Consider the following 72,089-nt stretch of genomic DNA (forward strand, 5'->3'; position numbering starts at 1 on the left):
GACCTTGTAAGAATAAGCAAGCAATGATGTTCTCTAAGTTTGAAAAAATGTTGAATATCAATAAAGCAATGCATCTTCTTGTTTTGTTTATAAGGAAGCTTGGAAATATTGGGACACAAAAAAAAGGGTCTTCTTCCACCTCTATATATAAAAAAAATAAATAAAATATAACTCATGTTTCATAAAATAAATGAGTTTTTCTTTAAATTTGAAGATTTTTGAGAATGTGAACTACAATGCAAATATTTATCCCAATGTATCAACGAAATATTAAACTTTGATTCATAACATCTTAAAGGAGCATATAGGCACATTTGAGAGAAGCTAAGAATCACATCTTCCTTGGAGATTAAAGCATTGAGTGTTTACATGCAATTATGATGTTTGAGTGCTTGGAAGAAATGAAGTGAGAAAGAAAGAGGAGGACTCATAAAGGGACCCCAAAATATTAAAAAAAAAAGAGTTGCTTTTTCCTTTAAAGATATGTATCTTTTTGAAAAAGTGGTGGTTTTTTAATATTTTGGGACTATTAACCATCTTTTGAGAAATGCTACAAGAAAGAGGTCTTTATTGCAAATCAAACTTTTATAAGGAGACAAATCATTGTATTCCAAACCTACTTTTCATAAGAACAAGTCATGTCTTTGCAAGTGTATACATATCTCTTGGAAGATATCAACCATTGTGAGAAGTATAAATGTCTAGGTTTCATCTTCACTTTTCAAGTGTGGACCTTTGATATTGAAAATCCCTAAATAAATTATTATTGAGGCTTTCAATCCATGTATTTTCTTTTCTCCTTAAAAAATGGGTATATTGCTATAGAATCAACAAAAATATGCTCATTTATGAGTTTGATCGTGAAAAATCCATGAAACAATGATTTTAATAAGTTTGAATGATGAGGAATCTACAATTTTTTTATTTTTATGAATTAAGAAAAATCTTTAAAAAAAGAGAAAAACTATGTAGTCACCCTGTTTTAAGAAACACGATTCTTCTGGGCTATTGGAGATCTTGGCAGCTATTTTTTTGTGTTTCTTGCGATTTTCTTGCAATAGCTGCCGCAGATAGAAATCACTTTCATGAAATAATATTTATTTTAAACTACTTTCTTATTATTTTTTATTTTTTATCTTAAAAATAAGATTATGGCATGTCTCATTGCTTTGTCTACTCTCATTTTCATGTTTCTTAAGATAATCTTCAGAATTAGTGGGAACTTGTAAATTACTTGATTTGTAAATTTATACATCATTTTTAGCATGGCAAGGACAAAATCAATTTGAAGTATAACTTTGATTAGACAACTATCTAAGAAGATTAACCAACCCTATCTTAGAAGATTCACTGTGTGAAAGCTAGCCAAACTTCCTAGGCTAAGTAAAACAAAAAAGAAGTTTTCATAGTTGGGAAAAAAAACCTCCCTAAGATCCTATTGTAGTAGAGAATCGCGATATCATGTTGTAATAGAGAACCATGAAGTTGTATGGAGTACCTACCTCTTGTGGAATTTGCCTATAATGCCATCTACCAACAATGATCAAGTTGTACCCATTTTAAGCTCTTTATGGACAAGAGTGTCAGACTCCATTAAATTTTCCGGACCCCACTCTCAAAGTGGAACCCTCTTAACCTATGCTTAAAGAGATATACCAACAAGTTTAGGCCATTTGCTATGACATCAAAATTACCAAAGACCAATAGATGTCCTACTTAGATCCTCAAAGGACTATACATACCTTCAAGGAAGGAGACATAATTTTCTTAAGGGTGAGATAGGAGAAGACCTCACTAGCTTTGAGATTTCAAAGTTATGGGGATTGTGGACCATATGAGGTAGGTAATGTTATGGAAATTGTGGACCATATGAGATAATCAAAGTTATGAGGATTGTTTACTATATGAGGTAATTAAATTTATGGGAAAGTAAGCTTCTAAACTCAAAACAACCACCACACCTCAAGGTACATAATGTATCTCAAAATGCAACTTGAGAAGATCCTTTATACAAGGGAGAAATCCTTGAGGAGTTGAATCTTAAGAGAATACCTTATACAACGATTCTATGGTATGTTAATCCCATATCAAGTGCTTTAGACTATTGTTATTGAAAACATATCAAGAATATGCTTTTGATGCAATAAAATATTGAAAAATCATAAAAAGGTACAAAATCTAATATGCTTTTGGAAAAATAGAAGAGGGGTAAAAAAAATATAATTAGCTTTTGGGATGCATGATATACAAGGCTCAAGTCAAATGATCTTTTGCCTTTTTTAGCAAAGAAAGCTTGTAATATTTAAATAATGTGATTATCTTCTCACCCTCTTCTCTATATAAACATTCTCATTTAGGCAAGTTGAGATAAAGAGTGAATCATCCCAAGGCCTATAATTGTGCATGCTAGATGTTGAGAGAAGTCCATAAGTGTATTTGGATCAACTTCTCATGTTGATGATTTGTTACATCTCCTCTTCTCAAGCATCAAGAATGGTAGTGTTTGATTTGATCCTCCTTTCCTCCATCTCCCAAAAAATGCATACTAACTCTAAATATTGAGACAATTCACACCCAACTCTCTCTCCTCACTTACTATAAATATTGTTATTATCTTAGGATGTGATAAAGCATACAAAGTTAAAGCCAAAGTATTGGAAGTATATAAAATCAGATGCCAAAAAATATTTTTGAGGATGTGGATTTCATTTATTTTATTTTAGGCATTGCTTGTTCATCAAGTGCAGTTGTAATCTAATCCCATTTAGTACATGTAGATGAGAAAATATTGTAATTTTGAAACATTTAGTGAGAGGTGAGCTCGTTCCTGTGCAAATTGTAATATCACTCAGAGTTACACCTAGAAGATCTGCATTGGATAGTAATGTTGTAAGTAATCTCTAATCATTTTTCCCTAAATTATGTCCACAAAAGGTCAAGTGCATGAAAAAGGAAAAAGGATTGATCATAGCTTAAAGTGGAAAAGGATAGATGATACTCAACTTAAGTGGGAAACCTTATCCAAATCTTCATGAATAAAACGTGAAAATTCGAATAGAGAGCTTATTCTCATGTGTGCAACTTTTGAGAGCGGCCACCTTTTTGGCCTCTAGTCTATCCTCTTGTGCACCATTGCTTGAGAGCGAGGGGGAGAGAGAGTGGGAGATCTCATACATGACCACAATTGTGAATTCATGACTAATGGGTGATGACCACAATTGATGAGAGCACCTATTGATTCTACATGACTATCCCCTAGCACATCATCACATGACTCTACCCAGCTAAGTGTGAGTGCTAATCATCACTACGAAAATGCCTTTGGAGACTTTAGATTAATCCCAAACTCAATAAGATTAATTGCCCATATGACTACACCCTATGTGAGTGTTGATTATTACCATGACTAAGCCTTGGGTGATTTTAGATTAATCCCACTGATGAGCAACCATGATTGACCATCTTTGATAGAACCCAATGCAATCTAGAAATTGCCAAGATGACCAATATTTCCTACACATATTGATTAGATTGCTTGAATGCCATGAGATCACGAGTGATGACCCAGCTACATAATACCAAATGGGGCATTATGATCATGACTACAAAGTAGAGGCTACTTTGATTGCAATTATGAAACCCTGAACACCTTGAAAAGCCCTAGAATTAAAGCTATTGGCTATCTTTGATTGCAATGATGGACCCTAAAAACATCCTTAAAAGCCCTAACATATCATGGCAATTGTTATGCTAAGTCTGTAGTCTTAAGGAAATTATATCTAGAAGTGTAGGGTACTGCTTGGGAAGGGCACCTGAAAGTTAAATTGAAATTGAAGGATCACTAAAAGCATCACTACATACAATCATAGTCACGCATGGAATAAAGCATAAAGAAAGCTAAAGGACCGTTTGCGCATTGCTAAGGAGAGATTGATTGTAAGAATTGTGGAAGTGAAGGGCTAAAACAAGAAAAGGATAAGACAATAGGAAGTTCTAAGCCCTAAAAGATCAACCTTGATAACCTAAGGATAGTGTTCATTCTCATTTAAGCCTAGAGATAGAAACCATATTAAGTAGATAATCTTAAAAACTTCAAATACAGAAGGAATTCATGAGTCATTAACTAGGCAAGAGACAATAAAAGGGATAAGGAGTACTAGACTTCTCATATGAAATAGGAAGACCCTTAAGAACAATACGTTGATTAAAACCTCGATCAGGGACTTGGTTAGAAACTAAACTATCACATATTAAAAGCCAAGACATGATAAAATAAAACACCAAAATAAGACCTCAACATAACATTTTCATACATGCAAGAATAGAAGGGAACCCTAACTTAGAAATGCCAACCTTACAAAAAACCATAAGTGACCTATTAGGCTAACTAGATCCAAAAATATAGATGCATGCAATTATGGTGTGGTGTCGAGAGACTTGGTATGTATGACCAAAAGGCAATGGGCCTTAGGAAAGAAAAGCTTGAAGCACAGACATATTAGTTTCTAAAGAAGAAGATTAAGGAAAGAGAGAAGATAATACCTTGTAGTAACAGGGAACCAATTACTTCAAACTCCACTTGTAGCTTATGAATAATTATGATAACCTTGTGTCCAAACCACATATAGCATACATATTAGCATATACATCAAGTTTTGAGACAATTGCCTAGTATAAACAATGTCTTTGCAATTCAAAAATAGTCCCATATATGCATATGAATAGTTCAGAACTTATTTAGCCCATGCAGACATGAAAATCCCTAGATCAAGCCACCAAAATACCTCTCTTTCAGTTGTATATACTAGCCTTAAAACTCATAACAATAGTGAACCATAAATCATGCAAAATAGTCCACTATATCTCTTGATTTAGGGCAACAAAGTATACATAACAATAGTAGGAAATAGCATGGTAGTGTCCTTCCATGAATACCTTGTTCATTGCCTTCCTCAATCAATCATGAAGATGTTTAGTTCAATCCTAAGTATGCTATGAAATTAGCCCCAAAGCAAGCCCAAAAATCCCTCAATCCTCAACCATGAAGCATGCTAAACATGCATCACACACAAAAGAGAAGAGAGCAATAATAAGTAGCATGAAAATCATAGCGCAAATCGCATTAGCTACCTCCTACTCATCCACGACTATGTCGCTCCAAATCTTCCTCTAGTTCTCCTCATGTACAACTCCCGGACTTTGCTTTTTCTCTCAATTCATTCCTAGCCCTTGCTTGGTTCTTCGCATGTGTAACTCCCAAGTTCTCTTGCTTTTTTCTCTCCTGTATGCCTAGCCCTAGACTTTTAGCATACAAGTTTCCATAATATCCTTCTCTCTATGTCCTCTTCTCACATGCATATATGATGGGCAACATAGTCAACTTCCTATCTAGATATTCCAATCAAGATATATTCATATTTTAATGCCTTGCCTTCAAAGCCACATGACATCTATCCCCTCTAAATATGCACATTCTCCAGCATGTGCCTCAATGTAGTAACCACTCCCCACAATTCCCTTTTAACCTACAAATACTTTCTTTGATGTGGATTCAACACATTGGCTCCAAATCTCACAATATACATGTTTTCTTCCTCAATTGCCCATCCTATCCCTATAGGGCTTGTACTAACTATAATAATTATATGTCTTCCACTTTTATAATTATCCTTTATTAGTGTAGGTGATGTTTGCAACAAGTATTTTGGCTTTCTCATCACTTTTGTATGCATCATATCCTAGTGAAACCTTTGCGCTTTTCTCAACAACTAATATAGTACATCTACAACATGATCAAAGTGTGGATTCCATATGAGATATAATACATAGGTACCCAAGAATCTCTGTACATCTAAGCATATGTGCAAGCTTCATTCATTCTCCCAATTGCATCTACCTTAGCTGGACATGGCCTCTTCCATATGGTCTACACATGTGACCCACAATCAAGACTCCTCTTATACAGAAGACTCAAATTTTTCTTGAGAGAGTGATTCACCTCTTCCAATCTAGTTAAGATTTTCTCATAGTTGGCTATGTGAACTTTAACAAAATTTCTACATCCATTGATTCATTTTTGGTCTCTTCCTCACACCCTTTTATTGGTACGCCATCAAGAAAAGGCATAGTGATCTACAATATATAGTCCTATAAAACCTTATTCATGGCATTCATCATATATGTAACTGAATTCGTTGCTCCCTACAGAATGTACATACCCTAACCAATCCCATATGTATTTTCATTGTAGACCTTGCTTTCAATAGGCAATTAAAACTGATCATATTTAGAGTAAAGATCACCCGAGGAGTAGATAGCCATAGCTACAACACTTTTGTAGATTTATCTACAATTGGACTAGCCCCAACATTCTTGATAGTCACTTTGTTCATTGGATGCATATTCTATATGGATCTTAAAGTCCCATTCTTCTTAGGCACGATGATGAATCACATGTTTTAATATGGATTGGAAGATGGCTCTAATATACCCATTCTGATCTTCTCATTCAATAACTCAATTTGAACCACGTGTTTGAATATGGATAAAAAGATGACTCCAATATACCCATTCTGATATTCTCATTTAGTAGCTCAATTAGCTTTGGGAAATGAGCTTTTGGCACAAGAATAGGCAACAAATTCCAAGTTACATGAGACACTGAAAATAACCATCGGGGCAACAATACCAATATCAACACATCCAATTTCGTGTGTCTGAGAATACAAATGTTGTACCATGTTTTTTAGCATATTTATGAAGCATTGTTTCTCTATACGAGTAAGAAAATCCTTGCATCGAATCTTCAAGTCCTTTAAAGACATTGTTGTAAATTTATGCCTAATCCTCTTTGGGTCTCTAAGATTTTTTTGATAAGCAACTAACTCAATCTTTTCTTTGCTATGAGAAGGCAATGACAAAGTAACATGCTTAACCTTCTTAGCCACAAGATTGTATTTCATTTCAATCCATGCCTCTAATATTTCATCTATACATCCATGTGCTTGTTTTTCAAAATCTTATATCTCTCTATACATATAAAAACAACATACTAGATAATATCATGCCCTGTATGCAGCCCAGAATCAATCGTAGTAGCAATATTTGCCATAGTATCAATCTATGACAACTCATCAAAAATCCTAGAAATACATTCATTAGACTCAAGCAGCCCATTCTGCCTCAACTTCTCTTGAGCATTATGGACATATTTCCTTACATATCTGTATATATCTTCAAGTTTTTGAAAGCAAACCAAACCCTTTTCTAAAAATGCTATAAACCTTACGAAAAAAGTATCTATATCTACAAAAATAGGTTCGAGCATTTTCCTTTCAGCACCATCATAGTTCCGCTTTATAATGGCACTTGTTGAAAACCCATCTTTTTGTGAGACTATCTGAATTCATTAGAATTTAGGGGCAATGGATACTTCCAAAGATTATCACAATTCCTCTCATGGTTCACACATACTATAATAAATTGCACAGCCTGCTTCTGAACATCACGACTTGTTACTGCGCATAAGGAGATCCATTATCAAGTATCTTTGTTTCCATGCAGACTGCAGAGATATACGGTTGCCCAAAAATTATAGGGTATATAAAAACATCGTGTACAAAGAAGTGCTACTCATCCTATACATCCCTAATAGTCATTTTGACATTTGGACTTGCAACATACAAATCTCTTGGTGCATTATTATCAGCCTCCTACATCTTCCATCCATGATCTGCTTTACCCCTTAGGAATTATAGCTACATAGCATTGCATTTTCAGCATCCTCTTCTTCTTGCTTTTGTATTCCATTAGACTTTTGAATGCCCTATATGCCATGTGAAAATAATTCATCTTCTTCACTCTACAAGGTGGCATTGAGGACCGGTTCACCCACCATTTGACACTTCCTCATGATAATACATTGATATCATCATGGAATTCTCTCTTTGCAATTCCTAGAAATTCACCTAAGGTGAATTCAACTTTGCTATTTAAAATCATGTATTTTCATGTATGCTCTATACTATTGCAATGGCAAGGAAGCTATTTGATAGTTGATGCATAGGCTGTGCATAGTGGCAATAAATTATGGATCTATTAGAAAACAAGGGATTGGACATGGCCCTCTCCTAGAGTTTTCATATAGGTTTGGTGTACTTGGAAAAAACACTTCCCCATGGCTAAGGTGGCTACATGGAAGAGGAAGGTCAAAAGGACTTTGGAGCTACTCCACTAACAAGTTAAACACCTTATTGTGTAAAGTGGTGACTCATGAATTACCTCTTGGAAGTTGATTGTCCAAGATACTTCCCATCTCCCCCTACTATCCAAGAGACAACAATGCACTTGTTTTGGGATTTATCCATGTCAAACTTGTGTGGAGGAAAGTTAAAAGTGGCTTAGGTTTTCTGAGCTCTAGGACTCTTTTGGCATGAAGACTACTAGCACTCTTTGGTGACAAGGGTGGATTTGACTCCATGACCATGAAGTTGGTTAATCTTCTAAGATCTCTAAAACTCCAATTTATTTGGAAGTCCAAAATGTAGCATCGTTTAGGTCGGTGTTCTTAGTGCCCATGGGTAGTATTAGTGACTCATATGTAAGAGTCTCTAGGAAACTAAGTCCTCAATTGTGCGCTTACAACTTTTTGGTGAAATGTTACCCAAACTTGGTTCTTAGGACTCGCCTTGAGGCGTTGCCCATAGTTTCAATGTTTTGGACTGAGACCAGATGTTTTGCAGCTAGTTTGGAAAAGCGTGCAAGCATCGGGAGTCATTCCCCACAAGGGGAACTCTAAAGGAAACTCGATGCATGGCTCCACTTGCTTTGGAACCCTTTAGAAACAAGGTATTTAGTGGCCTTGTGGCTTGAATTCTTCCTGCAGATTCCGTGGTATCATAATCAGCAGCTCATCAAGCAATGGGGTCTGACTAAATGGGACCTGATTTCCTCAAAAGCATTCTTGGTATGTAAAAAACCTGGCTTCATAGCTGAACTAGGAAGCTCTTGAACTAGCCTTCTGGATTACTAGAAATAGTATGATTCATCATTCCAGTGCCAAGGCAGCTCAGCAAGATAACGTTCCCTGGACCTGGATCAGCAGTAACCACTCCTCCCTAAGCCAAAGTACATTACAACATGCCAGTAGTCTAGACCAAAAGTGTCGAGTCTCCAGGATTCTGCAAACAGTGCAAGAATCCAGGAATCTCAGATTATTCAAGAACCAGGACCAGCCTCTAGCTTGGACAATGATTGAAGCAAAATATTCTGGTTTTTGGATTCTCTCTGTAAACACGGGAGCATGCGCAGTTCTGAAGATGTAGTTTCAAATGTGTTTTAGTCCGAGTGTACGTGAATTTCCTCCTAGTTCTTCATGTAGCATCTCACATTGACCTGGGTTGTTGATACGTTAGCAATCTGAAAATGCACCCGAGAATGTTGGTGTGCCAGGATGATATGCCTTCGAACAACCATAAAGAAATCATATGAAATGCATTTCCCAGTCACGACAAGGGTCCATATATTAGATTCCAGTGCACCACTGGCTATTCCTAGGACACTATAAGTTGCTCTTGGGGTGTGCCCACCACCAAAATTCCCTGCTCCACGAGAGCTGTGAAATGAGTAGGTTTGACCCATGATCAATGGGTGCCCAAACCATTGGCTCTTCCTGATTGTCATGGTTCTGGGGATGAGCCATTTCAGAGTGTTAGAATACGTGCTTCAAATCTTGTTGCTGACACATCAACATAGGATGACTGCGATGGCTAAGACATACCTGCCAAGGTTCTTGAGGTTTCAGATGTCAATGTATTGGTCAGCATCAGCTGCATCTTGATTCTTAAGAGTTAGCTGGCTTGGACATATTGAACTAGATCAAGTTGAATCACATCTTAACAAGACCTGAAGGTCCATACGATGGCCTCACACAATGTCATTCTGCCCCCTGTTAGCCACTGCCAGAATGGCACCAGTTTTGCAGATGCAGCCGAAGGTGAGTGCACCATATGCATTTTGACCATATCCCCTCTAATGTCCTAGTATGCTGAAGGCAATTCCAAAGCTGTTGTTCAGCATGCTCAAAGCATCATGTATGAGTGACTGCTTGCTTGTTGAAACCAAAAGTCAAATTTTAGTAGTCATAAGTTTTATTTGTAGCAACATCTCATGCAACAATCACAATTTATGTAGTTCGAAGGTACAACTTGGCCTTTATTGATTAGAATAAACTCGTGTAATAGAAGCTCTGTCTCATCATTAGCTCTCCAAGTTGACATTTAGAGATAGCTTGGCCAGTTGGAAATTGCTTGGGACCACACATCCAAAATGCCCAAGGTCTGGCTCTGGTGCATTCGCATTTTAACTGCTCTCTGATATTTTTTAGCATAGAAATGGCTGGCAAAGTTCACCCTGTTACCCAGGTAGAGATGTTAGCATGCGTGTAGTATCATATGACAAACATTGGGCCATTTATCCAAAGCAGTTATATGCATCTGCATATTAATTGGGTTTTTGGTAAGAGAAAAAGAAGTAGAAAGACAGGTGCTTAAACATTTGAACTTATAATGTGGTCTAAATACAGACACTAACACGTGCATGGGACACACATTGTTGCAGATGCTATGACACCTAAGTAAACAGTACACATCATGCTGGTCTAGTAACTACTCTGAAGCACACTCATACACAGGTGGAAGGGTGGGCTGCCAACTAGACCGTGACCTAGATCGACATCTGGTAAATCTGCGAACAGTGCGGAGTACTAGAGCTTGCATCTCAACGTCAGAGAGGTTCTTCTGAGTTGCTCTAGTTATACGGGTTTTAGTATCATTACTGCTACTTTGGTCAAGAGGTTGCTGGGAACAGACTGTACTACTGTCATTTCTTCCAGATGCTAAATGATGGTGGTCCAGTGAATTTCCATTAACTGGCAGGATGGGAGTCTGCACTGAATATATAGTTGTTGTGCCTGCTGACAATGATGATTCTGCTGCAGATGGTAATGGCGATGATAAAGATGACGATGACAATGTCGATGATGGCTGACACAGAAAAGATGATAATGGAAATGTTGCTGATTTAGTTGCCTCATTACATGGCTTGGTTAGTGGCGATCTGATTATGAGGTCTGCTAAACTGGATGACTTGTTCTCGTCTCTCTGGATTGGCATGACAGCTAACTGTTCCCTTTCCCCCTGCTCTTTTCTCCTGGTTAAAGTCCCATTTCTTTCTGTTTGTTTATCATTCTGATAAGGTTGCATTTGTTGCTTAGGACAAAAATCCATGGCTTGGACTTGATTGTCTGCAATATGATCCTTAGCATTTGAGGTTCTCATGGACTCAGGTTCCAAAAAAATCATGTCAGCAAAATGGGTCACAGCTTTTAGAAACTCATTGTTTTTGCCTGTGGCATGCTTTTTGGAGCTTATAGGTTCCGCAGAAGTATGGTCCGTGGCTGACCTTTGATTGTCTTTGTATTTCAAACAGACCTCATCTTTGGAGCTGATATGTTCCATTGAAGTGTAGTCCACAACTAGCCGTTGACTGTCTTTGGATTTCAAACAGACATCATCTTTGGAGCTGATATGTTCCATTGAAGTGTAGTCCGCAACTAACCTTTGACTGCTTTTGCCTGTGGCATGCTTTTGGGAGCTTATAGGTTCCGTAGAAGTATGGTCTGTGGCTAACCTTTGACTGTCTTTGGATTTCAAACAGGCCTTACCTTTGGAGCTGATAAGTTCCATTGAGGTGTAGTCCACAACTAAGCTTTGACTGTCTTTGGATTTCAGAAAAACCTTGCTTATATCATGCTTCTCCCCTTCAAAGCTTTTATATTCCAACCACAGCTTACCAACAGGTGTCCCTATTGCTTCACTGGTAGTGGACAAAGGCAATGAACTGTACGTATCCTCTGCACTAAACTCCCTCCCATGATCGGTGGCCTGTGCCAAAGCCAAGCTCACAGTTTGCCCTGCCTTACTCAGACCAACTAGATGCCCTGTGGCACTCACAGATCCTGCTGTGGCCACCTGAGGCTTGGCAGGACCTCTATGAGTCTCAATATCTGAGGTGGCTCGTCTCCCCCTTAAATTTTCAAGCTTACCTTGCAACTGCTGAGTTGCCTGAACCTGCCCAAGGTCAGTCTTAGTAGTATCTTTTCTTGCATAGGCAACCCCAACATTGCACAGATGGTCAGAATGTGGAGTCTTGTCGGTGTCTTTTCTTTCATACGAGCAAGCCATGCCCTTGCTTTCAGCCACATCCCCACCATGCCTATGGTCACAGCGCTTCACTTTGGAGTCAAAATCTTTGATGTTCACGCCTTGTCTGACCAGCAGAGTATGTAAAGCAGGAGTAGGCACTCCCTGCTTGAGCATTCTACTAAGGAGGGTGTGAGAGGGCACCACAAAGTACGTCTCCCCTGGTTTCAAAACACACTCTGGTGCAATGATCGAGCTGACTGCACATTCAGACCTGAAGACTTCAGAGCTAGTGATCCAATGCCGAGGGTGGCGGAGCATGAGCTCGAGAGCACTTACTGGCCTATCATACTCTTCAAGATACCCACCTGCGTGCCTTACTCGGACTGCTGCACCAGAAGACCCACCATACTCGCTCGAAACAGAGGCACCCATGGTGTTGCCAGCCTTAGTCTTTTCCAATTCATGTTAGGCTGTGGATACAGCAGCCATATACTGGCATCGATGTCTTATGCTTTGAATATTAAGTTGCATAAGCCTTATCCCAATTCATGTTAGGCTGTGGATACGGCAGCCATAACACAGACTTGTTGTCTCATGCTGCACCTAAGGCTTGAGATATGCTGTCTAGGGAAGGAATTCTCTGTGTCTCTGAGACTGTCTTGCTCGAAGACTTAGCTTGAAAAGACGAGGATTCATCAGGATACAATCATTCCGATAAGCAGCCGGCCATAAACACAGAATCTTTATTATAGATATTTTGTGAGCACGTGAAGCCAAAGACAAATTCGAGTCGAAGGCTGCTATCTGCATCCTAGACGTCTTCGCTTCTTGTCGATGGCGAATTTCTCGTGCACGGAAGTCTAAAACGTCCAAAGTATTATTGGCAGCCCCTTAAGTATTCAAAGCCCCTTATCGTTTCACACTTGAGCTAATAAATTATAATTATAATTATAATGTGCAACTATAATCTTAAATATAGCATTTGCCAATGCCCAAGGGACCAGGGCATCTTCTTCTTTATTGGGAAAAAAAGAGAGGAAATTTTCTTGTAACCCTTGGAGCACTTTGTACCATGCTTCAAGTTGCAATGTTCCAAACCATATGGCCTAGCAATCAACACTTGGCCTTATAATCATGAGGATATTGGTTCAAGTCCTACTAGTGCTCATGAGTTTGTTTTGAGTCCACACTCTTGCCGACTTGAACCCTTGGTTGGTCCTCATCCTTAGTAGGGTCACCAAGGAGGAGGATTTCAATGAAGTTAAGTCACGTTATTTATTGAGCTTCCAACCTATCCCATCTATGCATATGAAAAATGCCAGCATTGTGTCACTTGCTCACTCTCTTGGCTAATATTAGGATTAGATGAGCCTCCTTGCAAGCGTTCCAATGTGTGTTTTATCTTCCAACCTATCCCATCTATGCATAGGAAAAATGCCAGCATTGTGTCACTTGCTCACTCTCTTGGCTAATATTAGGATTAGATGAGCCCCCTTGCAAGCATTCCAATGTGTGTTTTATCTTCGAACAAGTAAATCTTTTCCTTAGCGTAACATAGGAGCCTATGTTTCTTAGGTTGGTTACATACCAAATGATGGATGCCCAATCCCTACCCAAAGTGCGAGCACGCAATTTTTGAAACTGGGTGTGGACATGGGCACAAAGCCTTTACACACTGAAAGGACATGTTTTGCAAAAAAGTGAAAAATAACATGTTTATAAATTTTTTGATTGGTTGCAAATGCAAAAAGTGCATCCTTGCCCGTCACTTTACAAATTGAGTGGGAGAGACTCCGTACCCAAAAGTGGGCAGGGATTTCACCTGTTTAGTAGGTAAACAATACGTCATTTCCTCTTCGGTGTGTAAAGGACCGTGGACTCCCAGCCCCTAAAGAAGTACTTTGATTAGTTAATACTTGCAAGATGGGCATTCGTCATTTGGAGTATAACAAGCCTTAGCTTCCACATGTATATTGTACTCTTGATTGAAATGAAGCCCAACTCACGATCATGGGCTATCCCATAGTGCCACCATTTGCATCTCTCACTAATGAAAAGCTATTGAGATTGGTTGCAAGTTTATCAATCTCATACTCATAAAAAATTCAAATGCCGCATTAAGAGTGATAATTTAATTTGGCTCTAGAACTTTGTATGGTGTAGAAAGGTCTCATGTTTTAAATCTAGTCTCACTTTATTGCTATCTTAAGTTAATTTATATTCATTACGAATCTTCCTCATGTTGGGACCTCTACAAAAGACAAATGATGGAAATACAATCTAATTGTCTTATTAACAAGATTATCTTAAGTTTATTTATATTAATTACGAATCTTCCTCATGTTGGGACCTCTACAAAAGACAAATGATGGAAATACAATCTAATTGTCTTATTAACAAGATTGAGAAGCCCATCACACAAGAAAATATATCACGTCTAATATATCAACAAATTTGTTGATATATGGTTGCATTGCCAATTCGAAAATGTTACTCTGTCCCCCCATTCCCCACCACTGGTGGCCCAAACACCATAGAAAGACATGATAAATGTTATGGATGATATGGTGCATCATTGGCCTGGATATTCAAACTAGTGATAACACATGAAGATTTGACATGAAGGGATAAAGACAATAAGTATGGCATGAAGGGGCATTTAGAAACGAACGAAGAATAAGCACAATTACAAGATTCAATCACTAAGATTAACCCCATACATTGAATCATTTTGAAATCCTCCTAAATGTAGTTTTAGTGGCAAAAAGTCAAACTTTTCACCAACTCATTTTAATATATATTTGTTCAAACAACTAGCTTTAGTCATTCATATGATACAAATAGAGGGCACATAATCACATTTGATTATAATAATTGTAAGTGACTACGTAATACACTTAAGTATAAGTTGTACACTAGAGATGAAGTCCTCTATGTGTGCATTGTATACATGTTATGTTTGTGTGCGTGTGCGTGTGCGTGCATGCGTGCGTGCGTGTGTGTGTGTGCGTGTGCGTGTGCGTGTGCGTGTGCGTGTGCGTGTGCACGTGTGCATGTGCACAGTCGTGTAGCAAGCAACAAGGTGCTCCCTTACACTTCATCACTAGTTATCTGGTTTATTAATAACATGAGCTCTAGTCTATGCAACCATTTGATGGAAGTAGGCTATGCTTGTCCTCTCACAATGAGCACAACTCGGTGTAGTCAATTGAACCACAATAATCTTAACTCCCTTGAATCCCCATGAAGTAAGTTTGCTTCTTAGACCTTGATGTAGTGCCAAGCTCCAAGCTTGTGCCACCTCTCTCCTTGATCATGCCACAATGCTCCATGCATCAGAGAAGGAGAGGACAAGAGGGATGCTAAAATGTACGTCTGGTGCTAGAGGTACAAGTGCAAGAGACACATGTAACTAAATCCTATAAGCAAAGAGCAAGGTGCATGTCCATGTGAGAAAGCTATAAAACAATGTATTTGCTTCACTATCAAATCAAGTCTCCTTGATGTTTTCATAATCTCATTCTTATTTTTCTTTTTTACCCCATAATCTACTCTTCTAGTCTTAATCAACCATATTTTGTAACATGGTATCAAAGCCTCCTTTCTAGAGGCTATGTGGTTGTGGGAGTTTCCATAGCTACAATTCAAGGTTCAGGTGTCCAAGTAGCGGTGATGTTGCTTTCCAAGAAGCTCAAAGTGTGGAGATGGAAAGCTCTTGAAGAGTATCAAGCTCATTAAAGTTTGGAAAAGGCTTCACTCAAGGAAGGTATAAGCAAGTTCATTCTCATTTTATCATCATTTTGGTTGGTTTAGAGAGCTCCTATTGCCAAGAAGGAGGGGTTTGCAACCATTGAAACACTTGGCTTACAATTTCAATCAATTGTGGTATTGTTGGCTACTTGTATCTCAAGAAAGGGTTTTTCCTGCAAAGAAGCATAGGATTTACTCAAGCTTAGGCTTAGCTTGAGAAGGGGGCTGCCTATAGCTCTAGAGGTTTGCTTATCAAAGAAGCATAGGGGCTACTTCCATACAATAGTTAGAAGGAAGAGGAGAGTTGAAGACTTGCATATCAAAGTATTGATACAATCAATCAATGACAAAAACTATCATAGGTTGCAAATGATAAGCCTTTGTTTTCTTAAAGAAACTCAAAATCTTCCTTCTCAATTAGAGACAAAGACAAAGAGAAAAATCAGAAGAAGTTGGTTTAGCTAAGTTGGAGCTCACAAATCTGATCGATTGCTATTGAAGGTGTGCGTGTACCAGCTCGACATCAATGAAGACATCATCTCAACCTAGACGAATCCCACATGGCTACAATAGTATTTGTTTGTAAAACGATAAGCTTTTTAATTGCTTTTCTTTATTACCTTTACTATTAAGGTTTTTAAAAAATCCATCTCTCAAAACTTCTTTTCACACTTGGCCAAACTAGTATTCTTCATCCCATTCACATTACAATTTGCAAACTAGTTCTTTATAAGTCTTATTCACACTAGTTGAACTAAATCTAGTTTATTTTAAAGCTTGCTCTCACACTATTAGATTAAAAGGCCTAAAGGGATGGTTGTATGTGGATCTCCATTGCTCAAAAACCTGATTGTAATCTCATATACTCATTGTAATTGGAGCTAGACATTGCCATGTGAGTCACCAGTAAGACCTCTCCACTTTAAAAAAATGTCCAAAATAGAAGCAAAGGTGGAAAAATTCAACGGCAACGGTTTCCACACTTGGAAAATGAAAACCATGTATCATCTAATGAGGAAAGACCTTTGGGAGATTCTTGAAGGTCCTAATGATCCAATGTAGAAGGGGAAAAATAGCAAAGGTCTTAGGATAATAGCTTGGGGTCTGGTGCGCAGATCGGTCGCAGTATGCTCACGTAGTAAATCCCGGAAGGTCCCCAAGAACAATGAACTCTACCTTTTTGCACAAAAAACAATGTAAAAGTATGAATGACAAGAAGTAAGAGACCAATTGGATTCAATCTTCCCCCCATGCCTTGTGTGAGCACTTCACAAAGCATGTATTTTATGTATATTTCCATCTTCATGCTCAATAATAACCCAATTTACAAAAATATGACAAGCTTTTAGCTTTTGAGTTTGCTTTCTACAAAAATAGGAAATAAAGCTAATGGATGGTGCCCATAGAGTCTGGCACGCCCAACACAATGTCCCAAATAGAAATAACATATCCGTGCGCATAGGCGCATACAAAATAATAATCAATAATCAATGCCTCAATAGACATAACAAAATATAGGCATGGCACCTATCAAAATATAATCCATAGGTCGAATACTCGCTAGACTCCAATGCTTTCCTCCACTACTGCTGCTATCTCTACACATCAACTGAAGCATTCACAATCGTTAGTAAAATAATATAATTAAACCGACAAAAGTGAATACCTAGCAGTCTTCAGCTACATAAATAAATCAACTGGTTAGAAATAAATCCTAACCTTAATTTATTACGAATGCGCACTCTAAACTCATAAACGTTTATTAATTTAATATGCATTTTGCAGAATCACCCGCTATGGAATCACCCATGTACACACTAAATTGATGAAACGCCCGAAAAGGACAGGCGTCCCCATCAACTTCTCGCACAAAGAGTCCACTTTGTGTATGAGCCCCGGTCATCTAAGTTTACGGAATCCACCGTAAAACCTCACGGAATCCACCGTGGAATATGCCTCCTGGCATCATACCCTCGGGGTGGGATAGCAATTGACCTCAATTGCTATTAGCTCAATGTGGAGCTAACAGAGTGGGGAAAGCATTTAAGTCTCTAGCGTGCATCCATTGTGCTTCCTCTACAGGATGGTTCTTAAATTTTACTAGATATCTAGAATACATTCGGCCAGTTCTAGTGGTCATAAAGTCAGTGTCTATGATAGCTTCTGGTTCAAGTATTTCAGTCTCTTCCTCTAATAAAGGTGGGTTTTCATAAACAGGGTGGATAGGTAATTGGCCTCTAAATGGTCTCAATAAACTAATGTGAAATGTATTGTGAATTTTCCAATGAGATGGTAATTCTAACTTGAATGCATTATCATTAATTTTATGAATGATTCTAAATGGTCCATAGAATCTAGGAGCTAATTTAACAATTGGATGTCTATCTACACTTTGCAGTCTACGTTTTTCTATTCTCAGCCAAACATAATCATCAACTTTGAAATTCATGGCTTGTCTTTTCTTGTTGGCTTGTTTGGTATATGATTGCTGGGCTTTAGCAATCATATCCTTAACCTCATCAAAAATACTATTATGCATACTAGCAATATCATCAGCACTCTGAATTCTATTAGACAAAGATACAACAGGTGTAGGTAATCTATATCCATAAATGACTTCAAACGGTGCTTTCTTTGTAGATGTGTGCGGTGTATTGTTATATGCAAACTGTAATAAATGCAAATGAGTGTCCCATGTCTGAGGTTTAGAGATAGTATATGCACGTAAAAGATCTAGAATAGTGCTGTTTGTGGCTTCTGTTTGTCCATTAGTTTCTGGATGAAATGCAGATGAGAAATCAATCTTTGTGCCTAGATTAGCAAAGAGAGTAATCCAAAAATTGTTACAAAATCTAGAATCACGATCTGAAATGATAACTTTGGGCAATCCATGGTTAGTAAAAACAGTTTTAAAAAATAACTGTGCTGCTTGTGATGCTGTTAAAGTTTTCTTACATGGAATGAAATATGCTTGCTTACTAAATCTATCTACAACTGTCCAAATCATATCATGGTTAGATTTAGTATTTGGTAAACCAGTAATGAAATCCATAGAAATTTGTTCCCAAGGTTTAGATGGAATAGACAAAGGCATTAGTAATCCATACTGTTTACCATGATGTCTCTTAACTCTTTGACAAATCAAACATTCAGAAACGAAATTAGATACATCTGCATCCATATGCGGCCAATAAAAATCTTCAGTTAACATACGTAATGTAGATATGATACCTCTATGACCTTGATATGGGGGACAATGAATTTCATTCAAAACAAAAGATCGGAATGGAATACTAACACACAGTCTCTTTTCATAAAACATAAATCCATCATTATATGACAATGAATCAATAGGAATGAGATTATTTTGTACTAATTTATTCCAATCAGAATGAAAAGTAATATCCTGGTGATATGTATATTTCATAGTAATCAAAGAATCAAAAGATATGACATAAATATTATGAATTGCAGGTCTTCTACTCAATGCATCAGCAACTACATTTTCTTTTCCAGGTTGGTATTGAATGATAGGATGAAAACTTTGAATAAAGGAAGCCCATTTGATATGACGGTCAGAAATTTGGGGTTGGCTAAGTAAATGTCTAATGCTTTGTTGGTCGGTCTTTATCATGAATTCTGAACCCATTAAGTAGTGTTTCCACTGTCTTAATGCTTGTACAACTGCTAATAGTTCTTTGTCATATGTGGAATATTTCAGCTCAGAGGGTTTCAACTTACAACTAGAATATGCTATAGGATGATTGTCTTGCATTAGTACGGCTCCTATTCCTGATCCGCTAGCATCAATCACAACTAGAAAGAATGGTCTATTAAAATCAGGCAACTGTAAAACAGGGGCATTGATTAATGCATGTTTCAGTAAGTCAAAGGATTTTTGCTGATTTTCAGTCCATTGATAAACAATTCCTTTCTTGAGAAGTTTGGTTAATGGTAAAGCAAGTAATGAAAAATTACGTACAAACTTCCTATAGAAACTAGCAAGACCAAGGAATGAGCGTAACTCATGCACGTTTTAAGAAACATGCCAATGCAATATTGCATCAATTTTCTTAGGATCAACTTTAATTCCTTCAGATGATACAATATGACTTAAATACTCAATTTCTGTCTTAAAGAATTCACTCTTTTCAGGATTTGCAAACAGTTGATTTTCTTTCAATAATTGAAAAACTAATGACAAATGCTCATAATGCTCTTTCTCATTTTGACTAAACACCAAAATATCATCAAAGAAAACAATCACACAGTACTGATATTTCAAAAAGATACGGTTCATTATTCTACTGAAGGTGGCAGGTGCATTAGTCAATCCGAATGGCATGACTAAAAATTCGTAATGGCCAAACTGGGTTCTGAATGCAGTCTTAAATATGTCAGATTTATCTAGCCTCACCTGATGATATCCAGACTTAAGGTCAATTTTACTAAATATAGAAGATCCTTGCAGTTTGTCCATAAGGTCATCAACTCTAGGTATAGGATACCTATTCTTTACAGTGATCTTATTTAAAGCTCGGTAGTCAATACACATACGATAGGTATTATTCTTTTTCTTGACTAAGAGTACAGGTGCACCGAATGGAGAACTGCTAGGTCGAATTGAACCTCTATTTAGTAATTCTTCAACTTGACTCTGGATTTCTTTTTGCTCGATTTGATTGTGCCTATATGGTGCTTTGCAAGGTGGTTGTGTGCCAGGGATCAAATCAATCTTATGGTCTTCTGCACGTGAAGGAGGTAAACCTGGTGGTAGGTCTTCTGCAAAACAGTCCTTCAAATATGCAAGAAATTCCTTATGCCTAGGATGCATATGATTTCCCTTTGCGTGCAATTCATTCATCCAAATGAGATATGATTTAGTACTCTTGCGTAATGCACATTTTGCTTGAGTATGCGAAAGCAGTGGAAAGACATTAGATGCATGCATACCATATAATGTAATAGATTTTCCTTGAAAATTAATATTTATTGTGTGTGTGGAATAATCTATATCTGGGTTATGCTAGTGTCGCCAAGGCATTCCTAAAATAATGTCACTCGACTGTAATGGAACAACTAAGAAATTTCTCCTTTCAGTGTATGAACCAATTTGAATTTCTAAATCTTGAACTTCTTGTGTACCATTATACCTAGTGCCTAAAAATGCAGCTTTTATGCGATAATGCGTAGGTACAGTCTGTAATTTCAATTCATTTACCAATTTTGCTGAAATAAAATCATGAGTACTACCGTCATCATGCAAAATAGTCTTTTCCTTTCCATACACCAAACATTTCATAGTCAATAATGAATGTGGAGTAGGCATACCTGGTAAAGTGTCGGAAGTAGTAGTAGTGTCATCCTCATCTTCAGTGAAATCAGGCATATCCTCATGCTCGTCTTCGTCCATGGCTCCAAGATAGTTGATATGAGCTGGTGGCTTCTTTGAATGACAATTTGTTGCGAGATGCCCAGGCTGGTGACATTTATAGCATACTATTGGCTTGGCTTTGGTTACATTATTTGCAATGGCTGGAAGTCTAGGTACATTTGGATTTGCTTGTGGAATAGGCTTAGGATTTGGATTAACATTGGATGGTAATGCAGGCGGTTTAGCCCAATTCTTGCGGAAAGATGGTGAGACCTGGATTAAATCTTCTAAAATTGGAATTGAATTGTTTAGATCCATAATTACCATTGGCTTGGAATTGCTTTGGTCGTCTGTCTCTACCGCGTAGCTTATCTTCAGTGTCGTGAGATAGTGAGATAGCGTCTTCAAGGGTAAGATGCTTGAACATGTTCACTTCAGCGTAGTAATGTCCAAGAAGTCCAGACATATACTTCCGCTTATGTGTTGTCTCTGGTACGTCTTCAAGCATGCGTAGCTATAGGAGTGCATTCCAAAAACGCTCTGTATACTGTGGTATAGGCTCACGATCCTGTTGTTGAAGTAGATCCCATTGCTTGATAGCCTTCTCATGAAATTGTAGTGGAAGGAAATTCTGCATGAACTTCTTCTTGAAATCTTCCCAAGTAGCAGGACATTCTATGCTCTTGCGTACTACAGTCCACCAAAGTGATGCTCTGTCTACCAAATGATTAGTAACACACTTGATTTTATCTTTTTCTGGATAGGTTTCCTCATGGAAATAGTCATCCAATTGGCTAATGAATGATAAAACAGTCTTTCCTTCTCGTATGCCATTGAAAGTGCGAAATTTGAAACTTTGTTTACTTATCTTTGATTCCTTGCGAATGGTTTGAGCTTCAAGAGTGGCGTCGATGGTACGTTGAATCAAATCTTCAGCTTGAGGTTCTTCTTTGTCGGTAGACGCTCTTTGTAATTTTGTCAATTGCGCTTGCAATGCTTGCTTGGCCCTTCGTTCTTCTTCCAATTGCAGCATAATTAGATCCATCTTTTGTTCCATGGTAGGCTCAGGGAGGTCGTCTTCAGCCATAGGATCATCCATATGTGGTTCCGTCATCCCGTAAAACTCAAAAGACCTTTCTCACTCAAAATCAGGTTAGCGGGATGAGCGTAGCTCAAATTCGGGGTTACAAGGCTATGTGTTTTTGGGTATTTCTTTCTCAATTTTCAGAAAATCTACGATATTTCCTTCTTCGTATGCTGAAAATACTTCAGCGAACCTGTGTATGGATAGAATATCTTGCCACGAACAACTTTGCAGTTCAGAGTTTCTGCGTAGGAACAACCCTTCTAGGAGTTTTGAGCACTAGTCAGTTCTAACTCCAGTTGACTAGTCTGACTTGCAGAGTTGCAGACTTAGCCGACTTGCAGAGTTGCAGACTTAGCCGACTTAATGAACTTGCAGAACTTGATTACAGTCGACTTGCAGAACTTGACTTCGGAAGTGCAGGACCTGAAGTTTATGAACTTGATTGTCTTGTGTAACTTGATGAAAGCTTAATGGCTTAAGCTTAATAGCTTAAGCTATGGAGGGGGGGGCTAATTGAGGAAAACGACGCAGATCGTGGAGGACATGGGCAGCCGTTTGCTGACGTCACGAAAATTGCGGGCATCTTCTTGCATCTCGATGACAAGTTTTGTGAAGCTCCTTAAATTCCTTAAGCCTTTAAGCTTAAAGACTAAGCTTTTTGAAGAAAAGAGATATGAGCTTCTTACTGTATATCCACAACTTGTTTATGGAGATGAGGGAGTGGTCCTCCGCCTGTACAGCCTGGTCCTTTGTGATCTGAGAGTAGAAACAGGGGTTCTTGATCGCCAGAAGTCTGCCTCTATCGACGGTTCGCGACGAGATTGACTGTAGAGCCTGATCGTTCCTGGAGCTCTGCCTTCGCTCGAGATGGGTAGCGATTGGAAGCTCTTGATCTCAGCTCCGCTCTGATACCACTGGTGCGCAGATCGGTCGCAGTATGCTCACTTAGTAAATCCCGGAAGGTCCCCAAGAACAATGAACTCTACCTTTTTGCACAAAAAACAATGTAAAAGCATGAACGACAAGAAGCAAGAGACCAATTGGGTTCGATCTTCCCCCCATGCCTTGTGTGAGCGCTTCACAAAGCATGTATTTTATGTATATTTCCATCTTCATGCTCAATAATAGCCCAATTTACAAAAATATGACAAGCTTTTAGCTTTTGAGTTTGCTTTCTACAAAAATAGGAAATAAAGCTAATGGATGGTGCCCATAGAGTCAGGCACGCCCAACACAATGTCCCAAATAGAAATAACATATCCGTGCGCATAGGCGCATACAAAATAATAATCAATAATCAATGCCTCAATAGACATAACAAAATATAGGCGTGGCGCCTATCAAAATATAATCCATAGGTCGAATACTCGCTAGACTCCAATGCTTTCCTTCGCCACTGCTACTATCTCTACACATCAACTGAAGCATTCACAATCGTTAGTAAAATAATACAATTAAACGGACAAAAGTGAATACCTAGCAGTCTTCAGCTACATAAATAAATCAACTGGTTAGAAATAAATCCTAACCTTAATTTATTACGAGTGCGCACTCTAAACTCATAAACGTTTATTAATTTAATATGCATTTTGCGGAATCACCCGCTATGGAATCACCCATGTATACACTAAATTAATGAAACGCCCGAAAAGGACAGGCGTCCCCATCAACTTCTCGCACAAAGAATCCACTTTGTGTATGAGCCCCGGTCATCTAAGTTTACGGAATCCACCGTAAAACCTCACGGAATCCACTGTGGAATATGCCTCCTGGCATTAGGGTCTATCTGATGATGTCCTACACCACATTTCAAGAATTAGAAATGCAAAAGAGTCATGGGATTAACTCAATACTAAGATATTCGGCTCTCAAGGAGAAAACTCTAAAATTAATATATTAATGGAAATTTTCATGCTTGATCTAAACCAATATGATTACCTAATATATTTAATAAATAAATTTAAAAGCTTGAAAGCACAACTATCTTCAATAGGCAAATATATAAGAAGATGAAGCCATTTCCATGCTACTCAATAGTGTGGATAAACCTAACAAAGGTTATGAGTAGGTGGCAGCAATGCTAAGTAATGTACTTGATAGAAAACTCAATATAGTTGAAGCTGCCTTATATAAGTAGAAAGGTAAACTTAAGGAGAAAGCCCAAGACTCTACATTGAGTACTGTAATAACTACCCTTTATAACAAAGGCCCTTCTTCAAGAATTGTCTGTAGGAATTGTGGGAGAAATGGATAGAAAGAGCAAAATTGTTGAAACAAACAAAAACCAAGGTGCAAAAGCTCCAATAAGTTTGGACACATCTAGAAAGAATGTTGGGGCCAAAGGGCGAATTTTGTGAAGGAAACAAACTTTGAAGAATCCATTGAAACTATCTTCTAAATTGCCTACACTTTGTTTGACACTACATGAGCTAAAGCCCTTGCAAGAATTCAGGGGTGGCAACCTACATCCTTAGGTGCAATTATCTAGAGGGTAAGCTAGCACCAAGGGAGGTTGTTAAAATGTACAAATGATGCTAGAGGCATAAGTGTAAGAGACACATGTAACTAAATCCCATAAGCAAAGAGCAAGGTGTATGTCCAAGTGAGAAAGCTATAAAACAATGTACTTGCTCATTATCAAATCAAATATCCTTCATGTTGTCATGATCTCATTCTTATTTTTCTTTTTTGCTCCACAATCTACTCCTCTACTCTTAATCAACCATGTTTTGTAACAAAGGGAGAAGAAGGAGATGGAGAATAAGCTCACATGCACACTCAACCTCTCTCATGTACTCTCCACCCACATGAGATGAAGAGTACAAGATACTAAGAAGCTAGTAGTTTCATTAGCAAATGGCAAGGAGGGAAAGTACACTTTAGGGTTAGTGTATTGCATAGTCAATGGCCACTTTCTATTCTCTATCATAAGGATGGTTCCACATGGTATTGTACAATGGTGTTAGTTGGTATACATGGGCCCTATGTGGCTGATACATTGGAGGTTAGTATAAAATGTATAATAGTTATTCTTGATCGTAAGGGTGTTCCCTACCAAGTATTTGTAGATTGATGGTTGGTCAATCTATTTCTTAGTAGGTAATGTATGGCTCACTCTTCCATGATTTGCCCCATTGTTGCATCCCTTGATGGAGCCTGTATGAGCCATGCATTCCCATGTATTAGTTGGTAGGCAATGCATGGCTTGTCATTGGCTTACTTATTGTCTTCTTCCATGAAGACAATGAGTTGAAGTGCTAGAAAAGAGGACTTCTATGGTGATGAAAGGTGATGAACTTAGTGATGAGGATATGAATGAAGAGCTTAGGTTTGCCATTAGTTATGACACTTGTAAGTAAAACCTCATGTTCTATGGTTGCATTCCCATGTATTAGCTAGTAGGCAATGCATGGCTTGTCATTGGTTTACTTATTGTCTTCTTTCATGAAGAAAATGAGTTGAAGTGCTAGAAAAGAGGCCTTCTATGGTGATGAAAGGTGATGAACTTAGTGATGAGGATATGAATGAAGAGCTGAGATTTGCCATTGGTTATGACATTTGTAAGTAAAACCTCACGTTCTATGGTCTCTTAAGGGTAATGCTAGTCTTCTCATGCGCATGATGTCTATTGTTGGATTAGGAGATGGGTCTACTATTAGGTAAGTTTAACCTCCTAGGTAATATCCAACACTTGAGGAGAGCTTGTTTCCTTCACAAAATTTTCCCTTTGACCCCAACATTCTTTCTTAGTGTGCCCAAACTTCTTGTAGATTTTGCACCTTGGTTTTCCTTTGTTCCAACAATCTTACTCTTTCTGTCCATTTCTCCTGCATATCTTGCAAACAATTCTTGAAGAAGGGCCTTTGTTGTAAAGTGCAGTTACTACGGTACTCAATGTAGAGTCTTGGGCTTTCTCCTTAAGTTTACCTTCTTGCTCACATAAGGCAACTTCAACTGCATTGAATTTTCTATCAGGTACATTCCTTAGCATTGCTACCATCTGCTCATAGCCTTTGTTAGGTTTATCCACACTATTGAGTAGCACGGCAATGGCTTCATCTTCTTCAATATCCATCTTCTTCAATATCTTTGCCTGTTGAAGATAGTTGTACTTTTCGACTTTTACATTTATTTATCAATGATGTTAGGGAATCATATTGGTTTAGATCAAGCCTGAAAAATTCCATTAACATATTAATTTTAGAGTTTATTGCTTGAGAGATGAATATCTTACCTAGCTCATCCCATGCCTCTTTTGCTTTTTTAATTCTTTAAATGTGCTTTAGGAAGGACATATTCAAATAGAGCCCAAGCTATTATCTTGAAAGGTTTGTTATTTTTCCTATTCCACATTGGATCATTAGGACCTTGAAGAATCTCCGAAAGGTATTTCCTCATCAAATGATACATGTTTTCATTTTCCAAGTGTGGAAACCATTGCCATTGAAATTTTCCATCATTGCTTCTATTTCGAATATTTTTTAAAGCAGAGAGGTCTTACTAGTGACTCACATGGTAGTGTCTAACTGCAAGTACAATGGGTATACGATATTACAATTGGGTTTTCAAGCATGGAGATGCATATACAACTAGTCCTTTAGGCCTTTTAATCTAACAGTATGAGCAAGCCTTCAAATGAACTAGATTCAGTTCAACTAGTGTGAATAAGGCTTATAAAGAACTAGTTTGCAAATTGTAATGTGAATGGGATGAAGAATAACTAGTTTGACATTGGCTGAGTGTGAAAATAAGTTTTGAGAGAGGGGTTTTTAAAAAATGTTAATAACCAAGGTAATAGAGAAAAGCAATTAAAAATCTTATTGTTTTGCATACGAACTCTACTGAAACCATGTGGGATTTGTCCATGTCAAGACGATGTCTTCATTGACGTTGAGCTGATCCACACACCTTCAGTAGGAATCGATTAGATTTGTGAGCTCCAACTCAGTCAAAACCAACTTCTGACTTCTCTCTTCATCGTCTTTTCTCTAATAGAGAAGAAAGATCTCAAGTTCCTTTAAGAAAACAAAGGCCTATCATTTGTAGCCTATGATAGTTTTTGTCCTTGCTAGATTGTGTCAATCCTTTGAGATGCAAGTCTTCAACCCTCCTCTTCCTTCTAACTATTCTATGAAATCAGCCCCTATGCTTATTTGATAAGCAAACCTCTAGAGCTACATGCAATCCCCTTCTCAAGCTAAGCCTAAGCTTGAGCAAATCATATGCTTCTTTGCAAGCAAACCCCTTTCTTGTGATACAAGTAGCCAACAATAACACAATTGATTGAAATTTTAAGCCATGTGTTTCAATGGTTGCAAGCCCCTCCTTGGCAATGGGAGCTCTTTAAACCAACTAGAATGATGATTAAAAGAGAACGAACTTTCTTACACCTTCCTTGAGTGAGGCATTTTCCAAACTTCAATGTCCTTGATACTCTTAAGAGCTTTCCATCTCCATGTTTTGAGCCTCTTGGAAAGCAACATCACCACTACTTGGACACTCGAACTTTGAATTGTAGCTATGAAAACTCCCACAATGACACAGACTCTAGGAAGGAGGCTTTGATACCATGTTATAAAACATTTGATTAAGAGTAGATTATGGGGTAAATAAGAAAAATAAGAATGAGATCATGACAACATGGGAGCTCTTTAAACCAACTAGAATGATGATTAAGAGAATGAACTTTCTTACACCTTCCTTGAGTGAGGCCTTTTCCAAACTTCAATGTCCTTGATACTCTTAAGAGCTTTCCATCTCCAAGCTTTGAGCCTCTTGGAAAGCAACATCATCAATACTTGGACACCCGAACCTTGAATTGTAGCTAGGAAAACTCCCACAATGACAAAGACTCTAGGAAGGAGGCTTTGATATCATGCTATAAAACATGGTTGATAAAGAGTAGAAGAGTAGATTATGGGGTAAAGAAGAAAAATAAGAATGAGATCACGACAACATGAAGGAGACTTGATTTGATAGTGAAGCAAGTATATTGTTTTATAGCTTTCTCACTTGGACATACACCTTCCTCTTTGCTTATGGAATTCACTTACATGTGTCTTTTGCACTTGTGCCTCTAGCACCATATGTACATTTTAACATTGGCAACACACACATTCATATGTGTGTGGAGTACATGTGTCTACACATGTGTATGTATGTATAAATGAATGTGAGAGACACACACATATTTTTTCCTTTTTTCATCTTCTTGTTTTTTCTATGCTCTCTATCTCTCTCTCTATATATGTGTGCGTGCGCATGTGTGTGTGTGTGTGTGTGGATATGTGTGTCCTCTCACACACACACACACACACACACACACACACACACACACACACACACACACACACACACACACACACACACACACACACACACACACACACACACACACACACACATCATTATTATTTTCTCCTCTCTCCTTTTCTTCCTCCCATCTCTAGTCTTTCTTCATCTAGTATATGTGCATATTGTGTATGCATGTGTGTATATGTGTATGCACATGTGGATATGCATTGCATGTATATACTTGTGTATGGATATGTGTGTCTACATATGTGGGTGTGTGCATATTTGTAAGTGTATATTTTAAAGTGTGTATTCATTCTCTCTTCTCTACTATTATTCTCTCCATTTTCTCACTCAAATAAATATATGTGTGTGTGTGTGTGTGTGTGTGTGTGTGTGTGTGTGTGTGTGTGTGTGTGTGTGTGTGTGTGTCCATTTGTGTGGTCTCATAGGTACGTGCACTTTTCTCTTGTTCTCTCTCTCTCTCTCTCTCTCTCTCTCTCTCATAAAAGTATATGTATATGTATATGATGTATATGATTTGTGTGTCTATTTGTGTGGTCTCATAAATCGTGTCCTTTCTCTCCCTCTCATCATTTTTATTTTCTCTCCTTTCTCTGTCTTTCTCATGTCTCTTATGTATGCATGTGTACACACACACACACACGCACGCACGCACGTATGTCTATATACATAACACGTATGTATATATGCATATTTTTATGTGTGGATATGTGTGTATGTAAATGTGCGTGTGTGCATGGAAGTGCGTGTTTTATTAGTGTGTAACCATTCTCTCTTTCTCTCTCTCTCTCTCTCTCTCTCTCTCTCTCTCTTTTACACATATACACACTTATGTATAAATGTATGTATGTATGTATGTATACAAATGACACACATACACACACACATTTTTTCTTTTTGCCTCTTCTTGCTTTTCTTGTGCTTTGTGTGTGCACGTGCGTATATATATGAGCATGCGTATGTGTATATATGTATGTTTGTATATGTGTGTGGTCTCATAAATGTGTGCCCTCTCTCTCCCTCTCATCATTTTTATTTTCTCTCCTTTCTTTTTCTTCCTCCTATCTCTCATCTTTCTTGACCTCAGGTGTATGTATATGTACACATTTGTATATACGTGTATGCATGAGTATGTGTATAGATTACATGTATATGTGCATGTATATATTTGTGTATGGATGTGTCTACATATGTGCATGTGTGTATGTATGTAAGTGCATGCTTTATAAGTGTGTATTCATTCTCGCTCCTATGCTCTCTCTCCATTTTTTATCTCACGTGTGTGTGTGTGTGTGAGATTTTTTCAAGGACTTACCTTTCCCTTTTTTGTGATCATATCCTTATTCAATTTAAAAAGAGAGTATGTGTGTAAATTGAGAGAGAGAGAGAGAGAGAGAGAGAGAGAGAGAGAGAGAGAGAGAGAGAGAGAGAGAGAGAGAGAGAGAGAGAGAGAGAGAGAGAGAGAGAGAGAGAGAGAGAGAGTGTGTGTGTGTGTGTGTACGTTCAATTGAGAGAGAGAGAGAGAGAGAGAGAGAGAGAGAGAGAGAGAGAGAGTGTGTGTGTGTGTGTGTGTACGTTCAATTGAGAGAGAGAGAGAGAGAGAGAGAGAGAGAGAGAGAGAGAGAGAGAGAGAGAGAGAGAGAGAGAGAGAGAGAGTGTGTGTGTGTGTGTACGTTCAATTGAGAGAGAGAGAGAGAGAGAGAGAGAGAGAGAGAGAGAGAGAGAGAGAGAGAGAGAGAGAGAGAGAGAGAGAGAGAGAGAGAGAGAGAGAGAGAGAGAGAGAGAGAGAGAAAATATAACCCTCACTCACTCTTTAAGAAAAAGCCCTCTTTATTTCATGGATATCAAGCTTCTCCTTCTCCTTGTGCCACATAAGCTTGGGAGCCTTTTGGTTGGTTTGAGATCCCCAAGGCAAATGTCTAAATAATATATAGAATAGATACTCAACATTATGGCACGTTGATGACCTCACAAGAGAAGAAGAAGAAGAAGAAGAAGAAGAAGAAGAAGAAGAAGAAGAAGAAGAAAGAATATTGTTATTGCAGTAGCTAGAACGATCCTAAGATGCCTTAAAGCATACCCTACTAAGGGTAAATGAATCATGTGATATCTTTGTATGTTTGAAATATAGCAAGAAAAGATGATGGTCTATATGCTTGAAATGTGGGGATATACAAGGAACCCTAGCGACATAAAAACATCTAAGGGACCCTAGCAACATAATCTCAGGTTTTCTAAGCAATATCAGGTAACAACATTAAAATTGTCACTAAGTTTGTCACTAGAAAATGTCACCCCGAATAATGTTCAATTGTAATATCCCAAAAAATGTCACCCTTAACAATGTTTGTCACTAGAAATTGTCACCCCTAACAATGTTCAATTGTAAGTCTTTCCACCTCATGTTGTATTACTATCTTGTTTGTTGTAACAAACACCTTGTTGAAGTACTTGCCAAACTATGATGTGTAACCTATTGAGGTATTTACTTATAATAGGTATGGGTTGCATGTCATTCTTCTCCTCCTGTTCATAAAAACATAATGGAGGTTTAAGGCTATACATAATGGTTCTTGTTGTTTTCCATGTATTATTATCAAAATAATGAGATAAAAAAGAGAACACACACACACACACACACACACACACACACACACACACACACACACACACACACACACACACACACACACACACACACACACACACACACACACACACACACACACACACACACACACACACACACACACACACACACACACACACACACACACACACACACACACACACACACACACACACACACATGTGCACACATGCAAGCATGCACATGCACATGCACACCCCCCCCACACACACACACGTGCACAAAAGACAAAGAGGTGGAGAAACTTGAATTTAGAATCTTAATATTGTAAAATTGACATGGATGAATGAACTTTGGGTATTGACGAGATGAATATTGAAGAGAAAACCTTGCACAAAATGAGTGAGGGTTAAATATGACATGATAAAGGTAGATCGAAGTCAAAGCTCAAGGTGGAAGCTACAAGAAAGGTCAAAGATGTGAACTACAAAAAATAATAGCTCTCTAAAACTAGAGTTTTTAAAAACAACGAATGCTAAATTCTCATTATAGAATTAGGAAGCTAAAAGTAGCCAAAGACCAATATGCGAGCAAAAAAATATGGGAATATTTTTTGGAGTTGCTACAATATATAGAATTTTAGAGTTAATTTGCAAGCATTGTATAATATATGCTTAGTTTAGAGGATATTGTACAAAACAAGTAATGTAAAATTAGACTTCCAACTGCCTCTCATGAAAATTATGTGAATTTGCAAATAAAAGTTATTGTTCTACATACAATATATCAAATTCACTCATTTTATCTAAACTCATGGTGGGTAAATTTTAGAGCCCTCTAACAAAAATCACTACAATTGCAAATCCCATGGACACATGCCACAAAGGCATATGTGTCTAAGTAGATTAACCTTGTATGCTTTTTCTACTCGTTCAGAGATTTTGAAAGCATGGGGTTAGTATCATAAAATTGGGTGGTTTCATGGGAACATTTAAACATAGTAATATTCTTTTGAATTTTACATTTGAATGAATGGGGTATCAAAAGTTAATGATTCATGAGGGCTTGATAACATGCAAAGTGAGACTTAGGCTGAGTTCAGACAGAGGCGGCAACACTGCAAAACATGACCAACCTTATGCCTCCTTTGTGTGAACAGTGAAGCCGAAGGCACATTGTGCTACAAGAAGGTAAATAGGTTTTTTCTTAGTGCCAAGGCTCTTTCGAGGGGGAGGGGGAGGGGTTAGTAGAAAGAGGGTGGGTTCGGCGGAAAGAGGAGGGAAGTCTCAGCCATTTGTGGGATGCCACGTCAAAAGTATGCCCCTTTGAGATATCTTTGCCATTGTCACTCGTATGAACCCAGCCTTAGACATTTGGTTGACAAGTTGACAAGCACATGAGCTACCAATGTTAGAACCCCCTGTCAAAGTACGAGTTGCCACAATCACAAAAATTGATGATGAGGAAATGATTGAGTGGGCTCCACAAGCACTATGTGGAATTGAGGCAAGAGCTTGTGGATGCCACCATTCCAAAGGAGAAATCTATTTCTAATAGAGCATGGCAAGTCAAGGGCAATGAGCAACAAAATGGCAACAAATAATCTATGTTGATGATTATCAAGGCACATCAAAAAAGCCTAAAACTCAAAGAGCAAACTTAGTAATTTAGCAAAGAATACTAAGGAAGATCACCAAATTGTGCTACATCAAACCAACATGTAGAGTGGAGAGAGACTCCTCCCCTAGGTCTCATTTTTTTAAATATCAATTGTAGGGCCTTGGGTTGACATCTTAAAAACATGTCATATATCAAATGATGAGAACTCAAGCTACCTAAGAAACACCATGCTTTGAAAGTAATCATATGTACATTTTTTTAAAAGGTGAAGAAAAGCATCATAACCATCAACTAGTATCCCAACTTCTCTCTCCCATTTGGACATTTTTCTTGTATCTAGAGTTGGCGTGAGCTAGCAAAATAACACATCTAGTTCTTCGTATGTTATTTCTGTGGCCCCAATAGGAGCCTTAGATATAATCAACTCCATCACTATCTATTTTGCGACTATCCTTTGCAAAGTTTGAATATAATTTTGAACCTTTTCTTTAATATCCTTTATTACCATTCAAGAAACACATTCTCTAACAATGGATGATTCCTCTAATGATCCTCATGTTGCCTTCTTCAGATTAAAAAACACAAGAGCAATTTGCATGGATAAGTAAAAATACATATTGGAGGTGCATTGCAAAAGAAACATTGCCTAGTGGGACTCATTGCTTTGTCCTATCATCACGAATCCACGAAAAATAAGATTTGCACATTTTAAATGCCCTACATATTTTCTTAGTCTAATAACTCCAAGAAAAGAAAAAATTGATAGTCAATTTTATTTTCCAAACCCAACTTGATGAAGGTTGAGCACAAGGATCTTCAAACAAGAATTTCCATCATACCTTGTAGGTGATCATTCAACATGTATGATCTCTTCATCATGGTAAATGTTTGTTTCAAGGAACCTTTATGTAATAGTTGTCTAAGCAATGTGATAAGAAGTGAGTGGACTGCCTAAAATGTGGAAGGGGTAAAGTTGCACAAACATTGGTGGTTGTACCATGCACGATAAAGGTTCTTCTAATTGAGTATCTAAATATATATCAAGTGGTGGATCTCCTATTGTAGAGGCGAGCTCAAGCTCAACCGCCAAGACCCACAGGATGCTTATTGTTCGCTTATTGTTCAAGTGTTTCAAGCCGAGCACTAATGGCTACCTCTCACATAGCCGATACACTATCTCTCTCTACAAGTGTAGTGAGCTTACCTCCATGCCCGATCGAGTTGCCTCCTCTCCCAAGCACTTTGGTAGCTCCATAATCCAAGTGCAAGAGATCCTCAAGCTCCAAACTCCAAGCTCCATTGCCATGAGCAAGAGAAGAGAAGAGAAGAGAAGCGAAGCGATGCGAAGAGAAGAGAAGAGAAGCGAAGCGAAGCGAAGAGAAGAGAAGAGAAGAGAGGAGAGGAGAGGAGAGGAGAGGAGAAGATGGAGAGCTTCTCCACCATGGTCCCTCACCCTCGCACACTCACTTTCTCACACTCTCACACTCCCTCTCTTAAGCACAAGTTCAAGCAAGAAAGCAAGAAGAAGAAGAAGACAAAGAAGAAGAAGAGAGCTACTTTTGGCCACACACATGAATGAGATTCTCATTCACTTTTCAACTTTATATACAAAACCCTAAATCCCTTTTGGGTGGTCATCCCCTTATCCCCCTTTTTTACATGGTGCCTAGGCCCTTTTTCCCATTGTCCTCCTATCCTCTTAGCTTCATTCCTACCGTCCATCTACCTTTACAAATTGCACGGGTGAGAGCCCGGGGCTCTTAAAATAAATCATGGTGCACCTTACACTCTTTTACAAAAGTATTGACTTGCGTTTTTTCTTGTGCACCTCTCTCCTTGATTTAGGAATTTTTTGTACTTCTTGTGTTTCCAGATTTTTATTGACGTGCCTTTATCTTTCATTTCACTTTTTTCTTGGCCTTATCTTCTATGTTAGATGTTTCAGATTTTCCACCTTGTTCGTCTGAGGGTTAACATTACCTCTCTCCTAGACGAATGCTAGTCCCATGGCACTCGCTGTTGTAAGTAGCAGGCTTTGCACCGAAGACGTGGGTGGAAGGGACTGATGTGGTTTTCCTTGGAGGAGTTTTGGTGGTGGTGCGGATGAAGGTCATTGGGGGCACGTTGTTGGCTTGGTTGGCTAGTGATAGGGTTGTTCTTTGTTGAGAATTGCACTCATGGATGGCACACATGTTGGTTTTTGGGGATTCTGCACATGACAATTCTTTGGTGGGCTTGCATGATGATAAAGGACAAGATTTTAGCGTTGAGTGTTGATGAAGAGCTAACTGTACTTTCGTTGGAGTCTTCAATACCTACAATTGAAAACCTCTTACATGGTCTCTCCCTAGGGGTTAGTGGTGCTAGTCTTCTTATCATGCACAAGATATAGTTTAATTAGTTTGGGAGATAAGTCGAACTCTAAGCAAGCAGAGATGCTTGAAGCATTTGAGGCCGTTTTTGGAGTAAGAAGTGCCCGGAAAGTGCCAAACACCAAATTTTCATGAAAAATAAAAAGGTGCGAGTTGGAGTTTTCCTAGATACATTTCGACTTTAAGAATCCAACACAAGTCTCAGTTTGTCGATTAGAGGTCGTTTGACCCCCCAAATCGGCTCCTAAAATCTAGATGTCAATGTAAGTTGCTACCTTGTGCTACATTGGGTCCCCACTGGATCATATCATGGAGGTCATTGTCTTACTATGATGGATGCATGCTTTTTTTTGCCAAGGTCACAACTCCCATTACATTGGATACTATATGGCTTGTGATGAAGTGAAGATTGGCACCTCTATTTCATTAGGTGCCTATTAATTTGTGCTATTTCATGCCTTGGTTTTGTTCGGGGATAGGGTGAGAGCTGTTCTTGATTATAATTTTTGTGGCAGCTTGGTGCTCTTTTTGGTTATGCAAGTGCAGATTTGTTCATGGGATTCGACGGGTTGAGTCGCCCTATCTCGTGGTTGCCAATGAGAGTTGATTTTGGAAGCCAATTTTGAGCCATACTAAGAAATTTCTTCTTTCAGTGTATGAACCAATTTGAATCTCTAAATCTTGAACTTCTTGTGTACCATTATACCTAGTGCCTAAAAATGCAGCTTTTATGCGATAATGCATAGGTATAGTCTGTAATTTCAATTCCTTTACCAATTTTGCTGAAATAAAGTCATGAGTACTACCGTCATCATGCAAGATAGTCTTTTCCTTTCCATGCACCAAACATTTCATAGTCAATAATGAATGTGGAGTAGGCATACCTGGTAAAGTGTTGGAAGTAGTAGTAGTGTCATCCTCATCTTCAATGAAATCAGGCATATCCTCATGCTCGTCTTCGTCCATGGCTCCAAGATAGTTGATATGAGCTGGTGGCTTCTTTGAATGACAATTTGCTGCGAGATGTCTAGGCTGGTGACATTTATAGCATACTATTGGCTTGGCTTTGATTACATTATTTGAAATGGCTGGAAGTCTGGGTACATTTGGATTTGCTTGTGGAATAGGCTTAGGATTTGGATTGACATTGGATGGTAATGCAGGTGGTTTAGCCCAATTCTTGCGGAAAGATGGTGAAGAGAAACGACCTGGATTAAACCTTCTAAAATTGGAATTGAATTGTTTAGATCCATAATTACCATTGGCTTGGAATTGCTGTGGTCGCCTGTCTCTACTGCGTAACTTATCTTCAGTGTCGTGAGCTAGTGAGATGGTGTCTTCAAGGGTAGCAGGCTTGAACATGTTCACTTCAGCGTAGTAATGCCCAAGGAGTCCATACATATACTTCCGCTTATGTGTCGTCTCTGGTACGTCTTCAAGCATGCGTAGCTGTAGGAGTGCATTCCAAAAACGCTATGTATACTGTGAAATAGGCTCACGATCCCGTTGTTGAAGTAAATCCCATTGCTTGATAGCCTTCTCATGAAATTGCGGTGGAAGGAAATTCTGCATGAACTTCTTCTTGAAATCTTTCCAAGTAGTAGGACATTCTACGCTCTTGCGTACTACAGTCCACCAAAGTGATGCTCTGTCTACCAAATGATTAGTAACACACTTGATTTTATCTTTTTCTGGATAGGTTTCTTCATGAAAATAGTCATCAAACTAGCTAATGAATGATAAAACAGTCTTTCCTTCTCGTATGCCATTGAAAGTGCGAAATTTGAAACTTCGTTTACTTATCTTTGATTCCTTGCGAATAGTTTGTGCTTCAAGAGTGGCGTCGATGGTACGTCAAATCAAATCTTCAGCTTGAGGTTCTTCTTTGTCGGTAGACGCTCTTTGTAATATTGTCAATTGCGCTTGCAATGCTTGCCTAGCCCTTCGTTCTTCTTCCAATTGCAGCATAATTAGATCCATCTTTTGTTCCATGGTAGGCTCAGGGAGGTCGTCTTCAGCCATAGGATCATCCATATGTGGTTCCGTCATCCCGTAAAACTCAAAAGACCTTTCTCACTCAAAATCAGGTTAGCGGGATGAGCGTAGCTCAAATTCGGGGTTACAAGGCTATGTGTTTTTGGGTATTTCTTTCTCAATTTTCAGAAAATCTACGATATTTCCTTCTTCGTATGCTGAAAATACTTCAGCGGACCTGCGTATAGGTAGAATACTTTGCCACGAACAACTTTGCAGTTCAGAGTTTTTGCGCAGGAACAACCCTTCTAGGAGTTTTGAGCACTAGTCAGTTCTGACTCCAGTTGACTAGTCTGACTTGCAGAGTTGCAGACTTAGGTGACTTGTAGAGTTGCAAACTTAGCCGACTTAGTGAACTTGCAGGACTTGATCACGGTTGACTTGCAGAACTTGATTTCTGGAGTGCAGGACCCGAAGTTGCTGATTTGCAGAGTGGAGATTTGTCTTGTCTGACTTAAGTAATTAAGCTTAGCTTTAATGGATTAAGCTTTTATCTTAATCGTGTGATTTTCGTGGGGGGGGCCGTTTTCTGCACGGCGCGAAAAACGCGGACACCTCCTGAGATACCACGGCGAAAAATTTGAAGCTTGAAGCTTCTAAGCTTAGTCTTAAGCCTTTTTGAAGTAATTAACTATGATATGAAGAAAGCTTATCTCTCTGTTTTGATAACTTGATGATGAAGATGAATGCGTGGTCCTCCACCTGTACAGCCTGGTCCTTCGCGATCTGACAGTAGAAACAGGGGTTCTTGATCGCCAGAAGTCTGCCTGTATCGACGGTTCGCGACGAGATTGACTGTAGAGCCCGATCGTTCCAGGAGCTCCGCCTTCGCACGAGATGGGTAGCGATTGGAAGCTCTTGATCTTAGCTCTGCTCTGATACCACTGGTGCGCAGATCGGTCGCTGTATGCTCACGTAGTGAATCCCGGAAGGTCCCCAAGAACAATGAACTCTACCTTTTTGCACAAAAAACAATGTAAAAGCATGAACGACAAGAAGCAAGAGACCAATTGGGTTCAATCTCCCCCCATGCCTTGTGTGAGCGCTTCACAAAGCATGTATTATATGTATATTTCCATCTTCATGCTCAATAATAGCCCAATTTACAAAAATATATCAAGCTTTTAGCTTTTGAGTTTGCTTTCTACAAAAATAGGAAATAAAGCTAATGGACGGTGCCCATGGAATCTGGCACGCCCAACACAATGTCCAAATAGAAATAATATATCCGTGCACATAGGTGCATACAAAATAATAATCAATAATCAATGCCTCAATAGACATAAAATATAGGCGTGGCACCTATCAAAATATAATCCAAAGGTTGAATACTCGTTAAACTCCAATGCTTTCTTCTGCCACTGCTGCTATCTCTACACATCAACTGAAGCATTCACAATCGTTAGTAAAATAATACAATTAAACTGACAAAAGTGAATACCTAGCAGTCTTTAGCTACATAAATAAATCAACTGGTTAGAAATAAATCCTAACCTTAATTTATTACGAGTGTGCACTCTAAACTCATAAACGTTTATTAATTTAATATGCATTTTGCGGAATCACCCGCTATGGAATCACCCATGTACACACTAAATTAATGAAACGCCCGAAAAGGACAGGCATCCCCATCAACTTCTCGCACAAAGAATCCACTTTGTGTATGAGCCCCGGTCATCTAAGTTTATGGAATCCACCGTAAAACCTCACGGAATCCACCGTGGCACGGAATCCACCGTGGAATATGCCTCCTGGCCTCAGTGGAGCTACCAAAGTGCTCAGAAGAGGAGGAAACTCGATTGGGCATGGAGGTAAGCTCACTACACTCGTAGATAACGCATTGTCTATGTGAGAGGCAGCCATTAGTGCTTAGCTTGAAACACTTGAACAATAAGCAGTTCGTGGGTCTTGGTGGTTGAGCTTGAGCTCGGCTCTACATTTTGGTTCTATTTCAAGACCAATGGATTCGAGCCTTGAGTGCTTGTGCGCTCTCAATCGAGCATTAAAGTAAGGGTTTTTTCGAACCAGTGCTTGCGGTAGATAGATAGGAAGTGAGGGAGTTTGAAGAGGTATTTGATCTCCTTATCAAGTAAATTTTTGGTTTTTTGGATTTGGAATAGTAGGTTAGAGTAGTATAGATGTTTTCTTTGTGATTTGGATGCATTAGGGTAGGGGGGAAAAAAGAAGGAAAACAAGCATTGGGATTTCTACTGTTATAACAAGGCAAGAGGGTTTGATTTGTTGCCTATTTGTATTTTGAGTTTATTTGCTATTCTAGGTATATACAATCCTTCATTAGGGTCTATTCTTACATTCTGGAAGTTTGTGTGACTCCTCACAAACCAAAATCATTAGAATACCTAGAATCAAACCGTTCAACTCTTAGAGTCAGGACCACCTAGGACCGTCCGACTCCCAGAATTGGACCATCCAACTCCTGGAGTTGGATGACCAATCGGACAAGGATCGGTTGGACCAGGCCTAGTTAGTCGGGCCGTCCGATCAGAGCATCTGATCGGATCGGTGCCAATCAAACCACCTTGTGTCTAGTTGGACAACCCCCAATTGGACCACCTTGGTCCGATCGAACTGCCATCTAATCAGACATACCCAATCGGACTTGGACCAACAACCTAGAACATATTCTGATCCCTGAAACTGACCTAGAGACCATATAGAGCTGAAAACACATCATAGATCTATCATTAGGTTGAAATATAGAGCAAGTAATTCAAAACTTGGCTACCAATGGGTCCTTCAAATTGCACATGGTATTTAGCGTAACCTCCCCCAAGTAGAGTGGAAAGAAAAGCCACGTCGTGATAGGTCCTCCAAATTAGATCCTAGTGTAGTAATGGCTCTGCACAAGCATAGATTCTCACTTGCAAAACAACAACCAAAAGTCCATACCTGAACAAACACAAACAGAGACCATAGAACCTCAATGGGCCGATCTAGCCAACAAGGGCAAAAAGGCCACACCACAAAAACATGTATATGTTGCATTCGAACTACATCTAGTCAAACAGAATGCTACAACATCTAGCTATAACTATGAGGATGACTAGACATGACAGTCCTGATGATAGATGCACCTTGAATGGCACTGCACAAAAGACCCAAGACATCAGTAGAGAATTCACATCTGGTTGTACACTTGGGGACTCAAAGGTATGTATTAGAAGGCTTGAATTTATAAGCCAAGACTCAGAAGATGAAGATATAGTACCACCTACTTATCTTAGGGTTAAACTCACTGCAAAAATAGATCATAGTTTCGATGCTCTCATCAACGAAGGAGTAGATTTTAATATCTTGACCTATGAAGCATGGACTCGAATAGGCCAACCAAAGCTCACACCAACTAATGCAACTCTTAATCCTTACGGGGAACACCCCACCATAAGCACTTATAGGGAAGTGTGCAAAATCCTTATAACTATTGAAATGGAAAGCTTGCCTATCCTATTCTATATTCCTCCAAATAGTGCTAATTGTGGAAAGCAAACCCTCCTAGGAAGACCGTTCAAAAGGGCGACGAAGTGTGAGGTCGATTATGTAGCACAGAGGATACACTTGACACTATCGAGTGTGAGGATAATCGTAACCTTTAGTAAGGGTGACCTCATCCAACCTCCAGAAAAAGATAAGGAACATTCTGGCATACCAAGCAAGCTTAGTAAACGAGAGCGAGGAATTGTTGAAAGAGTTGATACAAGCGCATGTTGAACAGAGAGAACCAGTGAGCGAGGCCATGCTTGAAACAAGAAGGTCAGGAGACAATGCCAAAGGCTTTGGACTTACAAATATCGTAAAAGACCACAAAAGAAGCCCAAGCCTTATGGACAAAGGTATCGATGGAGAGCCAGCGCAATGCCGCAATGGATATCCAAAGCATTGCTACCTACTCAAGGGTATTACGTAGGTAATCGATGGATTTGGGTGCCAAAAACCTTGCTAAACCACCTCTGTCTGAAGACTAGTTCGTATCAAAGGTGAAGAAGCGTAGGAGGAAATCTAAACAAAAATCCAAGTCTCAAGCCAACAACGTTGGAGTGACTGAGCCCCTCACAATTTTAATTCAAGAAACCAAACATGACTATTCGAAAGGTAGATCCTTAGCCTAGCATGCTTAACAAGTGGATATCAGATGTAATTGTCAAGTGTGCATAAAGACCGCTGGTGCCCAAGGAGCCTTTGACTTCCCAAGAGGATAATGAGCATCACAAGATCAATGCTGCTCATGATAAGGTTGATTTCTCAACAAGGAAAATGGTAGAATCGTCTAATAGCCCCACAAGCAAATCTTCTAGCCACCAGTGTCAAGTCCACCTAGGACTTGCAAATCCCCTCCACCCTCTTTCCCTAAATGGACACAGGAAGCACAACAATAGTTATGTTAAGTGTAGCTGCTCAATCCCAATCTCTATCTCCATCTGAGCTTCCAAATGTCCAAGATGTGGGACATGACACCACCCTTAGCTCTCAGCCTAAGGAAATGCCTATGCAATCCACCATGACTAGCTCAACTGATGCTCGATTGGCACAAGTGAATGTGCAAAGGGAAACAAAAGACATAACCACTTCTGATATGCTTACAAACTTGACACCACAGTCTACCAATAGTGGCCACTCCATTGAACTAGCCGCTACTACTTACAATCATGAATCACAATAGCCATAGCCTTTGGCTGTGAGATGACACCCCCTGCAAAACGCGTCCTTAGCAATTCACCTATGGAAGAGGTGTCACAACCAACATCCTTGACATCTCCAGCACTTTCGGAGCACCTAAAGCCTAGACTTGAGGAGAAATCTCTTGAAGATTTGGCCAAGGAGATGATGCATTTGACTAATGAACCAAAGATGAAGTGCCTAATGAAGCTTGATCACAAGCTGACAACCATCATATGTGTGTATGTCCATGTGGACATTGAAAGGCCAACACCAGATCACAGAAATCTCATAGTAGCCGAACCCTTGACTTGGGACGAGTAGCAACATGTTTACTCCTGGTATGTAGCTATCGCGTTGATGAAGTCATAAAGGACATGCCAAAGGCCACAGCTAGAGAATTGCACTTGATACCCTCACTTTATACTACTCAATGTGAGACAAACAAGGAAAAGCTCGAAGTAATCAAACGAAAAGGGAAAGGACAATGTAATTTTGTGCAGAAATGGTACTCCAACCAAAGTTTGGCAGTCGAAATTGGCCACCGACTAATGACACCTGTCTCGCTAAGCAAAGGAAAGCCCTTTGGACATCAATAAATGATTCCATGTACGTTGCCCCAACCTCATTATGAGTGCTGGAAATTGGTTCTAGAAGAAGATCTACATGTGGCTAGCAGGCTAGGAGTAGGGAGCATGGTTCTTGATGTTAGCGCATATATCTCTACCTCACTCAAGACCGTGCAATCCTAGATCTCTATGCTTCCCATCAATACAACCCTGATTTCTTCAGCTGGTTTCATCTAAGTCTACATGACAGGAACCCTAAATCATCTCTTGGTTCTACACTAGAATCACTCGAACCTCCAGAGCAAGAGAAAAACAGCTCTAAACACAACACCCACTCTGATAAGAAGTAATGGAGGCATGTTCCAATGGGTAAGGACAAGAGTCTATAGCAAATGCATGACCACGAGCAACTGTCAATGCAATCGGATGAGGAGCTAAACGAAGGGGAATTAGTTGAAGAGATAGACTCTTCAAAAAGAGAGGTAGTTGTACCCTCACAACCTAGCGAGGGTGTTCAACAGGCCATAGCTATGTCCCATGAGGACACAATAGAAAAAGAGAATGTTGAAGCCCAACCAAGCACATGGATGGCTAACCTAGTTCAGGGTCTTAAGTCTTTAATGGATACACCTCGATTGCCCAAGAAAAATAGGAGAAAACAACAAAAACAATGACAGTTGCAAGTGGTTGTAGATGCTAAGAAGATTGAGACCAAGAGTACTAAAGAGTTGAGGAATAAAGCATTGAGTCCACCCACGAATGAACCCATCGCCATTTCTCCTAATTGCGGTGAAATCTCAGACACATCCGTGTGTTCTGATAAATCAAAGCAACCATTACCATCAACGGTTGCTTGCAACACTCAATCCATCGACAACAATAGAACTTACATTGACTAATCAAGAGTGGATACAACACTGTCACAATAGGTTGACAAAACTATACTAGTCACATTTGAGGAGAACAATGACACAATATTAGCAAAGCCTCAGGAGAAATATGAAAACCCTAAAAACAAGAGAAATCCTAGCAATGACCAATCTTGCTCATCTAGGCCTGAGCCCCTAGCTATATGCTAAAGCCTAGGAAAACTCCCAGAACCTTGCATGAGATAGCAACCGAGTAAGCCCTCATTGAACATAGAAGTGTCACAGAGTGCTTGATCAAGTTGGATGCTAAACTCAAATTATTTGCACGTGCCTACATCCTTACAGGCATGGGCACATTGCCTAGGGAAAAACTTGAGGAATATTTGTCATATCTGCTATCTTGGGAAGAGCAAGAATATCTTAACGAGCACTATGGCAAGCTCCTACATAAATGCATGCAACTCATCTTTGACAAGGAAGCCGATGAACTACGCTTAACTGTAACATTCAACAAAGTGCTTTGCCAACCAAATCTCTTAGAGATAAAGCAACTAAAGCAGTAATCAGAGGGTTGAAGCCAATTTGAAAAACATTGGTTTGAAAATTGTGCTACAATGGCCGAACTTGGCGCCCAAATAGTCTCAAAGGAGTGATTTGCCCAATGGCAGTCTCAAAGAGACCCGCCCACCTATGTGGTGCTAACTTCCTTTCGAGTATTGACTACCATTCAGGATATGGACTTAGTTGGAACTAGACAAGAGAACTCTTTGATTGATAAAATTCTCACTTAGGAGGAGCTACATGTTGCTAATAGACTCAAACAAGGTACCGTGCTACTCGATGTTGCAAAATATCTGTTGTTATTGAGTAGGTTGCCACGATTACTAGATACATATGCCACACTCCAGTACAATCCTGAGTTTTACAATTGGTTTTTATCCTCATGAAGTGACATGGATTCATAAATGAGTACATAAATAAACAATGTGTTTTGTGAATGTGTATAAATAACACCAAAAGAAGCAAAGCCAGCACACACACAAGCAATGATAATCAAGCAGAGGTGATATGCATCAAAGTCAATACTATGGGATTTAGATAAGTGATGCCTTTTTGAGCTGCATCTATTCATTATGGTTGAAGCACATTACTTGTATGTACTCTTACGAGTTGCCAAGTGAATATAGGATGACACAGGTCTCTGTACGAAAGCATTCAATGTCCAAGTCACCCCAAGACCACCAACCCTAGAAGAATCATTATGGAGAAAGTGACAAAAATACCCAAAAATAAAGAGCCATGACAGAACCACCACTAGAAGAGAAAATCACCCCTGTAGAAATTACACATTGCATTTGAGCATGGCCCAAACCATAGTCATTACGCTACTCTCCCTTTCTTGGCCAAACTCTACATCCCGATAGGACCACGCTCTCAACAATAACAAACATTTCTTCATCAACTAGGATTCAATTCGCCAGATGCTCTGTCCCTTGTCAATGCACAACTCACTCCAATTGCTATCTCAATTGTTCCGATGTCTCACATGTTACAAAGAGGAACTCGAGATGGTAGGCCAACTTCCATTCTTAGAGGAAGAGAACAACATGTACCAATTGGCCACCAAAACACAAGTCTACAACCAACCAAAGTACCACCCATTGTCAGCAATTTGAGATAATTGGTGAATAAGGAAGGCGCGATGAGGAGATAAATAGTCGACCGGTGCAATCTCCACAAATATATGGAGAATGTTGGCAAAAAAATCGACCTCCCATGATAGATGCATATAATTCCTAAGAACTTTCGATGAAAGAAGGAACATTAACACGATGGTCATCAAGTACCCCACCATTAGCTTGTAGGTTAAAATGGCCCACATTCTCTTCACGAGCCACAGATCTAATGCTCTCAAGAAAAAAATAGGTGTACCATTGCTAGAGAGTCTTGCAATCAATGCCTTAGACAAGGAAAATTAAAATGCCTATGTTTGAAAGAATACATGCATCAGTAAAGGTACTAGCCACAACACCAAGGGTGGTAGAAAACAAGTCTCCGGCTACTATAGCGGAGTCCGAGAGGAAACAACTTGCCTCCAAGGCTTCGACTATAGGCTTGGGAGGAGTGTTAACTGCCATCATTTGGGAAACTCTTGGAAAGGCGGAAAGAGAAGTGGTAGAGAAGACCCTGGAGCCATCACCAATTCGAGAGGAGCATTGCTCTCCCACCCCATGAATCCCAACCATCTCACTTTCAGCCCATAGGAGAACAGGGGGAATACGAAGTCCACAAGGAATTGCAGGACAACATGGCGAGAGTTACTAACAAAAAGGAGAATGACCAACCATCTCAACAGCAAGAGAGTGAGAGGACAATCTGTGAGTAGCAAGGCAAAAAAATTGTCAAGGGGAGAGGAAAAGATCACACTCTCAAAATCCCCATAAGAAGCACTTGATCCACCTCCAAGGAAAACAGGGTGGAGCAAAAATCAAAGAGATTAGAAGAAGAGCGTAAGAAAACGCCAGAAAAAGAGGAAGAACAACTAAGGAAGAGGAGGAAGAATGACTAAGGCAAAAGGAAAGGAACAATGAGCTTTTCCATGAATATCAGAGTGCCACAAACACTGCATCTAGGGGTCCTCAAGTTAGGCATGTCTGGTGGCCTTAGTCAGCCCTCCGTGCGCCTAATCCCCTAGCCCTTCCTGTCCCCCCACTTCACACTTAGGGCATATCAAGGGCATGATATACCTAAGGAGTTTGTGCTCACCTATGGTTAGATCTGTCTTCCTAAGTAACACCCACATTACCTCCCTTGTACACAAACTGGGTCCTCAAGTGTGGGATAATCTCCCAGTTTCATTAGCATGGACACCATGCAACACTGCATAGTGAGGTAGACACACCCCAAGATAGTGCACTTCCTTTTTCTTTTTTCAAGTATACTCAACAATGGCAATTAGCCATCGACATTTAAGGTCTCCACTACCCGATCAAATCTAATCTCGGCATCAATGAACTCAATTATCCTACATCTTGTTGACAAAAGCACAAATAATGTCTCAAGAAGCCTTCAAGTGTACTTCTCCTCAACATCGACAAAATTTTCCACCCCATTAAACACTCGCTTCATCCACACATTGCTACGAGAAACTAGACCAGCAATCTTCTAACTATGTACTATCTAAATTATTTTAGGAATGCCTTGGCGACACCAGCATAATCCAAATATAGATTATTCCACACACACAATGAATATTAATTTTCAAGGAAAATCTATTACATATGGTATGCATGCATCTAATGTTTTTCCATTGCTTTCGCATACTCAAGCAAAACGTGCATTACGCAAGAGTACTAAATCATATCTCATTTGGGTGAATGAATTGCAAGCAAAGGAAAATCATATGCACCCTAGGCATAAGGAATTTCTTGCATATTTTAAGGACTGTTTTGCAGAAGACCTACCACCAGGTTTACCACCTTCACGTCCAGAAGACCATAAGATTGATTTAATTCCTGGCACACAACCACCTTGCAAAGCACCATATAGGCACAATCAGATAGAGCAAAAAGAAATTCAGAGTCAAGTTGAAGAATTACTAAATAGAGGTTTAATACGACCTAGCAGTTCTCCATTCGGTGCACCTGTACTCTTAGTCAAGAAAAAGAATAATACCTATCGTATGTGTATTGACTACCGAGCTTTAAATAAGATCACTGTAAAGAATAGGTATCCTATACCTAGAGTTGATGACCTTATGAACAAACTGCAAGGATCTTCTATATTTAGTAAAATTGACCTTAAGTCTAGATATCATCAGGTAAGGCTAGATAAATCTGACATATTTAAGACTGCATTCAGAACCCAGTTTGGTCATTACAAATTTTTAGTCATGCCATTCGGATTGACTAATGCACCAGCCACCTTCAGTAGAATGATGAACCGTATCTTTTTGAAATATCAGTACTGTGTGATTGTTTTCTTTGATGATATTTTGGTGTTTAGTCAAAATGAGAAAGAGCATTATGAGCATTTGTCATTAGTTTTTCAATTACTGAAAAAAAATCAATTGTTTGCAAATCCTGAAAAGAGTGAATTCTTTAAGACAGAAATTGAGTATTTAGGTCATATTGTATCATCTGAAGGAATTAAAGTTGATCCTAAGAAAATTGATGCAATATTGCATTGGCATGTTCCTAAAAACATGCATGAGTTACGCTCATTCCTTGGTCTTGCTAGTTTCTATAGGAAGTTTGTACGTAATTTTTCATTACTTGCTTTACCATTAACCAAACTTCTCAAGAAAGGAATTGTTTATCAATGGACTGAAAACCAGCAGAAATCCTTTGACTTACTGAAACATGCCTTAACCAATGCCCCTGTTCTACAGTTGCCTGACTTTAATAGACCATTCTTTCTAGTTGTGACCGATACTAGCGGATTAGGAATAGGAGCCGTACTAATGCAAGACAATCATCCTATAGCATATTCTAGTTGTAAGCTGAAACCCTCTGAGCTGAAATATTCCACTTATGACAAAGAACTATTAGCAGTTGTACAAGCATTAAGACAGTGGAAACACTACTTAATGGGTTCAGAATTCATGATAAAGACCGACCAGCAAAGCATTAGACATTTACTTGGCCAACCTCAAATTTCTGACCGTCATATCAAATGGGCTTCCTTTATTCAAAGTTTTCATCCTATCATTCAATACCAACCTGGAAAAGAAAATGTAGTTGCTGATGCATTGAGTAGAAGACCTGCAATTCATAATATTTCTGTCATATCTTTTGATTCTTTGATTGCTATGAAAGATACATATCACCAGGATATTACTTTTCATTCTGATTGGAATAAATTAGTTCAAAATAATTTCATTCCTGATGATTCATTGTCATATAATGATGGATTTATGTTTTATGAAAAGAGACTGTGTGTTACTATTCCATTCCGATCTTTTGTTTTGAATGAAATTCATTGTCCCCCATATCAAGGTCATAGAGGTATCATATCTACATTACGTATGTTAACTGAAGATTTTTATTGGCCGCATATGGATGCAAATGTATCTAATTTCGTTTCTGAATGTTTGATTTGTCAAAGAGTAAAAAGACATCATGGTAAACAGTATGGATTACTAATGCCTTTGTCTATTCCATCTAAACCTTGGGAACATATTTCTACGGATTTCATTACTGGTTTACCAAATACTAAATCTAACCATGATATGATTTGGACTGTTGTAGATAGATTTAGTAAGCAAGCATATTTCATTCCATGTAAGAAAACTTTAACAGCATCACAATCAACACAGTTATTTTTGAAAACTGTTTTTACTAACCATGGATTGCCAAAAGTTATCATTTCAGATCGTGATTCTAGATTTTGTAACAATTTTTGGATTACACTGTTTGCTAATCTAGGCACAAAGATTGATTTCTCATCTGCATTTCATCCAGAAACAAATGGACAAACAGAAGCCACAAACAACACTATTCTAGATCTTTTACGTGCATATACTATCTCTAAACCTCAGAATGGGACACTCATTTGCATTTATTACAGTTTGCATATAACAATACACCGCACACATCTACAAAGAAAGCACCGTTTGAAGTCATTTATGGATATAGATTATCTACACCTGTTGCATCTTTGTCTAATAGAATTCAGAGTGCTGATGATATTGCTACTATGCATAATAGTATTTTTGATGAGGTTAAGGATATGATTGCTAAAGCCCAACAATCATATACCAAACAAGCCAACAAGAAAAGACAAGCCATGAATTTCAAAGTTGATGATTATGTTTGGCTGAGAATAGAAAAACGTAGACTGCAAAGTGTAGATAGACATCCAGTTGTCAAACTAGCTGCTAGATTTTATGGACCATTTAGAATTATTCATAAGATTAATGATAATGCATTCAAGTTAGAATTACCATCTCATTGGAAAATTCACAATACATTTCACATTAGTTTATTGAGACCATTTAGAGGCCAATTACCTATCCACCCTGTTTATGAAAACCCACCTTTACTAGAAGAAGAGACTGAAATACTTGAACCAGAAGCCATCATAGACACTGACTACATGACCACTAGAACTGGCCGAAGGTATTCTAGATATCTAGTAAAATTTAAGAACCATCCTGTAGAGGAAGCACAATGGATGCACGCTAGAGACTTAAATGCTTTTCCCACTCTGTTAGCTCCACACTGAGCTAATAGCAATTGAGGTCAATTGCTATCCCACCCCGGGGGTATGATGCCAGGAGGCATATTCCACGGTGGATTCCGTGCCATGGTGGATTCCGTGAGGTTTTACGGTGGATTCCGTAAACTTAGATGATCGGGGCTCATACACAAAGTGGATTCTTTGTGCGAGAAGTTCATGGGGACGCCTGTCCTTTTCGGGTGTTTCATTAATTTAGTGTGTACATGGGTGATTCCATAGCGGGTGATTCTGCAAAATGCATATTAAATTAATAAACGTTTATGAGTTTAGAGTGCGCACTCGTAATAAATTAAGGTTAGGATTTATTTCTAACCAGTTGATTTATTTATGTAGCTGAAGACTGCTAGGTATTCACTTTTGTCGGTTTAATTGTATTATTTTACTAATGATTATGAATGCTTCAGTTGATGTGTAGAGATAGCAGCAGTGGCGGAAGAAAGCATTGGAGTTTAGCGAGTATTCGACCTTTGGATTATATTTTGATAGGCGCCACGCCTATATTTTGTTATGTCTATTGAGGCATTGATTATTGATTATTATTTTGTATGCGCCTATGCGCACGGATATGTTATTTCTATTTGGACATTGTGTTGGGTGTGCCAGATTCCATGGGCACCATCCATTAGCTTTATTTCCTATTTTTGTAGAAAGCAAACTCAAAAGCTAAAAGCTTGATATATTTTTGTAAATTGGGCTATTATTGAGCATGAAGATGGAAATATACATAAAATACATGCTTTGTGAAGCGCTCACACAAGGCATGGCGGGAGATTGAACCCAATTGGTCTCTTGCTTCTTGTCGTTCATGCTTTTACATTGTTTTTTGTGCAAAAAGGTAGAGTTCATTGTTCTTGGGGACCTTTCGGAATTCACTACGTGAGCATACAGCGACCGATCTGCGCACCATCCACGATCTAAGTGCAAGCTTCAAGCGAGCTCGATCCTCAAGGTCCATGCTCTAAGCTCCATTGTCGTGAGCAAGAGAAGAGAAGAGAAGAAGATAGAGAGCTTCTCCACCACGGTTCCTCACCCTCACACACTCACTCCCTCACACTCTCACACTCCCTCTCTCAAGCACAAGCTCAAGCAAGCAAGAACAAGAACAAGAACAAGAAGAGGAGAGCTACTTTTAGCCACACACAAGAATGAGCTTCTCATTCACTTTTCAACTTTATATACAAAACCCTAAATCCCTTTTGGGTGGTCATCCCCTTATCCCCTTTTTTACATGGACGATCATGGCCTAAAGGCCCTTTTTCCCATTGTCCTCCTATCTTCTTAGCTTTCTTCCTACTGCCCATCTACTTTTACAAATTTCATGGGGCGCTCTTAAAATAAATCATGGTGCAACTTGCACTCTTTTACAAAAGTATTGACTTGCGTTTTTTCTTGTGTGCCTCTCTCCTTGATTTAAAACTTTTTTACACTTCTTGTGTTTCTAGATTTTTATTGGCACACCTTCATCTTCCATTTCACATTTGCCTTAGCCTTATCTTTTGCTTTAGATTTTTCGAACTTTCCACCTTGTTTGTCTAAGGATTAATACCTATCCATGATACTTCTTGCCTAGTCTACATTCGTATGCAACCAAAAAATCCAGGCTTGATTCATTTCTCATAGAAGAAGCCAAAACTCATTGTCTTCTAAAGGGAGTGAGCCCTAAAGTTGGAATCACATAGCAGAAGCAAGACTTATGGTGGAAGGAGTAGGAGTAAGAGCAAGAGAGTGAGAGAGACACAAGATGTTATGCCCTTTAGGTACCTCATGATACCTTTGATGGCATCCCAATGCCATCAGCCAGGTGTAGCCATACAATGTGCCACAACTCCCACTACAAATGATATGTCAGGGTGAATGGCTATTATGGCATACATCATACTTCCCATTGCCGGTGCATAAGGAATCTTGGCCATCTCGGCCTTCTACTCATGAGACTATGGACAATCAACCTGAGTAACATTTACATAAGAAAGTAAAGGACAGCCAATAGCCTTAACATCCTATAGATGAAACTGCTCAAGGACCTTCTAGATGTACTCCTTTTGTGGTAAGTAAAGGAGCCCCTTAAAGCAATTGCATGTAATGCGCATCCCAAGAATATGTGAGGCATGTCCCACGTCCTTCATCTCAAAGCTCTTCTTGAGCTAACCTTTCAAGGCATCCAACTCATCATGAGTACTCCTAGCAATCAACATATCATCCACATAGAGGATCAAAAGCATATGGCTACCATCACAAGCCTTCTTTATGTATAAATATAGATCCATATCACTAAGAGAATATCCTTGTGAATGCATAAAAGTGTCAAACTTGTGATACCATTCCTTAGGTATTTGCTTAAGGTCATAAAGGCTCTCTTTCTCAATCCATACACTAGGTGGCCCTTGCCAAGTTCTGCAAAGCCCTTAGACTACTCCATGTAAATCTCATCATGCAAGTTCCCATGAAGAAAAGCCATCTTGATATCCATTTGATAAAGATCCAAGTCAAGTCGAGCAACCAAAGCTAGTACCAACTGTAGGGTAGTCATCTTCACAATAGGAGAAAAGACTTCATCAAAGCCCACACTATACTCCAACTTGAAACCCTTAGTAATCAATCTGGCCTTGTATGCTAGCTTAGGGCATCCAAAGATACTTTTCAACTTGTACACCCACTTGCATGGCAAAGCACACTTTTCACTAGGCGGTAGAGGAATCAGATCCCACGTATGACTTTTCTGCAGTGGCTTATAATCTAACTGCACGGCCCTCTCTCAAGAGTGACTATCACCTCTATGCATAGCCTCATCATAAGTAAGACGCTCACAAGCATCATCTGTCTCACCATAACATAATCCATAGAGAGCTCAACCCTCGAGGGATGTTGTCTATCTCTAGTAGACCACCTCAATATAGACTGGGGGACTTGGACATCCTATGGAGCATCAAGGATGTGGGCCACTAGAGCATCAGGCCATTGTTGAAGGCTGTCTAGTTGGCTATACAGCAATAGAAGGCTTCTCCTGAAATATCACCCTACATATCTCAACAATATGCTCAGGTTGCTTATGTATTTTCTCCTCATGGAAAACAACATTGTGGCTATGGATAACCTTCCAAGCCTGTGGATCCCATAGGCGATAGCCCATCTCACCTACATCTCCATAACCAAGAAAGATGCGATTTCTAGACTTAGGATCCAACTAATTACACTTGTCCTTTGGTACATGGCAGAAAGCCTCACAACCAAAGACACAAAAATGAGCATATGAGAGAGGTTTTCCAGACTATACCTCCTCTATAACTTGATAGTCAAGAGTAGTATATGGGGACTGATTAATCAAGTATACAAGAAAAGTTACTACCTCATCCCAAAAATGCTATGGGAAGCCTGCATGGCTAAGCATATTGTTGGGGGTAAAGGCGCATGTGTCTAGTTGCATGTGTATTAGTTATACTGACATTACTGGCACATTTGCATATCTCAACACTGCAGGTGGCAGGCGCCCATCACTGTCACTTCATTCTTTATTCTTTCAGTGAGATTCGCATAAAGGGAAGGCCGGTCACACATTATGACTATTGGAGTTTCCACATCTTGTGTCTCTCTCTCTTGCTCTTGCTTTCGCTCCGTGCTTCCACTTCAGGGCTCATAGCTTCAACTCATAGTTTAAATGGTAGCCATGGATTCTTCACCCTGAGGTATGCATTGAGCTCTACTACCTTCTTTCCGACTGTCACTTGAGGCTTGTTCCAAGGCTTCTTGAGACCTACTAGAGCTTTCCTAGAGCCACATTCAACTTAAGAATGGCAACAAGAGTGGCAGTACTTTAGCATGATTTGTGCTAGTTTGTTGCCCTCCATCCTTGATTATCAATTTGCTATTCATCTTCAACTCCTGAGCTCCTAAGCACTCTTAGGCATTCACTTGGCATTGTATTCAACACTCTAGGACTGAGTTAGGCCTCATTCAAAGCTCGTGTGATCAGCCATTGGCCCATAATTTATGACAATTTGCTATTATACAGTTTAGGATAGCACTTCACTTATTGTGTGGAGGTCATTTATGCTTCCCAGGATGTCTATTTGATGTTGGATCATTTGGGATGTTATGCCAATGTATTGGAATGCTATGGTACTAGTTTGAGCACTCTTTTGCTCAGTTTTATAGAGATTTTTTTTATTTTTATAATAAACAGAGCTGAATGCAATTTTATTAGAGAAAATTTATACCTATTACTTGTTGATGCTTCCCAAGCACTTTGGATGCTACATTGGGGCATACCATTGAGCTTCCATGCTTACTTATGCTTCCAGATTGCTTTTGAGCTAAGATTAGAGCTTTGAATCTTGACATTATCTATCATTTACTATTGTGTATGGCTATTTGATGCTCCAATAAGGGCTTTGCAAGTCAAATGCTCCTGGATATATGCTACTTGGATCTTGGATGTATGGATGCCTTCCACATGATATTTTGAGCTTTGCTTGCTCATTTGGCATTTGATTTTTATTCCAATGGGAGCCACTACTTGACACTTGTATATTACATTAAGTATTTGGTTACGCAGTTGAGCTTAAGAGTCTTCCAGTGGTGAGACCATGGGACTTGGTGGCATTATCTCAATTGGTTATGCATTAAGCTTTCGTTACATTGCTCAATTCGTTGTGCCTTTGGTTGGTCTCTTATATTACATATGAGACCCACTCTATGCATAATGGTTATGCCTATGAGATGTATCTCACTCTGACACACTGATTCTATAGTTCTCGGTGCCAATCGCATATTCACTCACTCCTAGTTGGAGCTACTCCATGACAATTGTAGATTGTCTTATATCAGTGATTGCCCATCTTTGATATTGATTTCTTACTGTTATACTTTATTTTCAGTATGTTATAATTGCAATATACTACACTGTTTATGTGAGTAGTCACCTCCATTTGATAGTTCTTTGCATTAAGTTTGTGGACCGCTCATTACATGGCTAATACCCCTTTTTTTTCCACCTTGATTTAGCTGTGATTTTAGGGTTGTTTGTGTAGTAATTACAACAACTTGCTTTGACAGTTTGTGCACTTGTTTTCCTTCATTATGGCTAGTGGCTTGAGTGATAGTGCTATCTTTAATATTAACAAGATGGAAGGCACCAACTACAGCTACCAAAAGGCCCAAATCTAGCAAGTTTTAGTGTAGAAAATGTAGGTTAGGCCTTTGAAACATATGGGTATCAAGCCCGAAATTGATGCAAAGGATTGGGCCGAATTAGATGAGCTATGTAAGTCCACCATTATATTGTCCCTCTCTAAGCAAGTGTCATATAATGTTTTCTCTGTTGGGTAGTCTACATGGGACTTGTGGAAAAAGATTTGTAATGCCTATGACCAATAGAGCCCCGCTTCTCAGATGCATTAGCTGAAGCAACTAATGGACCTTCACATGAAGGAGGACACTTCTTTTGTCAACTCACTTAAATGAGTTTCATTCCGTTATCAATCATTTGTCTTCACAAGGGATTGAATTCAAGGGTACTCTACTCCCCTTGTTCATCTTAATTACACTATTTGAATCATGGGATACATTTCGTAATGCTATGTGTGCCAACATGACTGATGGGGTACAATTGCAAGATATAGAGGGTGCACTCTTGATTGAAGAGGTTAACAAAAAGAATATCGAAGCTTCCTATATCTCTCATACTTTGGCAGTTAGATACAATAATGGTAGGAGCGGTAATGCTCGCTATGGGAGAGACTCTCAACAGTCTCGCTCTTAGTCACATGGACAGTCTCGCAGTAAGTCTCGTAATTGTCAGTCTTCATTGACTTGTTATTACTGTGGGAAGAAAGAAAGACATATTCGATTGCAGTGCCATAAAATGCATGAAGACAAGTGTAAAATAAACGGTAAGTATAAAGTACATGACAAAAATGATAATCGCAGCATTGTTCCTAGCAAGTCAGGCATTAAGATTGAAGAGATTAATGTTGTGTAGATTGATTTTGATGATGATTTCATAGTTGCAGCTTCTTCTCTTAATACTTTACAACCAATTGATGCTTTTTCAGGGTATGCTCATTGTTGGCTCATAGATTCAAGAGCTTCATTTCATGTGACCCCCCCTCTCAGAGAGTGGTTTTACTCCTATCATAGTATGACTAGATCTGTGTGTTTGGATAATGATGTGGCATTGGAGGTAGTTGGTATTGGTGATGTCCAACTATAGTTTGGTTTAGGTTCATATTGCTCTTGCAACATATCCGCCTTTATTACGTGACGAGTAATGTTTTAGTAGTCACCCAGAGTTTACCTTCTAGCCGTCATCATCCGTACTCTAATCAGAATGATCAAATTTCGTCCAGTGAAAGGTGAGAAGGATCGAAGCTTGCACTTGAGAGCTATGGTGGGAGAGCAAGAGCAAGAAAGAGAGAGACAAGAAATGGGAACTCCAACAGTCACAATGTGTGACTGAGCCTTCCTTTATTCAAACTGTCATTAAAAAAATAAAGAATAAAGTGACAATGATGGGTGCCCGCCACCTGCAGTGTGCAATGGCGGTGACTGTTAGTGTAGTAATACACGGACGGCTAGGCGGAGGCACCTTTACCCCCAACAACCTCCCACTTAAAGGCGAATATGCCCTAGTGAGGAGTGAAAAGAGAAAAAAAAAGATAGTACAACATGTACACATGTACAACAGGATGAGGAAAGACATCATCTCATCCCATGCCCACCATCAACCTCCTGAGGAAGACAAAGCGCTTGGTAGAGAGGCTTTTCGTGAGCAGATCTATAGGATTTTGGTCAGTCGAGATCTTGACAAGGTCAAGAGACTTGTCCTCAATGACCCCACGTATGAAGTGATACCTCACATCAATGTGTTTTGTCTTCACATGGAAGACCGGATTCTTGGCTAACTGAATAACACTCATAGAATTCGAATGCAGTGTAGGGATAACATCAATACCAAGGTCAGCAACCAAATGACCCAACCAAATGGCCTCCTTGCAAGCCTCAGAGTTGCAACATACTTGGCCTCTGTAGTAGAAAGGGCTATGCATTTCTGCACCTTGGACATCCAAGAAACAACACCTCATGCATAGGTGAATACATAGCCAGAAGTGGACTTCCTACTATCTGCATGTCCTCCATAATTAGAATCAATGTACCCCACGACTCTTGTATCCTGGCTGCCATAGCATAAGCACATATGTGCATTGCCCTTCAGGTACCTCATGATACCCTTCATAGCATCCCAATGCTTCTTGCCAGGTGTAGCCATATAGCGTGCCACAACACCAACTGCAAAGGCAATATCTGGATGAGTGGCAATCATGGCATACATAAGACTGCCCACTACGGATGCATAGGGAAACTTGGTCATCTCGGCCCTCTGCTCATCTGTCTGCGGACAATCAGCCTGTGATACCTTCACATAAGAAGGCAATGGACAACCAATAGGCTTTACGTCCTGCATGCGGAAGCGCTCAAGGACTTTATGAATGTACTCCGTCTGTGACAAGTAGAGGAGTCCTTGATGCCTATCGCATCTAATGCGCATACCAAGTATGTGAGAGGCATGTCCCAGATCTTTCATCTCAAAGCTCTTTTTGACCTGAGCCTTAAGAGCATCTAGCTCATCATGAGCTTTTCCTGCTATCAACATATCATCCACATAGAGTACCAAAATCAATAAAGAATCATCACGGGCTTTCTTCGCGTAAAGACACGGATCCATAGCACTCCTGCTGTAGCCATGTGACTGTATAAAGGCATCAAACTTATGATACCACTCCCTACATGCCTGTTTCAAGCCATAAAGACTTTTCTTCAATTTGCACACTAGGTGCTCCCTGCTAGGTTCTGCAAAGCCCTTAGGCTACTCCATATAAATCTCATCATGCAAGTCCCCATGTAAGAAATCCGTCTTGACATCCATTTGGCATTAATCCAAGTAAAGCTGAGCAAACAAAGCCAAGACTAAGCGCAGGGTGGTCATCTTAACCATAGGAGAAAAGATCTCATCAAAGTCCACACTGTGCTCCTGCTTAAAACCCTTTGCTACCAGTCTAGCCCTGTATGCTGGCTTGGGGTATCTAGGGGTACTTTTCAGCTTGTACACCCACTTGCATGGCAAAGCCTTCTTGCCCTCAGGCAAGGAAACTAAATCCCAAGTCTCATTCCTATGCAAGGAGTCTATCTCAGATTGCATAGCCCTCTCCCAGGAGTGACTGTCACCCCTGCGCATAGCCTCATCATAGGTGAAAGGCTCTCCTACATCTGTAACTAAGACATAATGCATCGAGGGTTGAAATCTATCAAGTGGACGTCTGTCTCTAGTAGACCGCTACTGCCTGCCCAGCTGTCTATCCAACACCCTGACCATGGGCATCTGCTGCAGCTGTAGGCTGTCCAATTGGCTGTGCAGGAGCTCTTGACTCCTCCTAAAATATGACCCTGCGGATCTCAACAACTCTCTTAGGCTGCCGATGCATCTTGTCTTCATGGAAGACTACATCATGACTGCGGATGACTTTCCACGCCTGTGGATCCCAGAGACGGTAACCCATCTCGCATGTATCCCCATGACCAAGGAAAATGCATTTAATACTCTTAGGATCCAACTTACTTATCTTGTCCCTAGCACATGGCAAAATGCCTCACATCCAAAGGCACGGAGATGTGCATAGGAGGGAGGTTTTCCAGTCCATATCTCCTCTGCAACCTGGAAATCCAAACCATTAGAAGGTGATCTGTTTATGACATGTACAGATGTACTAATTGCCTCAACCCAAAAGCTTTGTGGTAGGCCTACATGGCTAAACATACTGCGTACACGCTCCTGGATGGTTCTATTCATCCGCTCATCCAAACCATTCTTGGGGGGGTGTAGGGGGCGGTCAACTGACGCTTAATACCCCTCTCATCACATAACTGCTCATAAGCACGTGAGACATTACTCACCCCCATTATGTGTTCTTAGGCATTTTAGTCTATACCTAGACTGGTTCTCAACCAATGCAAGCCATCTCTGAAACACAGCCAAGACATTGGATTTCAGCTTATTGGGATAAGCCCAAATAGCAAAATACTTTGCACCACCCATAGACTGACAAGGCATGCACCCACAGACATTCGAATGTACCAATGCCAAGGGCTCACTCATGCGTGGCCTACCAGACTTCTTATGCGTAGACCTAGTCTGCCAGCCATAAAGACAATGCTCACATGAATTAAAACATGCATAATCAAGGGGCGGTAAGTACTGCAAACCAGAAAGCATTTTCATTCCCTTCAAAGACATATGGCCCAAACAGGCATGCCAAAGAGATACATGTGGGATAGAACCCATAGATAAAACATGATCAAGGGAAGAAGCGGATACAATCAAGGGATAGAGGCTACCAGCCTTGGCACCTCTCGTAATCACAAGTCTGCCACGAGCGATCTTCCATGCAGAGTCTCCAAAAGATACATGATAACCTGCATCATCAAGCTGTCCGCTGATAGGAGACTGTGTATCAAAGCAGGTACATGACATACATCCTGCATAACAAAACTGCTGCCATAAGGAAATTGCAGCCTAACATCACCAATGCCCACAATATCAAGAGAGCTGTCATCACCCAAGCGTACAGAACCCGAAACAGTACGATACGAATGAAACCACTATAAGCAAGGTGTCACATGAAAGGACGCACCTAAGTCCAAGAGCCAACACTATGCATACATAGAGTGTATCTCTATCATCTACGAAGCACTAGAAGAAGTTGCAAGGATATAATCATCATCATCAACATCCTCAAGCTGCATAGCATTGATCTCTTCAATTTTAACACTGGACTTTGCAGGCACTATGCTGCGATCAAAAGACTTATCCTGCACTTTGTCTTTCCCCTTATCTTTACGTCTTTCATTGCGAAGTTCATGGCATTGTAGCCTAATATGGCCCTTTTTCCCACAATGGTGACAAGTAACATCTGCATTCCTACCACGGGATTTGCTACGTGACTTCCCACGAGACTTGGACCAAGATTTTCGAGAATCCCGTCCACGGCCACTGCCACTACCATGCTTTCCATACCCATCATTCTTGCCTCTAAGTGTCATAGCATGCGACACACGAGAGGCATCCAAATTCTTACAATTAACCTCTTCCTGCAGAAGAGCACTCTCAACATCAGATAATTTCAAGGTAGCAGTAGAGGCACATAATGCAGTGTGGAATACATCCTATGACTCATTAAGAATACTAAGCAAGAAAAGAGGAGTGACATCCTCTGCAAAAGTTATATCCTGCGAAGTCAAGTTCTTGAGTATAGCATGGAACTGGCTCAAGTGAGCAGACATAGTCACATTCTCCTTCATGCGCAGATCCATAAGCTGCTTCAGCCAATACATCTCACTCGCTGGACTTTTCTTGTCATAGAGATTCTTGATTTTATCCTACAACTGCCATGCACTTTGTTCTTCCTCAAATACATTGTAATGAACCTGTTCTGTGAGAGATAATACAATAGTGGACTTGCATAACTCATCAAGCTCAAGCCATTTCTCATTTGGCATAGTTGCAGGCGGATGCCCGCTCAACCTCAATGGTTTGATCTGCGATTTTTGCACCAACACCTGCCAAATCTGGCTCTTCCAATAAGAGTAATTCGTACCATCAAGCTTAGTGATGTTGAAAATAGCATGATCAGTGGACGAACTCGCCATAATGCAAGTTGGAAGACTGTAGACAATTCAAAACTGCTTGCTGTTTACTGCTGCAGAAAATGACCAAAAAATCACCAAAATCGAGAGAAAATGGCGAGAAAAGTGTAACCAAAGCTGCTGCCCACCAAGTACTAGTGAAAGTACATCATTTCATAATATTTCAGCATGAAAAATCCATGTCAGTCTACCATCAAGCTTAGTGATGTTGAAAATAGCATGATCAGTGGACGAACTCGCCATAATGCAAGTTGGAAGACTGTAGACAATTCAAAACTGCTTGCTGTTTACTGCTGCAGAAAATGACCAAAAAATCACCAAAATCGAGAGAAAATGGCGAGAAAAGTGTAACCAAAGCTGCTGCCCACCAAGTACTAGTGAAAGTACATCATTTCATAATATTTCAGCATGAAAAATCCATGTCAGTCTAGAGTTATATGCTTGCTGTAATAAATGACATCAGGATATTGTGGGAAGCAATTTCTGACCAAATCACTGCACCAAGTCAAGAAATGACAGCCAAGATATGATCAGCCATAAACGGGCATAAATCAGCATCAAACAGTCATCAAGACCCTGAGCAAACACCCAAACATGTCACCAAAGCATCCATCAGTGAGTAGGTATACCCCCTGGACAATAGGGCAAAGTATACATAACACTGGCAAGACCTAACACTAGTAGGTGTATGCTCACAAGAGTGCAAAGCCCAAGCTCAAGTCAAAAGCAACTCCAAGATATCAGTGCATGAACCATGCAATATTTAAGTATAAGAGATCCCAAAGTGTCAAGTATCTGCAAAATGCTCAAAATAGCATAAACCTCCTGCTCAATGTCGGTCAAGCATACAAGATGCTCCCACTGGCACAAAAAAGGTAGATAAACAAGCTCAATAACTCAAGCAAACCAAGTCAAAGTACCAAAGATAGGTAACCAAGACAATGCCTCAATAGCATCCAAGGTCGTAATGGAAAAAGCCAAGTCGTAATGGAAAAATCCAAGTCAATGTCCAACTGCTCAAGGGAATACTCAAATGAATGTCGAGACGAGCTCAAACAACTACCATCCACAACCAAAGCATAAAGCATTCACCAAGACATCATAACCCGTACTGGGTAGCCTAGGCATAAACCGTGTCATAGATGAAATGCCAGCTACAAAGAAGTGATAGTCAAACCAAAATCGATCTCTAATCTCAGCTCCAAATCATTTCGGAGCATAAACAAGACATGTGGCATAGTCCAAATACATCATGACATCATACCGAGTAGCCGGGAGCACCTTGTGATCAATAGGCATAACCTAACTGTAGCATAAATAGCTTCAGCCCTGAAGTTTCCAGCAGCATATAACCTCTATAAACTGAGCAAATCACTGCTCAATCCAAGCTCAAATTCATAGGCAAACCATAGGCATACATTCCTGTACGCATAGGCACCAATCGTGCATCAAATGCCAAGACCTGTAAGCATAAAATTGAAGTAAAAAGTGGCTGCCCTGTTTTGGACAAACCTGGGATTGTTCAAAATAGTCAATGCTGAGCTAAATCAGCTCCAGTGATCCGGTATCAATAGACATCAGTAGAAGCATCACATAAGCCATAGGCATACAAATACATGCTGTCTTAGACCTGAAATCTGTTGCAAAATATTTTGTCATTAGAATTTGGCAAATTCAACATCACCATCATGTCCAGAGCATGCTGAAACCCCAACTCAGACTCTTACCTTACCTGAATCGGGTTCTGAATGCCCGAGATATGACAAAAAGAGTGATTTTTTGGCCAGATTTTGAAACAGGCGCAAAAAAAACATGAGCTGGCTGGAGGGGTCTACTGTCCCACGTGTCAACAATGGGGCCCAAAGGGGGTACAAATGGGGGCCAAAGAAGGCCTACACCAAGCCTTGATAGGCTGGAAGCAAGATCCAGGTGAAGGAAGCTCCAAGAGGTGTGAGCTATGGCTGCCCACAACCTGTGAAAACCATGTTTACCTAGACCTGTGGACTGAGATAAATCTCTAAAATAATGAAGCAATACTTCAATGTCAATGCCTTGATGGTGCCTCAATAGGCCAGGAAGAAGCTTGGGAAGCCGGGGAGTGACGAGAGCTCAAGAGAATGAGCTATGGTTGCCGAGAAGGAGACCCAATGCAAGTGGGGAGTCGATAGGAAGCTGAGAATGCCACGAGCCAAGCTCAAGAGTTGGGAAGCCGTGCTCTGATACTAGTTGAAAGGTGAGAAGGATCGAAGCTTGCACTCGAGAGCTATGGCGGGAGAGCAAGAGCAAGAAAGAGAGAGATAAGAAATGGGAACTCCAACAGTCACAATGTGTGACCGGGCCTTCCTTTATTCAAACTGTCACTAAAAGAATAAAGAATAAAGTGATAGTGAGGGGTGCCCGCTACCTGCAGTGTGCAGTGGCGGTGACTATCAGTGTAGTAATACACGGGCGGCTAGTGGAGGCGCCTTTACCCCCAACATCCAGCTCTATAACCCTAGGTCTACCCTGTAGGGAAAACATCCTGTCATTACCCACGGAGGACCGACCTGAAGATTCCTAATTGACCTAACAGTCACCTATCAACAACTAGCTCACATCCGGAGGTGTCCTTCGAGAGGCTTCTTGTCTAAAAGGAGCAACTGTCATTACCCTTGGTTCATGGAGTACAATGCTTTTTTCTATTAGCAGATTAAGGATTTATGAAATCCCTCGCATTGCCCTGGCTTAACCACCATACCATTTCCCTAAGATAATTTACAGTTCGGGTTCTAAGACCAAACCCTAAGTAAGTCAGCGACTTGGCCCTTCCTAAAGTTTCTTCCTAGTGTTTGTTTTTGGGAAAACCTCTCGGCTAACCAAGACCACCCTCCCATAGGGAATCCATCCACCCGCTTCCCTCTATGGAAGTTCTTCGTGATCTAATTACCTACCACATTACGTGAAACATATAAAAGCAGCTTCATTAATTAAAAATGATCCTTTATGCACATTTGTTCGTTTGTGTAATTTACTCATAGATATACAATCAGAATAAAACAAGTTCATTGATTATGTTCCATAATGTGTGTTCTCCCATCCATACAAGAGAAAAATTACAATTTCACATACTGCCTCATCTGGCGCATTTGCACGTCACCGAGATCAAATCCACCTATAGCTAGCATTTTTTGAAGTCCCAAGTAGAACTTGGGACATACAGGGGACAAGTAGTTCCTCGGTGGATAAAGGATTTACTAGCCAGAGCCCCCCTGGCACCCTAACCACCTCCTACTTAATGTGATCCCTACTGGGAGACCTCTCGCCATCGAAGTCAATCCATGCTTCCGTAGTGGTAAAAACATCCCCTCTTGGTATAGGGGATTTACCACCTATCCTTGGGGGAGGTATAGGCCTCCTCAATTTTTATATGTTCTAATACTTAATTCAATCAGGATCTAATCTAGAAAATCACAAACAAGATTGATGTCTTCAAGTAGTTATGACTTCAATCAATCATGCTACTTTCAAGTGATGATTAATCTAGTAACAATCGACACTTCAATTTCACATAATGAACTCTTCCCCTTGGAATTTAACTAAGGGTATCTAGATTTTGGGGTCTCTAACTTCCCAGTTTAAGGTTTATTCTTGTAATCGAGTTTCTTGGTGTAAAGTCAATTTTTTTAAACTTAGAGTTATTTTCATTTTTTATTAAAATCTTCTATCAGAGCTTCTAGATTAAAACTATATCCTTTGCTAGTTTCTTCAGGGTTTCGTTCTTAGTAAATTCGTCTTGAATTCACTAGTCTTCTTTTCTATGGGATTAACATTATAATTCCTCATGGTTTCTCCTGAGTTCTAGGTTTTCATAGGAAAATTTCTAGCCTATAAGATGTTTTAATAATTTACCAAGTGAATACTCTAAGATCGCAATATTTCTCAAGAGACTTATCTTATTTCTATTGAATTCGGATAGAAATTTCTAGAAAAATCTGTGGTATCGCGATTGGTGAAGGGTTGTTATCCATGCCCGTGACTCCATTAGTGATTCTCGTGCTCGCAACTCCAACTATTGCTTCCATGTCAAAAGGGTCATTCGTGAATTCTCCTTTGAATACTTTTTCTTTGGGGCCATGATGAAAATATGATTCATAAAACAAGAAGAACACGACAGTAATATTGGTTTGGCAAGGGTGTAAGACTCTCGATGATGATGATGATGGTTATTGCGGGATTCAATGATGTAGGCCTCGTGGATGGTTCTTCTTGCCTCATGGAGAGCAATGCTTCTCTCTCTCTCTATTAGACGAAATAGGAACGAGAGTAGAGGTAGGACTTCTAACCGGATTGATAGAATATGATAAAGTTCTTTAGTGTCTTCTCTTCTCAGATTAGAGTAGAAGAAGATGAGAGACCTTCTGCGTATCCCCTTCCTTGGGTTGAATGGAATGATGTCTCTTCGTCTCACGGAATAGAGTCTCCTCCTTCTTGATCAGCATCTCATCCTTGTCAAGATTGCTATTGTTTCCCTTCCCGGTCATCCCTAAGCCCTCAATTCATAGTTTTGCAGGGGGTAAAAGAGAGAACGCTTGATTTTTAGCATTTTTCGATGACATCATTGATGACAAAGAGAGAACAGTTTCTTTTAGCACTTATGATGACATCATTGATGATGCCAGAGAGGGAGCTCCATTTTTGTAATGCGAAGATAAAAAATTACGAATCTATAGGCGAGCACTGCGTGGCATGTCGATCGTCACTCCATGGCTTACGACTAAGGTGGTAACTAAGGCGACAACCAAGGCATAGACCTTGGCATCTTGGCCTTGGCATACTTAGCAACGAGCTACGAAGGCTTCATTGGCATCGTTGGCTGTACGTGAGAAGCTCCCACTAACTTGTAGGAAAATCTTCTCGGGAGGTCACCCATCCTGGTAGTGTCATCACCCAAGTGCACTTAACTGCCAAGTGACCATCCACTAGGCTAGTTCCTTTTGTTGTTCTATACTACAAATATAGTTTTAATAAGCTAGTCTTTGGAGGGTCTCCCAAGTCTTTCTTTCATGAACTGGCATATAATACCTCATTAATAATTATTAGTATCTTCATAATGAGAGTCAGTTTCATAATTAGAGCTAGTTTTCTTTTATGTGCAACATAAATCAATTTTCTTTGGAATGTATACACACATTAAAATAAACTAATAATGGGCAAATTATATTCTTCCCTCCTTAGAGAAATCGAGATGTCCTCATCTCGAGAGAAACTAGGGGTTTTCTTTCAAAAGGGTTACTTCATCAACCCAAGTGGCATCCTTTTCAGGATAATCCTTCCACTGGATGAGATATTCTCTAAGGGTTCTATTCCTAAGGATTCTTTCCTTTACATCCAAGATTCTATCAAGTTGAAGTTCAAGTAAACCTTGGCTCGGCATTACAACTTTTTTATAATCAAGAATATGATCAGGATTAGGTACATAGGGCTTCAAGAGACTGACATGGAATACATCATGAACTTTTAGGGTTTCACAAAGCTGCAGCATATAAGCATTAGGTCCAAGAGCCTTTATGACTTTGTAAGGTCCACAGTATCTTGGGCTTAGCTTCTTGAATTTTCCCAAGGATAAAGAAATCCTCTTTGGGTGTACACAGACAAAAACCTTATCCCCTTCTTAGAAGATTCACTCTTTTCTCCCTAGGTTAGCATAGGCTTTATACTAATCCTTGGAAGCTTGTATATCCTGCTTGATGGTTTTGACTTGTTCGTCCATCTCTTCAAGCATCTTCTTAGAAGCTTCAATCTTCAAGGTAGGGTTGGAGAAGTTTAGCGAAGCTAGGCATTCTTGCCCATATAGAGCTTAAAATGGGGTCATCTGGATGCTCTGATGATAGGATGCATTGTAACAAAATTCCACCAAAGGTCGATATTGGATCCACCGTCTAGATTCTTTGCAACAATATGCCCTAAGTATATCTTCAAGGACCTAATTTGCATGCTCTGTCTGCACATCAGTTTGAGGGTGATAAGCTATACTAAAACAAAGCTGTGTATCGAGAAATTCAAGTAATCCCTTCCAAAAATGCGAAGTGAATAGAGAATCATGATCACTGATAATTTTTTTTGGTAGTCCATGAAGTCTAAATATTTATTTGACAAATAGCATGGCAACATCTAAGGCTTTCTCTAGTTTTGACCAGAATAAGGTGGATAACCTTAGTCAACATGTCCACAATTATCGTGATCGAGTTGTATCCTCCTTGAACTGAGGGTAATCCAACTACAAAATCCATGCTAATGAATTCCCATTTCATCTGAGGAATATCAAGTGGTTGTGGCTTTCCTGGCAGCTTAACTCATTCGGCTTTTATTCGTTGGCAACTCAAGCATTTGGTTACGTATTTAAGTACGTCACTTTTGAGCTTCTCCCAATGATAGCTTTTCCTAACTGCATTGAGAGTTTTGGCATAGCCAGGATGTCTTGAAAATGGGGAATCATGATCTTCCTGGAGCCCCAAGAGGAACACCAAGGAAAAGGGAATTTTCTTGCAAGAAAATCTATCTTGTAACATCAACAAGCTTGTTATCATGTTTCATATGATCACAATGAAGAAAAAAAACACCAGGCACAACAAATCTTCATGCAGCATCATGTAGATCTCCCACGGTTTTTAATATAATCAACCATATTCTTCAATATCTTCACAAAATCCATCAAGAGAACAAAGAAAGCAAAGGAATACACCATCTTTGAATGGAAATACATCACATAGTATTCATCTTCAATATCTTCATAGTCTTCTCTCTCAATCTCTCATATACAATCACTCTGTTTGAGTAGAATTGGCTATCTCTGACTCTCTCTCTCTCTCTCCATCAATCATACATCATATCCTCACTACAATCTCTCAAAAATCACTCTCAATAATCCTTCTTAGGTCGTGGATACCCCTCCCAAGAGGTATGTCTGATATGAAGAGTCACCAGAGCCACTACAGTGTCCTTTCATAGCTCACTACTGTTACTTCACTCTAGTCTTCACTTGAGTCTTTAGCAGCTACTTCTTCCACTTCCTCTAGCTCTTTTGCACTTGTATTCACCTCCTTCCAAGGTTAGAAAACTTTTCCAAAGTCACATATACATTCCACAGAACACATACAGAAGCATAAGAACAGTCTACAGAACAGTACCAGAACAGTTACAGTACAGAACAGAACAAAACAGAAGCTCTACAGAAGACCTACAGAAGACCTACAGAAGGTCATCAAAACCACATAACTCACTTTCAAACCATTCCAAACTCTCACAAACCATTCAATAAACTTTCACAATATCTCAATCTTCATCAATCAATACTCCATCCCTCCTTACAGAAGACAATCAGAACAAAACAGACCAAAACAGAACAAAACAGAAGGTATACAGAACCAATCAGAACCTATCAGAACATCACAGAACCACCAATAAACATCATGAACTTCCAAAACGCCATCATTACCATCCAAAACACTCTCAAACCACTTCCAAACCAATCAATCATCTCATAAAATCAACCATTTAGCTCTCAAAAACAAAAAAATCAGCCAAAAAACAAGTCATTTCAATACTCAACATATCCCCACACTTAATAAGGAAGCGTCCTCGCGACCCAGGAAAAAGGAAATACAAGTTCAGGGAAAAGCTCAACTTTGATCTTCAATATCTTCATAAAAAGAATCCATCCACCACGACCCCAACTTATAACCTGTTTCTGATATAAAAATACAAAGAAAGGAAAACTCTTTATACATTAACACCGCTTATCAAACTAAAAATCACAATAAATTTGTAAAGGATATAAGAGTTTGCTTCTTCTTCATTTGCATCTGCGTCAATTCTCCAACCACGACCCCATCACCACAATTCTCCAAAACGTAGCTCGTACACGAAATCCAATAGGAAACCACCACGTTCGTTTGACATAAATGAACGCACAACCCAAACACTAATACACAACACAACCATCTGAATGACTCCTTCAAAAAGAGAGTTTTTCATTAGAAAGCTTCTACCATACATTGGAAAGGTATCAATGAAGATGATCCCTCTTAAAAGATTGATGTTGTCGGAAACGATCCATAGATAAGGATTCATCTACAAAGTTTTTGGGAGGATTTTGAAAAAATTGGAGACAGCACATCCTTTCCAACAGGACCAAGTATCTGCTAGGCAAACAGAGGGCATGAAAATACAATATGTCTAGTTGCTGGGAATCAATGCTTACATTGACATTCATGCACAACTTTGGAATAGGCTTGGAATCATTATGAGAGTGCCTATGCATATACGCCAGGTACCAAGCAAAGTGAGCAGTTAATCTCACTGAGGGATCTGCAGACTGTGAATACTGCTGGGCAAAATGAACATAGTTCTGATAAGCTTGACTGGAAGCTGTCCATTCTCCTGGAATTACTGGCCAATTGATCTGCGGTCCTGTAAGGCAATCATCCGAACTCCAGCCCCTTCTTCTGGAAATCTGATTATCAAACCCGTCACAGTCACTAACCAACTGAGGTGGTTGAGATATGGAAGTGTTAGGAGAGGGTAGTGGAATAAGGAAAAGTGGATGAAGGGAAGGATAGGAAAAATCATAAAAGGAAGAAAAGGTTAAAGAAGGAGTGGCAGAAATTTGTAAGGAATCACTAAGGAAGGGTGTTAACTGATAAATAGGAAATGTGGAGGGTACATTAATGGAGGGAGAAGGACAGGGCGGAGAAGGGGAAAATACCCTATCCTCAATAAAGGAACAATAAGTGAAAATGGGAATTTGAGGGAAAGATGAAGGTTGGAAAAGAAGGGGTAAAATAATGGTGGAATTAGATTGACAAAGGGAAAGATATATAGCATAGCGGTGAGCCATTTGTTGGTAATAGAGGAGGGTAGGAACAGAAGGTCCTAAGAGAGATCGTCTATGATAGGCATCAAAGAAGGTAGCATCAAATGGATTATGTCTTGAAAGATAGGCTAAGAGATCCATCCTCATTTGATTAGTACTCTAGGCAAAGGTAGGAGCTGTGTTTTGTCTTTGATTTAGGACCACCGAATCAATCATGGGATGCCACGAATTATCATGACAATCAGCTACTTTGGAGGAATAACTCTGAAACATGTCAGCTATGCGCAACTCCAAATGATTGACATACAAAACAGCCTGTAATACCACATCCCCCACATACCATGCCATATCTACCTCATCTGGAATTAACAAGTCTCCTCGTAGATACATGTATGACATCAACATGGTATCTGGCATGACAGAATCTTCAAAGACCATTCTGACTACCTCTGTCAACAACTCAGTAGACCAAGCCCCACTCCGGCCATCCTCTGGAAAAGGTAAATCCATCGTGGAAAGCTTCATGTAGAAGACCAACTTCTGTAAGTGGTAGTGGACAAAGAAAGAATGGTCTGGTGGAACATATTCCTGAAACTGCTCAAATGTAGACCATAACAAGTCCATTCTGGACTGCAATCTTTCCACTTTATCTTGGAATAGAGGGCACAAAGTAGCCTGTCTCTGAAGGGCAGCCAAGTCCTGCTATGAAAGAGAAGGAATCAATGGAACATTAGGGCTTGGAGGAACAGAGCGGGACTTTGCAAGTTGATCTTGCAACTGCTGGATTTGGGAGGCTTGGTTGGCCACTGTGTCATTAGCAGTGTGTAAAGCTGAAAGTTTGTCATCTAAGATAGCTTGGAATTCCTTCGCTTCTCTGGACATCCTCTCCTTCTCGTTTGAAAGGCTAGTAACCTGGGATTGAGCCTCTAGTAACTGGGTCTTCAAACAAGAAATCTCATCGCTTTGGGTGGCAACCAGTTGGGTTTGCTGTTCCATTTGCTTAAATAAATCTGCTAGGGTATCTTTAGTAGAAGCTAACTCAGATGTTGCCTTATGCAACTGGTCCTTAGACAACATGAGTTCTTCATAAAAGGACGCGTACAGCTGTTGAACACAGGCTGTCACTGACAACTCAATGGAACTTTGAATATCCTTGCAGAGGAAAGGAATGGCATCTCCTGAAACTAGATTGTTCAGGGAGGGAACTGAGATGTCCAATGATCCTTCTCGATGTGCTCTGAACAGGTTAGTACAAGTGAGATACCCAGGGAGTTCACTGCCAGAAGTAGCAGGAATGGGCACTGAAGGTAGTACGGAAGGAGCTTTATCCGCTACCCTCTTCAAGTGTTTGCGCTGTATGACCAGGGGAGGCGGAGAATCATCATCCTCTACGTCAATGGGTTCTGACTCTTCTGAAGGTGGAGGAGGAGGTAATGGATCTGATGGAGGAGGTGGAGGCATAGTCTTCTGTAAACCTGAATAGGTCAAGAAGGCAGACAAATATGATCCATATGTGACATTGGTAACATTACCTCTGGTGACTTTGACGAAATGCTGATCCATTTTAGTGAGGAGGTAAGTGCTCCAATCAATAGCAACTCCTTTCAACACCATCCTGGAAGCTGTGAAAAGCTCTTTGGACAAATAGTGGGATGGCGTTTTGGCAGGCATAAACCTGTCCTGAAGAAACTGACAGATCATCTTCCATACGGGATCAGTGATCATAGAAAAAGAAACTCCTGAAGAGTTGATCACCTTCTTAACATCGAGGATTTCCCTTGTCTGCTTTTGCAACAGCTTTAGAATCTCTTCATTAGAGAAGAGCTGACGAGTGGTCACAAAAGGTTCACCTTTGAAGGGTAGAGACAGAGCCTTCCCTAAGCCTCGAGGTGTCAAAGTCATAGAAACTCCTTGGACTAATCCTGTCTTCTTGCTGTAAGAGGCCAGAAACTCATCACATAACGACGGATCCTCTGGAAGCAGGGGAAAAGGAGTAGCCACAAAAGCAGCAAGTCCCGCCTTCGTGAGGGGCTCAAAAGTAAGTAGGGAAGAGTAATCCCTACTAACTAATGGGACGTACTGGATAGGGGGAGGAGCATGAGAAGGCGCCATTCAGATGGTTACACACACACCACAAACACAGACAATCAAGGAGAATGCCTGCAAAGCAACAGACAAAAAACCAAAGATAAGAGAATAACCAATAAAACGTGACACGACCAACTAACCCCAAGCAAACCACATCCTAGAAAAAATTTGACATGACCTTGAGACAAATGCGACCGAAAGCTTCATGCGATGCATCAGACAAATACCCAGAACCCCGTAACAGGCAACAAAAGAAAAAACTGCATACTGTACCCGTAACCGTAACAAAGACAGTAAACCAAAACAATACCATATCCGACACATATCAAGACTACATCAGTGATAAACTAAGACTGGACCATGGAAAACAACTCTAATGACCGCGCATACCCATCCCACGAAACGGTTCATTAAAAAGGGGAATTAAGTGCAGTGAGGGGGAATTAATTTAATGAAGGGTTGATTTTAATAAATTATTAAAAATGGGTGAATTTTTATTAGGTGATAAACCTTAGCAAGAAAACGGTGGTTCTTTATTATAAATTAAATTACCAATTATTAGGTTAAAACGGTGCTTTTATTCGAATCTCGACTTCGATACCCGATTGGGTCTCTAAATGCAAATTCATTGATTATAAATTAAGGTGATGTGGAGCGCTTTTTTGCCAGCGCGTGCTCATGTGACGGCTGGTTTATTTTAAATAAAAATTTAAAAGTGCCTCTGTAGCGCACGTAGCGCATGCTAAGTGAACGGC

General features: G+C 39.7%; 1 protein-coding gene across 1 annotated transcript; it reads right to left on the bottom strand.

Moving 5' to 3' along the window:
* Positions 1-9,167: 9,167 nt before the first annotated feature.
* Positions 9,168-13,031, bottom strand: LOC148038155 (uncharacterized). The gene has a single exon (XM_087669654.1). It carries the CDS (start codon positions 12,633-12,635, stop codon positions 10,665-10,667), a length of 1,971 nt encoding a protein of 656 aa, XP_087525780.1. The 5' UTR covers positions 12,636-13,031; the 3' UTR covers positions 9,168-10,664.
* Positions 13,032-72,089: the final 59,058 nt, after the last annotated feature.

Source organism: Lygodium microphyllum, chromosome 3, assembly GCF_053477565.2.
Source record: "Lygodium microphyllum isolate KBCC chromosome 3, Lygodium_microphyllum_v1.1.10, whole genome shotgun sequence".
Taxonomy (NCBI): domain Eukaryota; kingdom Viridiplantae; phylum Streptophyta; class Polypodiopsida; order Schizaeales; family Lygodiaceae; genus Lygodium; species Lygodium microphyllum.

Bases quoted from the DNA above. Each gene is read 5' to 3' on its own strand.
- LOC148038155 (XM_087669654.1), bottom strand. From the start codon at position 12,635: ATGGGTGCCTCTGTTTCGAGCGAGTATGGTGGGTCTTCTGGTGCAGCA.